Source organism: Lynx canadensis, chromosome B1 (assembly GCF_007474595.2).
Source record: "Lynx canadensis isolate LIC74 chromosome B1, mLynCan4.pri.v2, whole genome shotgun sequence".
NCBI classification, from domain to species: domain Eukaryota; kingdom Metazoa; phylum Chordata; class Mammalia; order Carnivora; family Felidae; genus Lynx; species Lynx canadensis.
Genome location: NC_044306.2, coordinates 145,547,288 through 145,619,376, shown reverse-complemented (window position 1 = coordinate 145,619,376; position 72,089 = coordinate 145,547,288). Strand labels below are relative to the sequence as shown.

The 72,089-nt window shown below is 41.1% G+C and overlaps 1 protein-coding gene across 1 annotated transcript; it reads right to left on the bottom strand.

The window, feature by feature from the left end:
- Nucleotides 1–17,037: 17,037 nt before the first annotated feature.
- On the bottom strand, nt 17,038–40,373 carry BTC (betacellulin). Its single transcript, XM_032593075.1, has 6 exons — nt 40,295–40,373; nt 36,754–36,852; nt 26,362–26,479; nt 21,036–21,182; nt 18,574–18,684; nt 17,038–17,157 (listed from the first exon to the last, which is right to left on the bottom strand). Exons 1-5 carry the CDS (start codon nt 40,371–40,373, stop codon nt 18,576–18,578), a joined length of 552 nt encoding a protein of 183 aa, XP_032448966.1. The 3' UTR covers nt 17,038–17,157; nt 18,574–18,575.
- Between the last annotated feature and the right edge of the window lie 31,716 nt (nt 40,374–72,089).

Here is a 72,089-nt window from a genome sequence, read left to right as displayed (position 1 = left end):
AATAAAATAAGTAGTGTTGGATTAGTATAACCCAAAGTATATAATAAAGATCCATGAATCATATTAATATAAATAAAGAGAGAATGAAAGAATGACAGAAAGAAAGAAAGAAAGAAAGAAAGAAGAAAGAAAGAATGACAGAAAGAAAGAAAGAAAGAAAGAAGAAAGAATGACAGAAAGAAAGAAAGAAAGAAGAAAGAAAGAAGAAAAAAATAACGAAAGAACATAAGAAAGAAAAAGAAAAAAATAATCAATGAAATAAAAAAATACACCATAAATAGAAATACCTAAAGAATATCAAGCAAAAACCAAGAAATACCTCCCTCCACACTTCCTTCCTGCCTCCTTATTCCCTCCCGCTCCTCCCTTTTCTACATCCCCCTAACCTAATCACAAGCAGACTACCACTATAAAGAATAAGAAAGAAAGAAGATAAAAGAAAAGAAAGAAAAAGAAAGAAAGAAAGAAAGAAAGAAAGAAGGAAGAAAGGAATCTCCCATGTAGAAGAATTTCAAATAATTTGTGTTGATATTCCACTCTCAACTTGGTGGAGCATAACTTCACACTCTTTATGGGTGAAGCACACATAGTAATTTCCTTCTACAAAATACATTATGGAAAAGATGAAAAAGAAAGAGTCACTTTACCGTGGAGAAAGCTGACAAACACGACCTCAGCCAGACGATCCAGGTCAACATCAAGATTGATAAACCATGTGGATAGTATGTATCCTTGACATGATGTAATAAAAATGGCACTTTACCTCTGTGGTTGTCCTCCTAATAACCCATGATCACAGTCTCATCACGAGAAAAACAACAGACATATCCCAGCTGAGGAACATTTTATAAAATACCTTACTCCCCCAAATGTTCCAGGTCATTAACAACATGGAAAGGCTGAAAAACTGTCACAAGCAAGAGGAGCCTAAGAAAACGTGAGGACAAAATGTAATGTGATGTCCTAGATAGGAGCTTGGCAAAAACTAAGGAATTCTGAATAAAGTATGGTTTTTGGTTAATAAGAACATTTTAATATTGGTCCATTAATTATAACAATCAAGTATAAAATGTTAATAATAGGAGAAACTGAGTGTGAGTGCATGAGAATTCTCTGTATCATCTTCACAATTTCCCTGTAAATTTCCTACAATTTCCCTATACATCTTTATTGTGTTCTAAAAAATAAAGTTTATTTTTAAAAGTGATTTAAATGAATCAGACTCTAAACGTGAAGGAATTTTAAGAATAGTTAATTAATTTTTGTGTGTTCTTAAAGAGCTCCTCCAGTGGGAACAGCCTAAGAATTTTATACCAGAAGGAAAGAAAAAAAGCTTATGAACAGCGATAATGCCTCCTCAACCTGAAAAGCAGGAAAGGATAATAAATTGCAAAAATCAGATAAAAGTATCTCCTTTATATTAGCCACCATATTGCAAGTGCGTTTAAAATCAGCAATGCATAACGTTCATTTCCTTGACATTTGTCTCCCAAAGAGTTGACAGTGTTTGAGTGTCAATTAAAAAATGATTCATGTGAAATTTTTATTAAACCAAATTTACTGTGAAATTACTGCCCAGATAATACTTTATTTCGATTTTATTGAGTTCCTTCGTAATCGCTGAGCCTTTTAGTTAGAGCTTTCAAGTATAGCAAATGCCTTAGAAAGCCAATTTTTAAGTTGCAATTACCATACCCTAATGGGATCACATAGCATTTTCCTTCGCTCGGATGTGGCACACAGTAGGCACCTGATAAGATAATAAATGAATAAAATTGCTTCTTATTGTTTCTTTCAGCAATTTAATTCTTCTTTTTGTCCATTTCAGGCTCTCATGTTTATCAACATCAACCTAAGAAGGTTAGGGATGCATTAATTTATTAAATATTTGGTGCATACCTACTGGGAGCAAGGTGCTAGAAATACCCTGCTAACCAGAAATACATGCATTCCTTGTCTCCATTTAAGTCTGGGCTGGTGGGAGAGACAGATACTAAGCAAATAGTTTCATAAAGACAACTAAATAAGATTTTGGTGGCTACTACAAAGGTAAATATACAGCTTACTACAAATGCGTATGAAAGAAGGCCTAGCCTAGGTGGGGGCCTCAGGGAAGACCACCAGAAGAACATTTATATTTAGACTTAGAGAAAGGAAAGAGAGGGTAAGCGGTGGACGGAGGATATTATGAGCAAAAGGAATATTTCTGCATGCAAATTATAGGGCTTTGGGCAATCCCTTGAACATATTTCTTTCTCTGCACAATTGGGACAGTAACAGTGCCTGTGCCATAGCGTTCTAAGGAGGAATGAATTAGACATTATTTGCAAAGTGCTTAACACTGTACCTAGGACATTGGTGAGTACTTAATAAATATTTTCTGGTGGCCATAACAGTGTGGAGCCACATTTCCCTAGTTTGAATCCTGGGTGTGCCACTTAACTAGCTGCGTGACCTTGGACAAGACCGTGGTCCCCTGGTGTCCTGCAGCTCCCCTTCCAGGATGACAGTAGGTTCCTGCCCATTGGGTTGTTGGGAGGATCCCATGAGTTCTTACGTGAAGCATGACTCACTTCTTGGTGCACAGTATGCGCTACAGGAATGTTAGCTTATATTACGAACAAAGAAACATCTCAACAGTCCAACCAAGCATTTAGAAATTATTCTATGGCTTTTAAGAAAATTGAGACTCGGGGCGCCTGGGTGGCGCAGTCGGTTGGGCGTCCGACTTCAGCCAGGTCATGATCTCGCAGTCCGTGAGTTCGAGCCCCGCGTCGGGCTCTGGGCTGATGGCTCGGAGCCTGGAGCCTGTTTCCGATTCTGTGTCTCCCTCTCTCTCTGCCCCTACCCCGTTCATGCTCTGTCTCTCTCTGTCCCAAAAAAAATAAATAAACGTTGAAAAAAAATTTAAAAAAAAAAAAAAAGAAAATTGAGACTCAAAAAAGACAAGTGCCTGCCCATGTTTACCTAGCTAACCGCTTCCACGATCTGAAACTCAAACCCACAATTTCTGATTCTAACCTCACTCCACGAGGCCTCCTCAAGCTCCAGTAAAAGTTGCCTTCTTGGAATCTCAGGGAAGAACCCTTGATGTAATAATACAACCATTGGTAAGTGTCCCTTGGTTCTTTCCAAATCCATAAAAAGGCATTTTCTGATGAGCGTCTGAGCTGTGAAGAAAGAGGTGGGGATTCTTGTCCCTCTGGATTACTTGTGTCAGGATATTTTACCTACAGCGCTAAGGAAATTATCCTTATTAACAGGAAGGAAGTCTGAGTTTTGAATCTGGGCAATAAGATGTGCGGAGAAAAAATGCTTTGAATCGCTCTTCATCTTTTAAGGACAAACAAGAGCTTTTCTGCTTACAAAATAAGTTGCCAAGATAGCCTTATGGAATGAACCTCTGGTGCCAAAATGCTGCTAGGAAAATAACCCTGCAGAGCTGGGATGCCTGCACTCCAGGTCTGTCTGATCCCAAATCCCTTGGTCTGTCCACCACACCACTCCCACCAACACCTGCTGCCCCAGAGGTCATTTGCAATTGCTCTTTTTCGAGCCCCCCAAAAAGGGACAAAGAACTATAGGAGCGGCTGGTCAGAGGCACCAAAATGCTCAGAACTTGGGGTTAAAGATGCCTTTAGGATTCATTTGGTGTATCTCTGAGAGGGAACCTTGTCGTTCACATTTTCACAGACTGAACAATTTCAGATCTGGGGGAAACAAGTCACTAAGGCCAAACAAATCCTTAATATTCAGCCTCATCTTTCTATTCTCTTTTGGTTTGGTTTCCACGGCAACTCATATTTATTGGGCAATTCGGTGTGTATTTGCTGAAGGCAGGTGATTGCTTTTGCTCAGCCCAGCAGCGGGGGGGGGGGGGGGGGGGGGGGGGTGGGGGTGGGGGAAAGGCAATCTGGAGAGAGGTCATTTAGAAGAAGGCATCTTGTTTTATTTGGGGGCAATTCGCAGGCTACATTCTTTAAAAATGACTAAATTCACTTCTTAAACTTTGTGGTAGGCATGATCTGAAAGATGAATTAAACCAAAATCAATTACAAGAAAAGAAGAGGAGGAGAGAGAAAAACAGGGAGGGAAGATGAGAGGAATGGGGGGGAGGGAAGGAGGAAGGAATAAACACAAGTGAGGTGCGTGCATTTCCTCTGATGACACCAGCTAAATTCTAGCCATTTTGTCTACATGCACACTTCTCTCCTCTTTCTGCACTCTGATTTCTGCTCCTGTCACTGTAGCAAAGCAGAAAAGAGAGGCCAGATGACTTAACAGGGAAGCCATGTGCCACTGTCACAACAACGCCTGGACGTCAGTTGCACAGAGTTAGAAAAGCCACCTTTCCCTGGGGCGCCTAAGTCAGTTAAGCCTCCAAGTCTTTATTTCAGCCCAGGTCATGATCTCCCAGTTAGTGAGTTCGAGCTCCACATTGGGCTCTGTGCTGACAATGCAGAGCCTGCTTGGGATTCTCTCTCTCTCTTTCTCTCTCTCTCTCTCTCTCTCTCTCTCTCTCTCTCTCTCTCTCTCCTCCCTCTCTCTCTCTCCAAAATAGATAAATAAACATTAAAAAAAAAAAAAAGCCGCCTTCCCACTTAGGTGCATCCAGTTTTCTGCTTCTCTGCCTGAGGGGTTCCTCCGTCCTAAGCGAGGATTTCTCTACCTGTGAGCAGGACAGCCCAAAAGCACAGAGGATTTCATGTCATTCCTGGAGGTAACCCTCTCTCAATGAAGGGTGGTTGTCTGTGGATAGAAACTCCATCTTGACACAAGCCTTGGTGGAATGCTTCTGAGGGGCATTGTACATCGTTCCTCAAATGGCCCCAAGTAGGATTAGGCAGGAGTTTCTCTTGCTTCCCTGCCTCATTTTCCCTTCTTCTTCACTTGTGTATCTCAGAGCTGGTTCCCAAATAAACAGTTTCTCCCAAGGCCTCGTGTCAAAGTCTGCTTTTAGGTGAGTTGGACCTAAAGTACTAGGGTATTCCCTTCCTGGCATTAAGGTACAGGGGAAATAATATTAATGATTAAATTAATGTTAGTAATTATTAGTATTGATAATTAAAGCAAAAGGAAGTTGATATTTCTGAGGGTTGCTGCTGCCCCAATGACTCATTCTGGGTTCCATCAGAGACATAGAACCGCCCTGGGTTTCCACGTAGAAGAGTGTTACTGCAGGGAATTGGAGGCCCATTGTACGACCCTTGGACGAGCTGGAGAGTCAAAGGTCAGGAAAGCTCCAGCCGGAAGCCTGTGATCCTCGGGCATGCACATGAAAAACACCACAAACTTTATGTCCGTCATCTGGCCAGACATCGGCTTATCAGTGTCACTGGAGGAAAACAGCTTCTCTTTTCTTTCACCTTTCAAATTTTGTAGGGGTTGGAAGATTCTCACCTGGAACCATAAGAGGAAAAGAATCCTAGAGGATTCCGGGTCTCTGCCCTGCATTGCCGAGGGGAATGTAGAAAAGGAAGTGGTCATGCTAAGATTATAGCAGATAATTCAGCACACACAGGTAGGATGCCCTGGTGAGGTCAGAAGCTTGACCTCGGGCAGTGCTGGATAAACCCAGATCCTTGCTACTCATTTTCTTCTTTTCTAGACTCCATGAGGACCACCACATATCATATCATTTTTTAAAAATGTTTATTTATTTATTTTGAGACAGGGATAGAGAGTGAGTCGGGAAGGGGCAGAGAGAGAGGGAGAGAGAGAATCCAAAGCAGGCTTTGCACTGGGGCTCGATCCCACCAACCGTGGGGCTCGATCCCACCAACCGTGAGATCAGGATCTGAGCTGAAACCAAGAGTTGGACGCTTAATCAACTGAACCACCAGGTGCCCCAATGCAGAGAGGTTCGAGTTCAACCAGTTAAATCAGAGACTTCTAGAACAATAAGCCTGTACTAAACTTATATAACTAGTCACCCTGACTTGTCAGATGTCCCTAGCTAGGCTACAAAACATCTTAGCCTTTACAAAACCTCTTCCAAATATGCAATCGTTTTCACCACTTTACCCCACTACAGCCCCCATGATCCCGAGTGCCTGAATCTTGCTCTTCCTCCTGGGTTCTCTATTTGAGCTAAATCACTGTGCTGAGACACTTGCGCATAGGCTTTCCGTCATCTACTAAGAGCTGACTCTTTAAGCTTTCCTCGGAATGGCCCCATCTGCAAGTGGGTTGAAAACGCAACTTTCGGTATCATGTAGAGAATAGATCATTGCTATGACTGGTTGAAACCTGACTGTTTCTTGGTTTCATCCTTATGACAGATGCTTGGACAGGTCACCTGCTCCTGCATATTTCCTTCCTCTTTCCTTACAATACACTTTCTTTGTTCTTCCCCCATCTCGGTCACCTGTCTCAGGAGGCAGCCCTCAAGGCAGCAGAACACACAGCAGGGGGGCCAAGGAGGATGCCCCTGGACAACACTTGCCAGAACATTCCAAGGACCCACACGAGACCAAAGTCCCCTTTCTCATCCCCTGTGTACCACCTTAGTGAGAGAGACAGGGGGAGATGGAGAATCTCTGAGAGCCTGAGCTTTGCATTCTGAGGGATCCAGGAAATTTCTGGATGGAGCGTTTTACATTACTCAGCTGGGCTCAACTTAAACCAGATTGGACATTTAATTAGTTTGTTTTCTCACTTCCTAGCATATAAGCATTCAGGAGAGAAAAACTAATTAGTAATGAACCAAATTAATTTACGGGATTTTTTTCTGCACAACCAATTTGGAGTGTGAGTTGCTTTTTTTTTTTTTTTCTAAAACGCTCAAAATTTGCATTTCTTTTCAAGGAGTCCACAGCACCTCTGAGAGCAAAGACTCCTACTCTATATTCATAGCTTCAGAAATACCAATCACTTCTGATTTTACATCTTGGCAAAATCTGTATTCTCAGTCCTTGTGTATAATTTATATACTGAAACTACCAGCAAGGCACCTTAGCGGAGATGGTCCGTAAGCAATCTCAAGCTCGGTGAATGCCCGCTGGACCCTGTCCTGTCTTCTCTCCCTAACTTCCAGTTCCAGTTTTACCTTGCCCTTGCTCTCATGAACATGACATTTCTACATCCCAGTGTCCTGTGCTCACAGAATCAAAGGTACATTTGTCTCCCCCCTTTCTCATTGGTCCCAAGCTGCATCCAGTGCCAGGTGGGTCTAGGTTTTACCCCTTACTTCTCCATTCCAATTTTTACATTACTACCACACATCAAGATAATGCCCACCAATGTACAAGTTTCTGCTCATGAGCTCAGCGTCTATACTCTTCGGTCCCTCTCCAGCACTCTCGGGTGATGCTTCCTGAAGCTGTAATTTCATTATATCTTTTCTCTGCTCGAGGCTTCCCTTTTTCTTGACCTGGACATGCCAGGAACCCCAGGTCTTCATTTCAGTTGCTTGGTGCTCCTCTACAAAGATGTTCCTGGAGTCCTCAGTCCATTTTTTTAAGCCCAAGTCATCCTCTTGACTCTCTCACCCAAGCCTCTCCCCTTGCCTGCTCCTCCTCCTCGATCCATATCTCAACTAATCACACCAAGAGCTTCCTGGTTGTCAATGTAGAGTTATCAGTCTTCTCTGCCCTTCCTCCTCTCACATCCGCAAATGCAACAGATCACGAGATCATGGGGGATCCTCTTACAAAATGCCCTGAGGATATCACAGCGTTTATACATATATCTTCCGATTCCAGCTCCTGTCATTGCTCCTGGCTCTCATCACCCAGCTTTCCAGTTTATCCTTCTACAGACTCGTCTTCCTCAATGATATATCTTATCATGTCACTTTCTTGCCCAAAACATTTTGTCCTTCCCATCCAGTAAAGTCCAAGAATTCTTAGCACGACATGGCAGGTACAGTATTATCTTGCCCTGTCCCTACCCGACAGCCTCTTCTTCAACTGTGTTCCCCTCAACACCCCATGGTCCACTCTCCCACACTAGGGTTGTCAGACTTAGCAAGATAATAATAATAATAATAATAATAATAATAAATACAAATACAGAATGCCCACTTAGACAGCAATGCCTGAAAATATTTATACAAAAAGTTTGTTTATCTGAAATTCAGATTTGACTGGGTGTCTTTCACTTATCTTGTGACACTGTCCCATAGTCTTCTCCAAATATGCCCCACGTTTACAAACCCATGCGATCTCATCTGTAATGGTGGTTCTTTTCAAGTGGAATTCTTTGCCCTTATCTCCTATCCATCCTATGGATCTCTTACCAATAGAAGAGATCCAGCTCCTCTCCCTCCTGGGGCATAGACCTCATCTAAAGCTCTGCAGTGGGGTAAACCTGAGAGTCCCCTCTCCTTTTTCTTAAGGTGCCCTTTATTAAAGAGAGAAAGTTTTGTGATGTAGCTCAAGGGGATATGAGTGGGAGGCAGAAATGCTTGTCTAGCATGATAATGCCAAGTTACCTCACTTTTCAAAAAAAAAAAAAAGAGTAAAAATTTCATCATAAAAGGGACTCCGATTTCTTTGGGAGAGGCATGGCAGAGAATGAATTCTTCTAGTGCCAAGCTTTGTTTGTTTGGAAATAGGGAAATAGTGGAATCCCTGTCCACCTTGCCTGGGGTGGGGGTGGAAAAGAAGCCAGCAAACCTTGAGATGAAGCCCATCTTTTCTTGTGAAAAAACATGGGCATTCTATGGCTAAGGCTGCTAAATTTGTGAGACGCCAGAAGGACCTGAGGAGACTGAGATTTGATCAAGGAGGAATGGGATCAACAGATGGGGAAGGGAGAGTGGACCTGAGGGGAAGTATAGGGGAAGACATTAGGCACTGGAAGACCCTCTGAAGTCCTGGGACAGCCCTGATTGAGGCCAGCTTCCTCCCCATCTGTTCTTATCTTGAACAGTCTGAGGACAATTGCAGAAATCTCTTCAGGGACGGAATCCAGTACATGTTCACTTTCAGGCAAAGTTGATGAGTGCCCCCCCTCTCCTGGTCACAGGCTGACAAGCCACCTGTTCAAGGTGGGCTACTGGGGTTACTCGGAGCATCTCCATACAGACAGTGACCCAGCAGGAAAAAGGGTTAGTTTGGTCTTAGCTTGAACCTGCCTCCAAGAATGTCTTCTTACCTAAAAGTGCCTACTACATCCACTCATTCTTCCAGGACTAGATAAATGTCACCTTTTCTGTGTCTTCCCTAACCACGACAATCCCTTGCACAAACTAGCAAGGCATTCTTCATAGATTTAAAACTCTCAACTTCTCAGGGTGCCTGAGTGGCTCGGTTGGTTAAGCAGCTGACTCTTGATTTCAGATCAGGTCATGATCTCATGGTTTGTGAGTTCAAGCCCCACATCAGGCTCCAAACTGACAGTGCAGAGGCTACTTGGGATTCTCTTTCTGTCCCTCCCTCCCTCTCTCTCTCTCTCAAAATAAATAAACTAACCCCCCCCCCCAAAAAAAAAAAAAACCTCTCATCTTCTCTACTCTCTAGTAGTGAAGGTAAATTCATACGGACCTGGATTAAGTCTAGTCCATTCATCCTTTTATCCTAAGCACTGGGTGCTATCTTATGCATAATAAATGTTGAATATTCACTGGGTGAATGAATGAATTTATTCTGATTTTTATTATAGCTATTTGTCTTTCCTCCTACTTGAAAAATATGCTGTCTCTTGTTCTCCTCCCCACCTTCCCTGCACTTAAGACACTTTTGTGTGTGTGCCCACTGTCAGCTTTTGGTAGTATTTAATCAGTTGAATTAGGATCTGAAGGTAGTTTATAAAAATGACTAGTTTGATTCTAAACATATAAGTGATGTCACATGAGGTGATGATATTACCGTGAAGACAATTACAAGATGCTGCTGTACAAGTGTAATGTTCAATGTACTGGAAAAAGGTTGCAGCGCCGATTTTTACAAAATACTATTTCTTAATTATCACGTAGGTAAACATCTGCCTCGTCCATGCCTGAATGGTTGCAAATTCTGGATTGGTGGGTTTACATCAATGGGGCTCCATTGAATTCAAGAGACTTGAGCAATGTGGAATTAATTGTAGTTGCCAAAAGATATTCTTAAAATTACATCGGTGTGTACAAAACTCTACTAATTATAAAAGCTTCAGGAACAGCCAAGTATTTTCCAGGTTGTTGACCTCTTCACATCCTTCCTGGTTTGAAAAATTATCTCGGCCCCACCAAATGAAATACTCTCCGGTAAGAGCATGGTATGCGTATGTTCCATTAGTGTGCATGCTATATTGCTAAATCAATATGTGTTTTGCTCAAGGTCCTTTTCTCCTGTTTTCAGATATTTTAACTTAAGAAGAAATAGCCAAGCCTGGTAAACTTGCACGGAAGATTGAATTTTATTTATTTATTTATTTATTTATTTATTTATTTATTTAGAGAGAAAGAGCACAAGCAAATGAGGGACAGAGACGGAGAGGGTGAGAGAGTGTGGAACCCCACACGGGGCTCAAGCTCACCCAGTGTGAGGCTTGAACCCATGAACTGTGGTGAGATCATGACCTGGGCCAAAGTCAAGAGGTGGATACTCAACCAGCTGAGCCACCCAGGCATCCCTAGCCCCAGCTATTTTTTCTAGTGATGTCGAGTGTGCAAGTAGTAAAGTCCATCTCCAAAAACAGCAAACTTATCTCTGCATCATTTAAAAATTATTAGGCTTTGAAGTATCTTCAACAGCACTGTAATAATTCTTCTTTAATTTTTCGCATTGGTTACTTTCAAGGAGGGAGAGAAGAAGATAGGGAGAAAAAAGAGGCAACCTCAGAGTCAGTCACTGAGGTGGAATTCTTCACCTACCTATGGCTCATGGCTCATTCAGACAACAGTAGAAAGACATGCCTTTCCATTGGGCTCAGGAATCCTTAAAATACAGAAACCTTCACGGTATCAGTGCCATGACTTAACTTCCAAAAAGAATTCCTTGTTTTCCATAACAGTTATTCGAGAACATCATCATCATCACTATTATTATTGATCTTACTAATAATAACTAATATTAAGTGAACCCTTCCCCCAGAGAGTGTTTAAAATATTCCAGGTGCAGAGAACTAAGCATTTTGCTTGAGTTATCTCATCTAATCCTCTCAGCCCACCCGGTTTTATTGTTTGTTTGTTTGTTTTTTCCCACCTGTTGATGAGAACATTAGTAAGGTTAAGGAAACTGCCCAGGGCTCCACTGTAAGTGAGATACCTTGGAGTAAAGCCCAGGTCTGTCTGAACAAAGATTCTGTGCTCATAACCTTTACATTTTAAGAGCTCAGCAGCAAGTTACCCCATCTCTATGCCATTTAGGGAATGATGAGAAGCACTGGATTGGTTAAGAGTTCAGATACTTTGGGGGCTCCTGGGTGGTTCAGTTGGTTGAGCGTCCGACTTCGGCTCAGGTCATGATCTCACAGTTCATGGGTTCGAGCCCTGTGTCAGGCTCTGTGCTGACAGCTCAGAGCCTGGAGCCTGCTTCGGATTCTGTGTCTCCTTCTCTCTCTGTTCCTCCCCTGCTCATGCTCTGTCTTTTTCTCTCTCACAAATAAATAAAGATTAAAAAAATTTTTTTAATTAAAAAAAAAAGACTTCAGATACTTTGACATGCAGTCAGAGTTAGGAGGCAGAGGGGTGGAGGTCCAGTACCCAAGACTAGATTATCTTTAAGAGTAAAACAAACAGGGGCGCCTGGGTGGCGCAGTCGGTTAAGCGTCCGACTTCAGCCAGGTCACGATCTCGCTGTCGGTGAGGTTGAGCCCCGCGTCGGGCTCTGGGCTGATGGCTCAGAGCCTGGAGCCTGTTTCCGATTCTGTGTCTCCCTCTCTCTCTGCCCCTCGCCCGTTCATGCTCTGTCTCTCTCTGTCCCAAAAATAAATAAACGTTGAAAAAAAAAATTAAAAAAAAAAAAAAAGAGTAAAACAAACAGGGGCACCTGGGTGGCTCAGATGGTTGAGTGTCTGACCTCAGCTCAGGTCATGATCTCACAGTTCATGGGTTTGAGCCCCACATCAGGCTCTGTGCTGACAGCTCAGAGGCTGGAGCCTACTTCACATTCTGTGTCTCTCTCTCTGCCCCTCCCCTCTTATGCCCTCTTTCTCTCAAAACTAAATAAATAAACATCAAAAAAATAAGATAAAACAAAAACCAACAAACAAAAAAACACTGTGTAAATGATTTTTCATTTCTTTCTTTTTTTTTTTTTTTAGAATTGTTAGTTCTAGTTCATTGAGTAAACAAAGGTTTTTAGGTGTTAAAAAAGAATATGCCAGAAACAGGCTTACTAAAATTAGTTTATACACTGCAGTATTTCAAAAATCATTTTACAAAGCAAGTCAGAAAAAGGTGCCCTCTCACTTTTTACTAAAAACCCAGTATATGAAAATTCTTCATCTAGCTTGGATCACAGGGTTTCGGAATATTTCATTATTCTGCACACGTCCTACAAAAATAATTATACTTGCCACAACAAGCAATATTAAGGAGCTCTGTGTTTGTGAAGAATCCTGTTTGACGTCTTTTAAATAAACCAAAGAAGAAAAAAGAAAACCACCCTCGAAGTACCTCTGTTGCACATTTACTTTTTTGTGACTTAAACTTGAGTAAACAAAATAAAACATGGAGGGAAAAAAAACCTCACAAACATGTTTGGTTACCATTGTTTTTATAATACAAGTACTGACTGGAATTGTTAGCTAAACATACCTACAGATCCACATTTTGATATTTCCAGTAGCAGAAAGTTTCCTTATAACTTGTCACCTGAAATTAATTGCTGATAGAGTTTTTCGAAGTTATACAATTTATTTAGTTTCCTAATACAGAATTTCAGATGGCTTCAAACACCAATAGCTCAAAGGTTCTGGGGAAGAATCAGTTTACAGAAGTGCCACCTAGATATTATTGTTAAGGTACGCATTCTCAGGATCCAGTAACATTAACAAACAGGCAAGAATAAACTATTTGCACATTATGTTCTGGTATTAACGCTTAGCTGCCAAAGATGATCACATGGGAACAGGGTCCTTTTCTGAAAAATTCTTTGACGCATAGAGGATTCTTTGAAAAAGAACAGATGCCCAAATGTGACACCTTATTCATTAATCATGGCAAAAAAATAAAACAAAATAAAGCATAAACCAAGATTTTTACACCAAAGACACTTTGCTCTATACTTTTTTTGCTCTTGAAAGTCGCTATCAAAACAGGTAAATCATTTGGAGATCAAGGGGAATCTGCTAGTCCTTCCATATGACGAGTTTTTTGCTGTGAATGCTCATCTGGAGTTTCACGCTCCGAGACCATGGCATAGGTTAAAAGTCTAACGACAATGTGCTCTGGGTAACGTAACTTCTTGGACAAGCCTAGTTTTAAATTCCATGCTATGAAAGATTATATCCACTGGGATATAAGCTCCATGAGGTCACAGATTTTTTTTTTTTAACCTTTTCTTCACTGATGTAGCCCCGACATCTAAGATACTTGGCCCTTTTGGTACTTACTAAATATTCTGGGAATGATAGCAATGCCCCAATATATTTAGGCTCTCATAACAGAATATATGCGGAACATACTAAAATCAAGGTCTCATTGAGGCATCAGCTTGGTCTTAAAGCCATGGGCACTGAAAGGCCACAAAATTTTGCATAAACCAGAGCTTTGCCCAAATAGCAAGTTATGTGTCCCAGAGCATTTACGCCATTTTCTGTGTAACTTGCCTACTCCATGGGCAACGATAGGAAGTGGGAAATGTGAAAGGCCCACATAATCCACTTCAGGAAGGACATCAAAATTTCTTCCCCATCTCAGCCCATCACTTAATAATATAACATCACTGGAACCAGGAACATCTCACCTCTCAGCTCACATGTCCGTATACCCTAGCCTGTCATGCCCAGGGCATTTTGGAAAAAGGTATAGAGGCTCAATTTGTTCTTTTCTTTCATTCCCTGTTCCTCCACTGCTAGAACTTTCTAAGAAATTCTATAGAATTTGACAAGGATCCAAGAAATATTTGGCCTGGCCCAGAATTTGGGGCAGGAACCTTTATTTCTCAGAGACATCAGTTCAGATGTAATATCTTTCAGAAGCCTACCCCAATTCTTTGTAAGCTAGTTTAGTCCGCGAATCTCATTTTACCTCGAAATTATATTGAAATCATCAGTGCGTTGCTGCTTCTCCCACTAAACTGTAAGCTTCCTAAGAGGCCATGTCTTATTGAGCCCTCGCATTTGTCATGGTGGCACAGCGCCTAAAAACAGTAGGTGCCCAGTCAGTGCTTCCTGAATTCCATACCTGTCGCAACTATCATCTTGAAAGACTGTGTGATGAAGATGGAATATTGTTGCTGGAAACGTTCCTCTCCTACAATCGAAGGCACTGTTTGGAAAACATAGCTCGATATTCTGTTTCAGAGAGGATGCCATTTCCGTTTTAAGAAACTTGTCCACAATCTCATGATGCACCAGAGTTGGTCAGGACCTTGGTTCCAGGTTCCAGAAATCCAAATAGAGTACTTATTATAATGATAATATGTCTCATAGAGCCCCCAGATAGGAGCAGAATGAGGCTAAACTTTGAGAATACACATAATGGGGACTCAGACCATCAGGAAACTTGAGTCTGGTCTCTGTTCTTCTCTGACCAGCATTTTTTGCTTTTCTGGACCACATGGAGCAAAACATGACTGCAGTATCTTCAAAATGTACATTTTTTATGCGCCAAGAACCCCAAAAGATTAACTTCTGTTCTGGTTCCTGGTCCTACCGGGAATGACTCCAAATTGCTCACCTTCGTGAAGTGCTCACCTTAAACCAACCAAATGCAGCTGCTGGTGGGGTTCAAAAATATGGCCAGGCTGTTGGGCAGACAATCTCATAGGCGTCCACCACACTTTCAAATTCATTAGTTTCTAAGAAAAACATATAATCAAAATGGGCTATTTCAAATGTATCAATGGTCATCTCTATAAAATATAAAGTCTTCAAAGCAATAATCTGCAAATTTATTTTTCGTAATCCATGGTACCACTAAAAAATTTCCAAAGAAATAAGATTGCTTTGTTTTAAAAATAAACTTATTTTATTATATGATAATGTTGACAGTTTACATAAACAACACCATTTAGAACATGCAAAACAATTATAAAATTACATTTTAAAAAGATACGAAAATCTTTGAAGTTCTTTCTTGATATGGGACCTACTAAATTTCAAGAGACACCATTTACATTTTAGAATCAAAACAAAATTCCTAAGCCTGGGTTGGCTTAAGAGAGTCCATTGGTCAACCAACAACAATTCAGGGTAGGAACCTTTATAGCACTGTGTTTTTGTTTTTAAATACTATTAACAAGCATTTGTTTCAAGCACTTTGGCATCAAAGAACACCGAGAAAAAGCAAGGGCATAAATGAGCCCAAAAGACTTTTGAGAATAAAGCATATGCAACATGAATCAGTTGGATATAATCCTGTTTCAAGGATGGCTATTAAGTCGGAAGAAAAATTGACTTAGAAGATGATTAGTTGTTTGGCTTAGTTCTTAATACATTTGAGCTATTTCTGTGAAGGCAGCCTCATTCTCAAAACACAATGTGTGATAGAAGGTGATATACAACTTCACCTTTTGTCTGAATTCTCCACTTCACTTTGTGTATGAAGTCTACACTGCAAAGTAAAATTTGAAAAGATTCTGGAAAAAAAGAAGCTGCTTGGCTAACATCACAACAGCCAAAGTACAGCAATTTGGGGACATCTTCTATTGGTTTTCGTAAATTACCCATCCGATCAATGTAGAAAGTTTCAGTTTCTATGGAATATTGGCTAAATGGAGATTTAGCTTTTTCAGTGTTTTTTTTCTTTTTAATTGCTTTTATATATATAGAAAGAGAGAGAAAGAGTGCAAGCTGGGGAGAAGGGCTGAGGGGGAGAGAGAGAGAGAGAGAGAGAGAGAGAGAGAGAGAATCTCAAGCAGGCTCCATGCTCAGTGTGGAGCCTGACATGGGGCTTGATCCCACAACCTTGGGATCATGACCTGAGCTGAAATCAAGACTCAAAAGCTCATTGTCTGAGCCACTTAGGTGCCCCTAGCTTTTTCAATTTTAAAAGAGTCTTTATTAAATATGCTATGGAGTTGAAGGAACATCTGGCGAGATGGTCCCAAGTAGTTGATTCTTATGGTCGTGATTTCATCGCAACAACATCCATCTGAGAGCCATCAGGAAGAAGAAAAATGAGGATATGGTCACGAGCCATGTCTGCTGGGCTCTGCTGTGCTGTCACTGACCACTGCCCTGGAATAAACAACCTCTTCCAGTGCTATCATTTATCCCTTAGTGAGTGCAAACACTTACCTGTTTATTTTTTGTTTTCCTTCGCTATTCATTACCCTAGCTACGGGGAAAACCTGTTTGCTTTACTAATGTAGGAATTTATTCATGTCAATGGGAATTTACAAAAGAGCAAAGAAACATAATAGAGGTCAACGCTATAGAAAACACGATGGTAACAGTAATATAAATCCAGGACTCTGCCTTCTGAGTATCTGCAGAAAGATAGCCCCGGCATCTTAGAGTCTTGGGGAAACACAGTTTAGTATAAAGTCCTGAGCTATATTAGTGAGTTAAGCTGCACCCACTCAGATCAACAAAAATGACAGTTAAGAACACAAACTGAAATTGGGTAAATCTTGGCTCCAATTCTAGCTCCACCAATTCTGAACTGTATAAATCAGGGTTATATTATTTAACTTTTTTGTGTCTGTTTCCACATGTGGGAAATGAGGATCATGATAGATGTCTCATAGGTTCTTGAAAGGCTTAGAAGAAATGATATACTTGAAACTCTTGGCCCATGGTAAGTGCTGGCTAAATGGCAGCTTTATGATTAATCCAATTCCTAAAATCTAAACTCCTTTTCACTTCTATTTTTTATTCGACTAGTAATCCTGGTAACAAAACTTTAAGTGGAAGTTTATTAAAATGTCTTAAGTGAGCGCTTTTTCCCAATTCCGAAACAATACTGAAATTACTTATTATTACAAAAATAGTAAAAAACACAGACTAACATTACAAACAAAAAGTAAATACATTATTTAAAATTCATTTCTCCTGACTGTTTTCCTGAGACACATTCTGTCCATTTTCGAATGAGCAAGGCATTTTGCAGCTTGCACCAGCCTGGAGAAATAAGGGAAAAGAGAGCACGCTAGTTAATACAAATGGATCATACAAATTAAAAGAAAAAAAAAAAAATCTAGAGCCAATAGTTTTGTTTTCCATTCATTAATGATTAGCGTCATCCTGTAATAAGTTAGGGGAACATACGATTTCTCGATAAGCATTTACTATACCCCACACATCCGCTGGGTGTTTGGGGCAGAAGGAGATGCTTTACGCTGCTGGCAGAGCTAGGGCAAGTCACTGCTCCCTCTTGCTGGCTATGAACAAGGAAGCATGTGGCTCCCATTGCTACTGCCATGACTTAAGGGGAACCGGCCAAGGATGAAGCCAACTCTTCGGTGAGCGAGCAGAAAAACAGAAATAAAGTTTCCCCGTGTGGGAGCCTCTCGTTCACCGAAGTGTGCAGAGTACCGTTCCTCCGGACTGCCAGTTCACATGAGCCAACGCATTTCCTTCATTTGAAGTCCTTTCGATTGGGTTTGACGCTATCACAGCCAAACTACCCTAGCCGATTGTACGAGCGCCGTGATCCATTTGCCCCCTTGGAGCCATTCTTTGTCCTGCTCTGAGCTCCCGGGGGGGGGGGGGGGCTGACACATCACAAGGGCCCCCTTGTCCCCTGGATCTTCATTGGGTTTGGCTAATGGGAGGCACCTGCTGAAGATCTGAAGCAGGTGGTGAGACAGTTTGGGGAGTTTTTTTCTTCATTTGCTCCTCTTCCTTGTTGAGGTTCCGGCAGTGACTACTTCTAACCGCAGGTACAGCTCCTACAGAGTATAGGCCCTCTGGTGGCCAGCCTCTCAGGACCAAGGTAACCTTCCCCGGGCCCTTCCAGGCAGGGGAGGGGAGCAGCCTCCTGCCAATGTTAGGCTCCAGGAGCCTTGAAGTTCCTGTGGGTCCCTCAACCCTGCCCTCCCAGTCCCTCAATAAATCTCGCTGTTCGATCCTGCTGGGATCCTAACTGATGTAACGTTGAAAGGGCTTAGAACAGCGTTTGGCATATGGTAAATGCTATGTAAATGTGGTTATGATCAAAACGCAGCTATTATTTTTTTTCTTCAGTGTGAGATATTTAAGCTACAATACCTCTTCCTTGTGCCCAAAAGCAAGGAAGAAAAAAATATAAAATCACCACCACAACCATGTACAATTAGAAAGCAGGTTGATTTCAGTAAACTAGAAAAAGTGTATAAAAGTCCTCTTTCTGCATGCCTGTCAATGTGGTAACATGCAAAAGAAAGATATGAGAGTTTTCATTTGGCTTCAGATTCTATGAAAAAAATCTATTTACTTTCAGATGTTTCTAAGCATAATTAAATTCGAATCATTGATTTACTACATCAAGTTAAGCCCAGTCTCACCAGGTAACTGTCACTTGAATAGTTTCTCGCCTACCAAATTTTTCATACTTACCACTAAGCAATACTAGTTTCTTGAATATCTTCATTTATTGGAGTTATATCTTTACCAAGAGTTTCCATTTCTTCTTCTTTCTTTCTTCTTTTGCGACGCCTCCGAAGAGGGCTTGGAAGATAAGGTGTTAGAAGTTAGTATGGACCTGTTAATTCATATGAACACAAAATTAACCATCAAGAGGGCCTCTGATCTTATTTCTAGATGGTTAAAAATTTGTAGGTTCATTTTTTTCTTAACTATGTTAAGTTCTCTTTTAACCTGTCTCTTTTTCTAGGCTCCCATGATAGCCACAGTAGGCAAAAGGGTGAATAGAGTTACCTAAATAGAAAGATTAGGGTACCTGGCTGTTGATGGAGCTTGGTTAGCACAAGAAAAATGTTCAGTACACGTCATTTTACAAAACAGACTAATAAGCATTGTGTAGTATGTGAATAAGAAATAACACAAATTGGAAACAGACATAAGAAAACCAAGAGGGTGAAGATAGCCTCAGGATTTGTTAATTAAGCTTATAGATACATTAAAACATGTGTTAGATCCTCTGGGTTATAGTCCAGTTTCTTAAAGTATAATGCAAAATTGATGTCATAATTAATTTTCTCAGATCTGTCCAAATCTGCTGTTATAAAAGCTCTTTTTTTTTTTTTTTTTGCCATTTGGAAGGTAAAAAAATTTTTAAATACACTGAAATTTTATAGCTACAAGGAATCTTACAGATTACCTGGTTTAATCTTTCTGTTTTACAAAAAAATAAAATTCAAGTTTAAACATGTTAGGAAATTTGTCCAGGGTCCCAAAGATATTGAATAGCAGAGTTGGGCTAAAAATCCAAGACTCTAGACTCCTAGTAGCTATGCTGAAGTTTTTCTGTGAAGAAAGGAGTCACAAGACACCCTCTTTGGTGTGCCCAGTAGCCCAAAAGTAAAGGGAGAAGTTCAGGAGGCTCAACTAGCTTCGGAAGACAAGAACACAGCACGTTAAGAAAGGTCTTTTTAGCATACTGTGTCAGAGTCCCCATCTGATACAAATTTTGATAGCTTCACGAAAGAAACTAACTTAAGTATATCAAAACACTGTCTCAGAGAAAAAAATCAAGGTGTTTCTTGATTTCCAAAGTTGTGGTACATCATGAAAAGTAAAAACAAGAAAACCAGTGCAATCATCTTTTGTAAATAAAATCCATTATTTTACGGTGGCCAAGGGGGGAAAAAAATGTTTTTGTGTGTTTGTCTCTACCTTCCTAAGTTACTGGGTCATGATACAATGTAAGGTAATAAAAGTCTTAGTTTGCCTACTAACAAACCCACATAAACATGATTGACTTTAAGACCACATAGCTGGGGTGCCTGGGTGGCACAGTCGGTTAAGCGTCCGACTTCAGCCAGGTCACGATCTCACGGTCCGTGAGTTCGAGCCCCGCATCAGGCTCTGGGCTGATGGCTCAGAGCCTGAAGCCTGTTTCCGATTCTGTGTCTCCCTCTCTCTCTGCCCCTCCCCCGTTCATGCTCTGTCTCTCTCTGTCCCCAAAATAAATAAACGTTGAAAAAAAAAAAAGACTACATATCTGGCTTTTTTATTAAGATGTAGTTGAAACATAACATTGGATTAATTTCAGGTGTACAATGATTACATATATATATATACACACACACATATATATACATATATACACAAATACATATTACATATATTGCAAAATGATCAACACAGTAAGCTTAGTTAACATCTGTCAGCACACACAGCTACAAAATTTTTCTTCTTGTGATGAGAACTTTTAAGATCTACTCTCTTAGCAACTTTCAAATATACAATACAGTGTTGTTAGCTACAGTCGCCATGCGGCACATGACATCCCTAGGACCTATTTATCTTATCCTCCAGCTGGAAGTTTGTACCTTTGATCACCTTCATACTTTTTGCCTACCTTCTTCTTCTTCTTCTTCTTCTTCTTCTTCTTCTTCTTCTTTTAGTGAAGAGTTTTATACATATTTTATTTTTAAAAAATGTTTTTAATGTTTGTTTATTTTTGAGACAGAGAGAGACAGAGCATGAACAGGGGAAGGTCAGAGAGAGAGAGAGAGAGAGAGAGAGAGGGAGACACAGAATCCGAAGCAGGCTCCAGGCTCTGAGCTGTCAGCACAGAGCCCGACACGGGGCTCGAACCCACAAACTGCGAGATCACGACCTGAGCCGAAGTCGGACGCTTAACCGACTGAGCCACCCAGGCGCCCCCACATTTTATTTTCAATGATAATACTTATGTTCAGTAAAATGACAAACGCCGTATATCATGTGTTTCATTGTAAGTAGACACTTCGCTGTAAGCGATTTATTTCAATCATAACAAAAAGGAAAGAAGAAAGATCGGAAGGAGGGAAAGAAGGCAAGAAGAAAAGAAATCGCAAAATAAAAATTTCTCAGATTTCCTTAAAATGATACTAAAAAAAAAAAATACTTACTGACAGCATGTGCAGACACCGACCACCAAGATGATAAAAATCACCATAACTACTATCAGACAAATCACCAAAATCTGCCCTCTGTCTCCTCTGAGGTAAAACAAGTCAACTCGCTCACATCTTGCCCCAGTGTAGCCTTCATCACAGCTGTGAAAATAAAACAACAAGGGAAACCATGCAAGACTTTTAAGAACCTCTACTATTTCTTTTTTTGAAGGAACTAACACTGTTGTCATTTACTGGAATTAATAAAGGGCTCAGTTCCTTTAAAAAAAAAAATTTTTTTTTTCAAATAAAGCTGGATACCGCTGTGTTCACAAGTAATTTCACTTTCTTTGCTTCGCCGAAAGCCTGTCATCACTTGAACATTCGCAACATGGCTAATTTAAACAAACAGAGGTAATCACAATTTACTAAAACTTACTTTAAAATTTTAGGTTCTGAGTTGGAAAGAGAGGAGATGGCAAAAATCCCTCCGTGGTGCCCCCCAAGCGCTTAAATACCACCATGACAAGGAACTCAAAATCCCCACGACCGCCCATGTCGTTGGAGGGCAGTCAATGTGCCCAAGTCCTCCTGCTCCAAACTGTTAGAAATTATACTGTTTCGGGGCGCCTGGGTGGCGCAGTCGGTTAAGCGTCCGACTTCAGCCAGGTCACGATCTCGCGGTCCGTGAGTTCGAGCCCCGCGTCGGGCTCTGGGCTGATGGCTCAGAGCCTGGAGCCTGTTTCCGATTCTGTGTCTCCCTCTCTCTCTGCCCCTCCCCCGTTCATGCTCTGTCTCTCTCTGTCCCAAAAATAAATAAACGTTGAAAAAAAAAAAAAAAAAAAGAAATTATACTGTTTCATGTGATCACACGCGGTAACGTGTGTGAACGTTCATAGACCGATAGCTTATGAACTACATAGAAAGCTCCGTAAATGTTCTTCCACAGGATTCCTTTCTCTCTCTTAACTGCCACCCACCAGTTCTGATTCTTCTGCTCACAGTGGCCACAGATTACGTGATGCTCTTCACCCCTCCAACTAAAACCCTCCCAAAATACAATAGGTCTTGTCCTCTCCAGCTCCTTTATTTGATGCTCAAAGGCCCATTTTCAGACGTGCATACCGTTCCCTCCACTGTCCTGTAAATGGCCCCTTTCTCTGCGGCCCTCATAAAGCGCAGTGGCCACAAGTCAAGGAATCTCCAAGAGTGACTTTCACTTTTCTCAATCTCTCAACGTTTTATCAATACAGTCTTAGGATTTACTCTAACCCGGCAGATTCCCTTTGTCCAAGCCAAGGCTTGTCTGAGCAACACTCAGCTAAAGGCTCAGTGATTTGGGGACTATCCACAGTATTCTCTGAATCCCATTAGACGCTTAAAAGGTACGTAAGAAGTTTGAGGACGCTGCAAAACTGAAATCCTATGTTGTAACATCAGTACCTTTGCATTAACAAGTATCTTCCCTTTTTTCTCCTCAGACTCATTCAAAACAAAAGAGATAGTGGTCATATACATAATTGCTTAAATCCCCAAAAGATGAAATTCTCCTTCTTTTTTTTTTTTTTTTAATTTTTTTAATGTTTATTTACTTTGGGGACAGAGAGAGACAGAGCATGAACGGGGGAGGGGCAGAGAGAGAGGGAGACACAGAATCGGAAGCAGGCTCCAGGCTCTGAGCCATCAGCCCAGAGCCTGACGCGGGGCTCGAACTCACGGACCGTGAGATCGTGACCCGAGCTGAAGTCGGACGCTTAACCGACTGCGCCACCCAGGCGCCCCAAAATTCTCCTTCTTAAAAAGATTTCTGTGTTACCTCGGTTGTTTATTTATTTAGCTATTGTTTTATTTTGTTCTTCTTTTGTTTGTTTGTTTTTTGTTTTTGCAAGAAAGGATCTACTGCCAGATCATTTTCTGGTTCGTGTTTGACAAGAGCAGTGCAGTCAATTCCCACAAAGCCTATCCTGCACAAGGAAGGAGATCCCATAATGCCAACATTATCGCTGATATAATGCTTGAGACAACAGCACGAAGAAACATCTGGCTTGGTCACATCCATACAGAAAGGTGACGATCAGTGCAAGCTGTAGAGAAACGATACCTGATGGCGTCTATTGCAAGAAAACCCCCGCATATGTGAGGAAAATTCCTTCCTGGCAAGGTCAAAATAACAGGAAGAGAGCTTAGAATGATCTTGAAACATCAAAAATCTCTTGCACATAGAACTGGAACTCGTGGGGGGAATCACTTTTTATTGCGTGTGTGGGAGGGAGATTTTTTTTTAAAGAGGTTTTGTTTTTTTTTTTTTAAGGTCATAATGAAAATCTTACAAATATATAGAGTCTCTTCCAATTAGCTTAAGGGTTTCTCTAACACATTCACTAAATCTGGCATTTTTAAACAATCAATTTGCCCATAAAATACACAGAAATGACTTGCTGCTCTTTTAGAATGTTTTTTGTCTTTTTTTTTTTTTTAATTATTATTATGGCTCAGGGTTCAGTGGTGTAGCCGTGCTTTAATTGAATTTCTCAGTAAGCAGGATTTCCTGCAAAAGCTATAACCCAATGAGGCCAGGCCAGAAGGCCAACCTTTGCACGGGCAGTTACCATGGCTCTCACGTTATTTCACTTCTCATCAAACCAATAACATGTCAGCTAATGGTCATTTCAATGGGAAAAGAAGAGGCAAAGAGTACAAGATCCTAGCAGATGTTTATGAAACGCTGAGTAGCTGAATACATCAGTTTTTATTTAGTAAACATCTTATAGCATTTAAAATCACTTTTAAAGACACCCATGACCCTTCAGGATTCTGAAAAATCAGAGTTAGGATCACTGTCCTGAAATAATCACCAGACACGGTTGTAAGGGATTTGTAACTATTAAGTCAATTGATCCTTACAACAACCTCTGAGGTAGGTGTCGTTATTAACCCATTTGGAAGGTGGAGAAATTGAGAGTATAGAGAAATTCCGATTCAAGCTGTTTGACTCTCAAGTTGATGCCCCAAGCACATGAAATACTGCTTAAATGAACTGTACCACATAGATACATGAAGATATGTCTCTGGAAAGAAATCATTCCCATTCCAAGAAAATACTAAGAAGACTAAGGAGATTTGAGTTATTTGAGATGCACACTTTTTTTTTTTTTTTAATGTAAAAGCAGGAGTCCACAAACTCCTGTAATTCCAAGCAAAAGGAGATACTTGTGCTTTTCCAAGCTGGCAGAGTCACCAATGGCAACACAGCTTTGCCCGAACCTGTGCTATGACCAGTCACCTAAAAGGTCAGGCCCAGGTCACATACACCCCGCTCCTCAGCAGAACAATGTATGGAACACCTGCTCTGTGCTGGGTACGACAGAAAGTATTTTTGCTTAATGAATTCTCCTGCTTTATTTTCAACACCTGAGGGGGAGATATTATTACCCCCTTTTACAGATGATAAAACTGAGGCTCGGGAAGGGTAACTGACCTGTTGTTAGCAGTTCTTCTGGTACAAACAAAACCTTAACTTGGGTCTACCTGGCTTCAGAATCTGTGAGCTGGCTTCTCTGCTCCTCTGCTTGCTGTTCATTCTGCACCATTTTACCACAAAGAAGCTGTTCCCGGCTCAGAGTAAGGCCTCGGTGCTGTCAGCGTAGCATTCGGTGCGCCATGCTAGAGGGACTTCTTCATTTATTCGCCACTCATTTCCTGAGCACCTATTAGAATTCTGACACTGCGCTTGGCCCTGGGACACAAAAACGAATACGCCCCGAGACCCGCCTCTGGGTGCTCGCAGACACGGAAGGGACACGCACAGGGACCAACAGCTATGCTCCAGAGGAAAAGAGCTTTCATGGAAGGGAGACTAGATCTCAGAGACAGGACGTCTAACACACCTGAGAAGAGGGAAGTCAGTGCAGGGATCCAGGAGGAGCTGAGGTCTGAGCTGCACCCAAAACATCAGTGCGAATAAGCTTTCCAGACTAGCAGAGCTTGTGTGATAAACCGTGGAAAGGAATGTGGGATTTGAGAGGAACAGCTGGGAATATGGTGAGAGATGTGGCTAGAAAGGTAAGCCGGAATCAGAGGAGCTGTGGAGACCATGGAAGTGAGTTTTAGCCTCACACTGAAGGGGACAAGCTGTGTATCGATCTTAGGCAGGGAGATTACATATTGCGGTTTTCATTTTAGAAGGCAGCAGGATTAAAGGACAATAAATCTGCAGACGTAGGGACAGGTTAGATAAATGTACTGGGTTAAAGGGCATTAATATTTTCAAAACGCAATATATTCTTCTAAGCCAGTGAGCAATTAGAGGAAATTTAAAAAAAAAAAAAACTCTATTCTTTCCCAACACACAGCATACACACACACACGTTTCCCTTATTTCCTTACGTTAGCAATTCTTATCCCCTCAAAGTATTGTCCAGTATATTTATTTTTAAATTAAATTTAATTATAATTAAATTTTTATGAAGTCCATGACCCTTAAATGTTCCACTAAATTAGGGTTCCGAATCACTGTTTTGAGACACTTATGGAAAAAAAATGTATACCGAGGGAACGACACAAAAACATAAACATTCTATAAACTTTAGGTCAAAATTATACTTAAACAATCACCTTGCTCATCTTTCAGAAAAGGTCTCAGAGAACACCTAGATATCTCTTTAGATACCCTAGAAGGATATCTCTTTAGAAGAAAATAGAGAGAGGCTATCCTCTCTAGATATCCTAGAAGGATATCTCTTTAGAAGAAAATAAATATTTTGTAAGTGCAAAAAAGTTGTTTGTGCCTGAATAAAAACTAAACTTGGAATCAGTCTACTAAGAGGCAGAAAGAGCACTTTTCTTCCAATTCCCTTCTGTAATAAACAGGCTTTGCAAATAAATCTCTGCTTAGAAGCAGGACTAATTTCCTTGTACTTAATTGACACCTGCAAAAGTAACTTTTAATTTGGCAGAAAATCCTTCATATTTACATTAACTGCAAACCACCTAACACGTTCCAGAAGAATTTGCTTCCATTCGAACCACCTGGGAGATGAATGGAGCTGAAAAGCATCCTTAACACTGGACACAAAGTTCTGCTTGCTTGCGTAGGGCAGCAGAGGACACAGCCTGGGAGCTGATCCGGGCTCTCGCAGGCTCCTATTTCAGAAGGAAAGTGTGTGTCAGTTTCTCCATAAGTGGCTGCAGAAAGGGTCGCTAAACAAATGGCCGAGGGCAGGACCTGGGGAGCTGTGTCCTGACACAGAGGGCTCCGTTAGCTCAGACTTCCCGGCCCTGTCAAGTCCATGGCCAGCACTGCTCTGCAGCCCTCTGCCTGCTGGCTCAGGGGTCCACTTACACGCAGGAGGGCGTCTGCTCGGCCACCACGAAGCGACATCTCCCTTTGATGCAGTAGTGCTTGTATTGCTTGGGGCACCGAGAGAAGTGGCCTTTCCGCTTCGATTGCATGGTGGTAGCTGACAAATGAGAAAAAGCCCAATAAATCAACTCACTTTAGATACACATTTATTTCTACGTGGAATCATATTCCCCTCTTTGCTGCAGGTTTTTCTATAAGAGATACTCCTATAGAGTATCCCTTTCTCTCAACACTGGGATAAAAGCCAGACTTTTGTGGTCCCCAAATAGCTCTATCAATAGGGTGATGGGGATCTTGGTGGGAATGTTTCATATTTAATTTTTTTTAATGTTTATTTATTATTGAGAGACAGAGAGAGACAGAGCATGAGCATGGGAGGGGCACAGAGAAAGGGAGACACAGAATCCGAAGCAGGCTCCAGGCTCTGAGCTGTCAGCACAGAGCCCGACACGGGGCTCGAACCCACCAACTGTGAGATCATGAGATGAGCCGAAGTCGGATGCTTAACCAACTGAGCCACCCTGATGCCCTGGGAATGTTTCGTATTTTAACAAAGATTGGTGCCCAACCTACCTTTTAGAAACCTTGGTGTTGTTTAAAGGGGGAAGCATAGTTTTTGTGAGAGAAGGCTATTCTTTCTGTGAAGGTTATCAGAGCCATGGGGCACATGGCATTAAAAAAAAGAAAAGGCCTTTTTTCCCCTTCCCTTCCTTTCCCTTCCTTTCCCTTCCTTTCCCTTCCCTTAAACATGCATGTAGCAGTAACCAAGTGCTAGATACTGGTCATCTTCTCTCTCTCTCTCTCTCTCTCTCTATATATATATATATACACACACACACATATATATGTAACTATCATAACTATAACTATATATATAGTATATAGTACTTATATATATATCTACTATATATAGTACTACTATATATAGTTATAATAGTTATATACATAATAGTTAATATATAGTAACTTATTTAATGCTCGTAACAGCCTTGTGAGGTAAGCATCATTCTTATCTGCTATTTATGGATGAACAAAGCACAACACATTGAGGCTAAGTCATCTTCCAAGATCACACAGCTAGGAAGTGTCGAACTGAGACTCAGACCCAACAGGTCTTGCCCCGGAGTCCATGCTCTTGACCTCTCCACTCTGGCACTCTGCCAAGTCAGCCGTTCAGCAGGTAGCTGTCATCTGCTCTCAGCCTGATGCATCCAGAAGTCACGCTTGCCTAATGGGAGATTCTCCCTCTCATTTAACCCCTCAATGGTTTCTCTTGCTCTAAAGAAAGAGGAAGATACTGGAAGCCTCATATGCCGGATTTTGATCCTGCTCTGACTTCCTTGTCTTATCATTTAGAGTTTTCATTGCCTAATTTTTCAACTAGGGACGGTGATACGTAAGTTTCTCCCATCTGTGCATGTAGAAGGTTTTAATAAGTAAGGGTTGACAAGAGTAACGGTACAGAAATACTGACTTGCTGTTTCATGTGCTGATTCACACCGGACATGTGCCCACACCCAGAGCCAACAGCTAACTAGCCAGCTCCAGCCCAGGGTTGGACTTTTTCACATTCATGCTATGACCAACAGCTTACAGACTCAGCCACCTGTGAAGCCAGAAGGACCGTGATGTTCACTTCAGAAGGGCATTTCACACTCACCTGGCATCTGAGTGATATTAATAGTAATGACTGCTAAACTTCTTAATTAGTATTATAAAATGAGCACAAAAAATCCCCAGGGCAACCAGAGGGAGGAATTGCCAAGAACTTCGGATGATCTATACACAGCAAATTCCCGCAATGCCAGGTCACAAAGTTTCAATTCCCACAATGCCAGGTCACAAAGCTTCAGGGGGTGGCAGGATGTTGCTGAGGAACTGGCTGACCTGGTTTTGGATGGTGACTTGATTACCAGCTAGGCTGACAGCTTCTACGCGCCAGACATTTGCTCCCACGCATACCGGTCAATGGGACTCTTACCGAAATTTCTTCCGGAAATAACTCCAGAGTGTCTCAAAAACAAAGATCTGTAGGTTTTGGCAAATAAATGTATTGGCCAACTTTCATGCCTACTTTCTATTTCCAGAGCCCTGTAGTGAGCACTGGAAAACATCAAAAGAATGAAGCATATCTTGTCTATCTAAATTAGAACAATAGAACAACAACAAAAAAAGGCAACAAAATAAGCAACCGACCCGTAAAAACAACCATAGTAACCGCAAAGATAGTTGTGGCACACTGGAAACAGGGGAAGGAAAGAACATCAGATGAGGAAGGAAAAATCGTGTCTTATTTTCAGCTCTGCCTGTCCTTCGCTGGATGGGTCCCTGCAAGCTTATGAAGCTGTCTGAGCCTCAGTTTCCTCACCTGTAGATGATAGCATCTACCTCAAAGCGTTGTTGAGGAACTCAAATAAAGAGTGCATGCACAAGTTCCTAGCAGAGTACCCTGCACAATAAAGTCCTCAGTCAATGAGTTGATTCTAGAATCTTCAAGATCTTAGCAATTCCAAGAGAAATGTTGTATCATTACAAAGAGCACTTATCTAATTAAAGAAAAAGTTCTGGGAAATGGTTTTTGTTTTTTTGGTTTTTTTTGCTTGTTTGTTTGTTTTAGGAGGAGGCAAGCAATCTATTTAGCTATGGAGAATGCTAGGAGCAAAAACTCAAGGTCAGGAACATGCAAGCCTCATCATGTGGGGAGTGGGAGGCAGATTTAATGGAAATGGAGGGAAACAGCCAACGGGGTCTGTGAATGGAAGTTAGAGTCATCAAATGGCAGTAGGCTGAAGTGTTTACATTTGAACTACAAGGCAAAGGAGAGCTGAAGACGGTTCTCGTGAATTAAGTTAAATGGTATATGTAAAAACTACATTCTTCAGTGTATTAGGTAGGAATCTGCAGGCTGAGTTAGAGTAGGAAGATGCCAAGAGCAAGGAGAAAACCAAGGCATGCCTGAGCCATGCAAATATATGTCGTGTGGGCCTGTGGGAGGGGAACCGAGGTCAAGGAGATGAATTTAAGAAGCAGTAAGACTTAGTCACGGATCTGCTGTGATCCAGAAAGGTCCTTCCTACTTTGCAAAGCATACCTGACTTTAAATATAAGCCATATGGCTCTGTATCCTGAGCTTTACTAATTTCTCTAGTGGTTATGTCCCTTTAAATGTAGCTGCCCTTTTAATAAACATCATACAGAGCATGATCCCAAAAAGTGCCTTAACCGGCAGCTGCTGGGTGCAGGGATTTGACCAGCCTCAGCCCATCCAAGCAGCACAGATCCATGCCAGGGAAACGGTTGCCAGGCACTGTTCAGATCATTCCCAGAGCTCTCTCCTTTGCCAAATAAACATGATCTTAAATATTCCCAGAATTATTTGGATTTGAAAACCCTTCCATGCCACCACGCAGAAAATATCCAGTGATTTCTCTATGGAAGTTTAAAACGTGGAAAAAAAAAATAATACATCACACACACTGCCCCCTCCCCAAAACAGATGGGATCATCTCAGTTCTCTGATGGAAATGAGAAGGCTTATCAGCATACCCCCTTTCAAAATGCACCTAAAATTCCAGTTGCTTTCGTCTAATATTCATCAAGGTCACATCATCTGAAAATTGAACAACTGTGAAATCTAACATTTTCTGCCTATCACGAGACCCGATGACATAGGGTAGAGGATGGCAAAATCTGTCCTTCCATTCCAGAGATGCTTATCAAGAAGGAAAAGTTAATCCTATGACAAAAGAATGATTAGTCCCATGTACTGTGTTTCTCTGTTGAGAAGTGAATCGCCTGGTCCGGAAAATGCGACATGAAAATTCCCCTGATAATGGGGGTGCTGGAACTTAGTCGTTCTTCCCCCCCCCCGCCACCCTTACTCTTTTCTAACCCCTGTTTCCAAAACCAAAGCATTCTCTGGGATTGAGTCTTTCCCACAAAATCGCACTGGAAAACTACACCCACTAGCAGGCCAGGTTGCAACACGATCTCCTAAGTGAATGGGCCCCACATTACTTGTGGGGTAATGTATCTCAATCTCTTCTTGAGATGCCATATTCCGAAGATGCTAAAGCCAGTTAAATAAGGAACTACTAGGGTTACTGCAGATAGGTGTACGTCAAAACCTAATTCTAAGCGAGAACGTCTTTCTTCCATCATATGGGCAGACAGACAAGAAGTGGTCATCTTTCTTGAATCCTATGAATAGTTCGATGAGACGTGAGATTCTCTTGGGCCAAACTAAATTGGAGGAATATAGCACACACTCAAATGACTTAGTTTAAATGTGGAATTTTCCTCAGATGGATGAATGGTTTGATTAAACAGTATGGCTCTCTAGTCTTTCTTGTACATAACTCTTATTCTCAAACCAAAACAGGCCTTGTGATGCTTTTATGCTTAAAACCCCTCAGAATTGGGGCACCTGTGTGGCTCTGTCCGTTAAATGCCCAACTCTGGATTTTGGCTCAGGTCACGATCTCACAGTTTGTGAATTTGAGTCTTGCATCTAGCTCTGTGCTGACGGCACGGAGCCTTCTTGGGATTTTTCTCTTTACCCCTCCCCTGCTCGTGCTGGCTCTCTCTCTCTCATTCAAAATAAATAAATAAACTAAAAAAAAAAAAAAAAAAACTCCTCAGAATTGACACATTAGGTTTATTTTTCATAAAACGTTCACTTACTTATTCTAGTTGTGCTTGTTACAAATTTATTTAATGATTTCATAAATATTAATATCAGCAGCTCTTCTAAAATCAACTCTAAGGGTAACATGCAATTATTATAAAATTACAATATACAATTATTTTATGTAATTCTCATTACAATGTGGATAACCTCATAGTATCTCTAACCCCCTAGTTAAATACATAGTTAAATCTCTGTGCGAGAGATTAAAAGGAGGTGCTAAATTTTGAGATAAAAGTCCCATAAGTGTTAACAAAGACAGAGAGGAAGTGAAACAAATACCTATAAATTTATCTTCCCACATAGCTATCTGACCTTAAAAAGGGAACAGGTAGGGGTGCCTGGGTGGCTCAGTCAGTTGAGCATCTGACTTTGGCTCAGGTCAGGATCTCACAGCTCATGAGTTCGAGCCCCACGTTGGGCTCAGTGCTGATAGCTCAGAGCCTGGAACCTGCTTCGGATTCTGTATCCCCCTTTCTCTCTGCCCCTCCCCCTGCTCATGCTCTGTCTTTCTGTCTCTCAAAAATGAATAAACAATTTTTTAAAAAGGGAACAGCTAATGCACAGAAGAGTTTAAGTAGTCACAGAAAAATTTGAAGAAAAATTTCTTCCTACTCCATGAAGTAGAACCTAAGCCTTTAATCTAGTCCTTGGCTTCCTGGCAACTTCTCAATATGAGTTTCCTCACTTTACAACCGTGTTAAGCCAGGAGGTGAGGAAGAAATTTTTTATTTTCTAAGTTAATTTTCCGTCGTATCTTGCCCACTCTCTCCCTGAGACAGAGGAAGATAAATTCACAATGCCCTTGAAGAAGTGCAAAATTTGAAAATTTCTCTTATTTGAGGATTACCATTTGGTTTCATATCCAATGCCATTCCCTACAGAAATGTAAAAGAGTTCGTTACTCCAGGAAAAGAAAAATAGATCTCACAGATGTTCTTGCTAACCCTCCAGTGTTACTAGAATATGTTCATATAGGGGGCTAATCAGAATGGGTCAGCATGTGTTTTAAGCAGGAGGATTAGGCCAATGATTTCTCAGCTTACAGGAGTGGGCCCTCACTTAGAGCTGTCCTTTTTCAATGCTGATTCGAAGGGGTACATGCACCCCAATGTTTATAGCAGCACTATCAGCAATAGTCAAAGTATGGAAAGAGCCCAAATGTCCATCGACTGACGAATGGACAAAGAAGATGTGGTGTGTATATACAATGGAATATTACTCAGCGATCAAAAAGAATGAAATCTTGCCATTTGCAACAATGTGGTTGGAACTATAGGGTATTATGCTAAGTAAAGTAAGTCAGAGAAAGATAAATACCATATAATTTCACTCATGTAGAATTTTAAGAAACAAAATATATGAACATAAGGGAAGGGAAGGAAAAATAAGATAAGAGAGGCAAACTATAAGAGACTCCTAAATACAGGGAACAAACTGAGTGCTGCTGGAGGGGTGTTGGGGGGGGATGGGCTAAATGGGTGAGGCGCATTAAGGAGGGCACTTGTTGGGATGGGCACTGGGTGTTGTATGTAAGTGATGAATCACTAAATTCTTACACTATATCTTAAGTAACTTGGATTTAAATAAAATTAAAAATCAAAAAATAATAATAATAAAACAAAACAAAAAAGAGCTGCCCTTTTTCATGCCATCCCTCTAAAGGAAGAAAAAAGAGTTTAGTGTAGATGTGTGTGTATATTTGCATGTTAAAAATTATTCATAGCTGAGGGGCAAACAAAGAACAATGAACGGGAAGAAAACTTGTGTTTCTTTTGTTTTTCACGAGTGCATGTTTTGGAACTCTTATGTATATAATGCCCCCTTTGCTCAGTCTCCTTTGCTCGTTCTTCCCTATATCCCCCAACCTCTAAATTTTGCAATGCATTGGGACTCAGGGCTTTTACACTCCTTTCTGGGCATTTCCTGGTTTTAAACACCGTTATGGTAACAATTCCCAAATTTATGTTTCCATCCCCGATCTCTTCCTTCAGTGTCCAACTGTCCAACCAACACTTGGTTGCCTAATTGGCATTTCAAATGAACACTTCCAAAGGGAACACCTGATTTTCTCCCTCAGGTCTGGTCTTTCTCCATCTCAGTACATGATACTTTCTTTGTTATTCAGGCCAAATATTTTACAGCCACTTTGACTTCTTTCTCTTCTACTATGCATCCAATTCATCAGAAAACTCTATTGGCTGTATTTAAAATGTATGCAGAATTGTCCCTCTATTTCTACTAGCCTGGTCTAAGCCTGACATCATCTTTAGGCTGGAAGCAGTCTCCATGGCAACAACATCTAACTAGTCTCCCTGCTTCTATCCTGTCCACTCTTAACTGTCTAGTCTGCACACAGACACCAGAGTGATGCTATTAAAACTCAAACCTGAAGGCTTTATAATCCCTGGCAAGGCTCTGCATGACATTACTCATTACCTCTCTTTCTGTATTACCTCTCTGACCTCATCTTTGACTATGTTGTTCATTGTTTCATCCTTGGTACCGGGGACAGAGCCTGCTGCAAAAGTATTGGTAGGAATGAACAAATTCCTTACTCAAGATAGAAAAGGACAAACTAAAAGTGAAATGCTTAGAGATTGGGGCTATTTGACAATAAAAGAATAAAATCATTTATAAATAAAATAACTCCTGTAGTGTCTGGATAGCTCTGGTTGACTGCCTGATGCTTGATTTTAGCTCAGGTCATGATCCCAGGGGTGTGGGATTGAGCCCTGTGTTGGGATATATACTGGGTGTGGAGCCTGCTTAAGATTCTCTCTCTCTCTCTCTCTCTCTCTCTCTCTCTCTGCCCCTCCTCTGCTTGCATGCCTGCGTGCTCTCTCTCTAAAAAAATTAAAAGATAAAAAATGAAAAAATTGAAAGAAAAAAAAAGACCAACTCCTAAAGATGATCTGAACTATTCCTTCATTTTATAGATTACAAATTGATGTCTGAAAGCTTAAGTGACTCACCCACGGCCACACAGTCAATAAGGACAATCTTCTCCTACTCCATATTAATTCCTTTTTAAGAATGTTTTGCCCTTGGGGCGCCTGAGTCGCTCAGTCGGTTAAGCGTCCGACTTCGGCTCAGCTCATGATCTCACAGTTCGTGAGTTCAAGCCCCACGTCGGGCTTTGGGCTGACAGCTCAGAGCCTGGAGCCTGCTTCAGATTCTGTGTCTCCCCCTGTCTGTCCCTCTGCTGCTTGCACTCTGTCTTTCACATTGCCTCAAAAATAAGTAAACATTTAAAATATTTTTTTTAAAAAAAAGAACATTTTGCCCTTATTTGGGCTTTACTTTCAAGGACTATTTTTCAGAATTTCCTTCACATATTCAGCATTCTGACCTTCCCCCACGATTCTAGGAGTTTAGCATTGTGATTAACAATGGAGTCAGTCTCTCCAAATTCATGTCAGGCTACTCTGCTTACTGTGTGACCTTCAATGAGCTAAAATTCTTGTGCACAAGATAGAAACAATAGACTGACAAGGCAACCTATAACTGCTATGGGAAATAGTACGGAGTTTGTTAAAAAAATTAAAAACAGAACTACCATACGATTGAGCAATCCTACCTCTGGGTATTTATCCAGAAGAACAGAAATCAGAATCTCGAAGAAACACACATACTCCTATGTTTATTGCAGCACTATTCAATCCACAATAGCCAAGATGTGGAAACAACTTAAATATCCATCAACACATGAATGGATAAATAGAATGTGGTTTACGTAAGCCACGGAATACTATTCAGTCTTAAAAAAGAAGGAAATCTTGCCATTTGCAACAACATGATTGGACCTTGAAAGAATTATGCAAAGTGAAATAAGTCAGTTATAGAAGGACAAATACTACATGATTCCACTTATTAAAGAAAAAAAAAAATCTAAACAGCTGAATCCACAGAAGCTGAGAGTAGAATGGTGGTTGCCAGGGGCCAGGGAGGAGGGGGGGGGGGTGGGAATGAGGAGTCATTATTCACTGGGTATAAAGTCTGGGTCATGCAAGATGAATAATTTCTAGAGAGGTGCTGTACAGCATCTTGCCCATAGTTAACGATCTTGGGTTGTACACTTAAAATTTTGTTAAAAGAGTAGATCTCATGTTAAATAGTCTCACTCAAATAAAAAAAAAAATAGGAAACACATTTAGGATAATGATGAGGCAAGTTTTTTAGAACTGTCAGTCACTGGATCATGCAATAACCCCCAAGGGAAATGTGAAAATGCCATCATTGGAGATATTTAAAACCCAACTGAAGAAAAGCACACAAACACATAACACTGGCCTTGTTCTTCTCTCTACGCGAGTGAAAAGACCCACACAAGCATGATCCACAGCCTGGAGGCACTTTCCAGACCACCCATTAGCGTGAGGGAAGAAAGCAGAAGACTGGGCTGGAACTGATGGCTCATGTCACGGTGACTTGCTCAGCGTGTTCCCAGCTCAGTTATGACTTCTCCAGGGTGCTAGGACAGGAGCACTTACACCAGGTCACTACCTTCCGAGCTCCAAAACGTTTCCAGGGAATACAGGAATCTCTCTCCCACCTACTTTTAGAATTGGCCTGTGTTGCGTTGTGTTGGGTTGTGTTTTGATTTGATTTGTTTTGTTTTGAATCAGAAACAACCCTGGAGAAGAACAGACCATTGCATCTATAAAGGACAGACAGAACCTTAAAGTAGGAGTCAGCAAACTATGGCGCAAGGGCCAAATCTGGCTCACAGCCTGTTTCTCTAAATAAAGTTTTATTGAAACATATCCAACGCCACTCATTTGCAAAGTGTCAATGGCTGCTTTCACAGTGCAGTGGCCAATTTTGAGTAGCTGCAAAAAAACGCTGCATGGTCCACAAAACCTAAAATACTTATTACCTGACCCTTTACTAAGGCTCACCTTTGCTTTAGACTAACAACTTTGAGAATACTGATTGAAGCACCTCTAGGGCAAAAATATGCAAAAGTCATTGCCTTCTTCCCTTCTTTTTTAATTTTTTTTTCAACGTTTTTTATTTATTTTTGGGACAGAGAGAGACAGAGCATGAACGGGGGAGGGGCAGAGAGAGAGGGAGACACGGAATCGGAAACAGGCTCCAGGCTCTGAGCCATCAGCCCAGAGCCTGATGCGGGGCTCGAACTCACGGACCGCGAGATCGTGACCTGGCTGAAGTCGGACGCTTAACCGACTGCGCCACCCAGGCGCCCCGATCTTCTTCCCTTCTTTTAAGTTATGGAATAGAAAGAAGTTAATTTGAATAGAATATGCCAACTTTGTATACATCCAGTCCAAAATATCCCATGCCAGAGTCTGGAGCATACACCTGCAATACCTAAAATAATGTAATGATTAAAAATGGAAGCACTAGAATCAGAAAGACCTGCATGAATCCCAGATTTGCAATTTACCTGCTGGGTAGCCTTTGGCAAGTTACTTAATCTTTCTGGACTTCACCTTGAAATAAAGTCAAAAATATGATCCAGCTCAGAGGGCTCTCGCGAGGAGTGAACGCATTACTGTATATAAAGCACTTGGCAGAGAGCCTGGTCCATTATATATGCTCACAAAACTAACCAGTCTTATGATTAGTGTAGTATTAAAAATTAAAACTTAGGGAAATCAACGTTCCAAGACTGAACATGAGGCTGGTAAAACACAAAGGCACTGTGTGTTAAGCCTTACCTGCGCAGTTTTCCCCAGGATCTCCACAGAGTAGGCCATCCCTTTCAGGACTTCTGGTTGCATTCCCATCTGCCACGACACAGTGGAGGATCACTAGACCTTCAAGTTCAAAACAGAACCAAACAAGCATGAAAACTTGAAAATTTCCTCAATGCAAAATACTCTATCGAAGCCATGACCCATTTATGAAAATAACAAGCCTGTGCCTTCCATTCCCAAGGCATTCTCCCACAGGAAGGGGGGTGGTACACAGGCCAGCACGTCTCGTTTTTTAAGCTCAATGCCAAAGACAGAATTTAAAAGCCAGCAACACTTGCAACTAAGTATGCATCTTAAGTGAAGAGATTTGGCCATAGCTTGTGAGGGAGACATCACAGAGGCGGAGAAATAAGACTTCTCAGCCGCTGCACAAATACACTGATGAATTTCCAGGGAGAACGAATGACGAACCCATGTGGCAACGTACTTTCTCCATTCCAAACAGACTCAGTGTTTCTCTGGTATTAACTAATGTTTGTACTTCCTTCTTGGGATATGTGACCTAGATATTCAATTTGTGGGAATTATTTGAAAGTTTGAGTTTCCCTCAGCTAAGTATCTCTGTTGTTGAGAAGGACAGGTCTCATGAAAAAATATGGGGGAGAGAGGAATACTGTGTTGTGGTTAGCACAGTTTAGGATACAATGTGCAGATTGTATTTAAACAAGTCAAATGTGAAAAGTCACTTACGAGATAATCTGGGAAATCAGACCCTGACTACACATTAGATAGTATTAAGGAATTGTTCTAGAGAACTTAAAGTGTGCTAATAATATTGTGGTTTAGGTCAAAGAACAGAGTCCATATCTCTTAAAGATATATATTTAAAAACTTATAAGTGAAATTAATGTATCCAACATTTATTTTAAAATAATCCAACAAGAGAAGATGGGTGCAAGGGGGAGGGAGAAACTTACAGATTAAACAAGATTGGCCACATATTGATAATTATGAAAGATGGGTGTTGGCTAAACCAAGGTTTATTATGCTCTTCTATCTACTTTTGTATAAATATATTTAAATATCTATAATAAGTTGGAGAGGGGAGGAGAAGGTAAGGGAGGGCAGATGGGAAAAGATAAGAGGGCTTGGGAGTTAGCTAGTCTTGAGTTCACGACCTTTTTTGCCACTTTACAGCCATGTACCTTGGGCAAATTTCATAATCTCTCAATTTCCTCATTGCCACAGTGGAGAGAATTATTATCTCTTCTCCAGAGCATTTCTGTGAGGATTCAATCAGGTAAGTATGCAAAGCACTTAACACAGTGCTGGCATGTGACCAATGATCACTTAAATTACTCATTATCATGTAACTGGCAGGAATCAAATAACTTGCCCACTGGGTGTATTGACATTTATCCATCTAGCCAATGGTTTCTAAGCTATGCATCTTCTTTAATTCAATCCAATTCAACAGACATCCATGAGCATTTAGAAACACCCAGGCAGATAGGACATGCTCTACCTTCAAAGTGTTCCAAAGCTAGCAAGGCAAGTAATCAGCCAACCAATTAACCATAATAAGAAGTGAGATCAGGCTCTGGGCTGATGGCTCGGAGCCTGGAGCCTGTTTCCGATTCTGTGTCTCCCTCTCTCTCTGCCCCTCCCCTGTTCATGCTCTGTCTCTCTCTGTCCCAAAAATAAATAAAAAAAACGTTGAAAAAAAAAAATTAAAAAAAAAAAAAAAAAAAGAAGTGAGAGTATTATACCAGAGGACAATAGTATCTAGCAAGTTCAAAGGCCAAAAGAGTTTTCAAAAAGAATCAATATAGAGACTTTTTTCTAATTGTCTAATTAGAAAAGTTAAAAAAAAAAGGTTGTAACTAGCATTTGAAATAGTGAATAAAAATGGAAAATCAAATCCACTGGTGATGGATACATTGGTACTACTTTTCTGGAGGACAATTTAGTGCTCTACGTTCTAAAAGCAAAAAACTCAAAAAATATACAAATGCTTAAATCCAGTCATTTCATTTCTAGTAATCTTTCCTAAGGAAATAATTGAAGATACATAAAAAGATTTAGCTGTAAAAATTCTCTATGACATAGATTATAAAAAATTGGAAATTCCCTAAATATCTAACAAGATAGAGTTGATTAAATACACAGAACTATTTTCATGCAATAAAATACTATTCAGGCATAATTCAAATAGTAATAGAACATTTTGATATATTCCTAAATACGAGAAATAGGCTATAGAATAATAATGCAGTGTGATCCGTGTGTTTCTCTGCATCTGTGTGTGATGAATGTAAAAAATGTTTATATTGATAGATACTCAAAAGGTAGGTAATTAAGTACATAGAGTTGCTCACACTGGTTAGGAGACTTCTGTCTTAATTTTCCTTATTTTCATTTTTCAATTTCCTACTAGCATATTTTATCTGTGACAACAACAAAAAAAGGAGTAGCTCCCAAACTAAAAAAAACAAACAATTTGGCCACCGAATTTCTAGAGTTTTCATATCTTTTATCCCAACACCTGCCACCCTCCTTTCACACTTATAACAAACCAGAAACATACAATCATTTAGCGCTTTCCAAGCATAGGGATTGTATATTTACGCATCTTTGTAACCCTGGTAACTAACACAGAACACAATAGATACTCCACAAATGTTGAAAGAATGAATAATCCATCTGTAAATGAAGAAAACAACTTTCAGATTCAAAGATCCCAGGATCCATTTCTAGTAGAAAATTTCAATCCATGTCTTTATTATTATAAAATAGGTTTAATTCATTTTTAAAATCCCATATATGGGCTTTCTGCATGGGCAGAATCAGGAAGCCTTAATTCTGGTGTTAATCTATTTTAATGGTGGGAATTTTACTAAAAACCTCTAAATCTTATAGAGATTCAACCTCTGCAAACTGGAGATGACACCATCTCCTCGAGGTTATTGTAAAAATTAAATTAAGTAACATAAGGGGAATCTGGGTGGCTCAGTTGGTTAAGTGTCCAACTTCCACTCAGGTCACGATCTCGCGGTTTGTGGGTTCGAGCCTGGCATCAGGCTCTAGGCTGACAGCTCGGAGCCTGGAGCCTGCTGCGGATTCTGTGTCTCCTTCTCCTCCTGCCCCTCCCCAACTCATGTTCTATATCTCTTTTTCTCTCTCTCAAAAACAAATAAAAATTTTAAAAAATTGAATAACATATGAGAAGGCACATGGCTTGGCACCTAGTATATAGTTTTTAGTCTACTTGCGCTTTCTTCTACCACGTATAATTTAACCCATCGTTCTCCACTTCCACCTAACAGTGGAAGCCCTGATTCCACTGAAACGCTGCCCAGCGCCTTCAAACATTCTGGCAGGCTGGGGCCTGTGCCCAGACTCTCTTCTGTTCCGACTCACTCCACACGCTGGCGTCAGCTGGTGAAGGGATGCCACCACTGGGGACAGCCCTGGAGAGGACCCCCCAGGGAGGATCCATGCCCAGGCAAACCAAACACCAAGCACAAGGCACTGGAGTCGCATGTGCTATGCCACTGCTCACCCACAATCTTCAGGCCACCGTCACAAGCTGGTGGCCACGAACCAGATCCGCTCCCAGGAATCATGTTCTCAGTCTGCATAGTCTTAAAAAATTGAATCATGGCAGTTCGCAGCAAACCTGGATTTTTCTACTTCCGCCGAAAAAGCAGAAGGGCTGGCAACACAGGTCTGAAACACCTTCTGGGCAGCGACTAGCCGGAGTCAAGCAGCAGGTGACCCGTTTAATGCCACGGACCCCATCAGACGTGGCAGCACTCATTTATTTTAACTGCCTACATCTTGACAGGCATTTCAGTTTGTAATCTATACGAAGTGACTCAGAAATCAGAGAAATGCGCACAAAACCATTTTGCTCAATACTGAAGGCAGCTTCAAAGACAAAAGACACTCTTGTTCCATCCATAATGCAACAAATATTTACTAAGTATTATGTGTTTTGCACTGGCACAAGACACTGAGGGTTCAAAGATAACAGATACTGTCATTAACCTGAAGGAGCTCTCATTCTGGTGAGGAAGAGAGACACAGAAATCTTTAAGGGTCGTGCATGTAGCAAGGACAACAACAGAGGTAACACAGGATGGAGAATCGGCTCTACCTAGCTGCAAAGACTTGATAGAACAGGTGAGGCTTGTGGTGAGTTTTAAGAAGGAAGAAATGATTGTTGTAAACATCAACCAGTAACTTCTAGAAAGAAAAAAATTGTGTAAGCAAGATGACATAATCATTGATGTTATTTGTTTCTGCAGGAGACAGTACTTACATGGTAATAGTGATGTAAACACTGATTATTTAAATCCATTACATCAAAAACTGTCATAAAATCAAGGCCAGTAATTAGCCCACCTACACCATGTGGGGAGACTGTTGCGATGAATCAGTATCTTTGCTGTGCTGGTTTTTCAATGTTCTCAGCGGCATCCCTAATGGTAACCCCACTGAAATTATGGGAGAGGAGAAATTCAGTAGGGAAAGTTTAAGTTGACAAGCTGAGAAATAGCATTACAAGAAAGTTATTTAGCATGAGGGAGGTAAATGCAGAAGAGACACTTCAAATAGACAAAAGTGGTTGCTTCCAGGAGGCAGAGAGGCAGGAAGCTTTGGTGCAAAGATCTGCTGTTTGTTTTTGGTTTGTTTTGTTTTGTGTGTTTTGTTTTTGTTTTTTAAGTTTTTATGCTATTTTTGGTTATAAACCTTTTAGTACTCTTGGGGCTTTTAAAAATCTATGTATATTTATTATAGATAACTTAATTAAAATATTTATTATACATATTATGATGATTTATTATACATACTAATTAAAATAAAATTAATTTTTAAGTAGGCTTCATGGCCAGTGTGGAGCCCAATGAGGGGCCACCCAGGAGCCCTAAACTAAAATTAATTTTAAAGAAAAGGACACATAAAGTTGTAATTGACCAAGGCATTCTGAACAAAAGGGACAACTTGTAAGAAGACACAATATGCATAGCCCAACTTATTCTGGTTTGTCTGGTGGGGATTGTGATTGGAGAGAAGGCTGGGGGGGCGGGTAGGTAATAACAAATGACCATATTAATTACTTTGGATTCTTAGGCACCTAAGTTGGGGTCACTGAAAACCTTTAAGTGAGAAACAACAGAATTATTTTTTTGGTTTGGAAAGGTTACTTTAACACCAGTACTTTAACACAAAGGTGGCAGCAGTGGGTATGGAGAAGAAGAAATGAATCTGCGAGACTCAGTCACAAAGTAAAATAGAGAAGACTCGGTGACTGGCAGTGAGAAAAAAAGAAGTCTAGAGTGACTGGAGTTTGTGGCTTGAGTGATTCGCTGGATTGCTGTACCAAGCAGGTATGAGGGATGCCAAAAGACAAACATTAGGAAGAAACATTAATGCATAGAAAGTATGCAAATAATTGCAGATGACTCTTCAAAGATGTCAAACTGAGAAAGAGAGGGAAAAGATCAGTCAATATATAAAGAAAAAAAGAGGGTTGTTTTTGGTTTAAGTTTTGTTTTTTTTTACATTTTATTTATTTTTGAGAGAGAGACAGAGCACAAGTGGAGGAGAGGCGGAGAGGCGGAGAGAGAGGGAGACACAGAATCCGAAGCAGGCTCCAGCCTCTGAGCTGTCAGCACAGAGCCCGATGCGGGGCTCGAACCCACAAACCGTGAGACCATGACCTGAGCCGAAGTCGGATGGTCAACGACTGAGCCACCTAGGGGCCCCGGTTGTTTTCGGTTTTATTGTGAGAGAAAAATTGATAGAAAGATGCCAAAGGTATAGGAAAGAGGCAAAGAAAGGACTATTAGTAGAGGCAAAAAAGATTTACAATGCTTAGCCTGAAAGGCAGGGCTTCTTCCGCAACGTATAATCCTTGGCAGTCAAAGGTAGCAATTTGGCAAATATAACTTTATTCTGAGTAAATGAAAAGTCTTTAGAAAATAAGAGCTTAAAGGTATTTTACATGCTATACATCTCACCTCACTGTTCAAAGGAATCCAAGTTCTGGTTTAAATGGATGCAAAACATCCAAAGGTTTCTCAACTTTCACACTGGATAATTCTGTGTTATGGGAGGCTGTGCATTCTAGGATGATTAGTCCTGCCTTTTATCTCCTAAATTCCCGTAGCATCCCACCCCTTCCCCGCCCCCTACTTCTGAGTTGTCACAATCAAAAAATTTCCAGACATTGCCTAATGTTCCTGGGAGGAAAATTGACCTGGTTGAGAACCATTGCAATCTCTCCAACCTGTTTTAATATTTTTTCTCTAAAATACAGCTTTCATTTTGAATGTGTTGTTTTAATATAAATCAGTCACACAACCTTGAAGGCTCGAATTTTGGCTTCTTAAAAATTTTCTTAAGGAGAGTTCCATTATCTTACGGAAAGATCATTGAACTCAGTCATTAATTCACTATGTGACCTTGAGCTAATTAGCAACCTCTCCTGAACTTTTCCCTCAAGAAAAATTAGAATCATAGGTTCTCTGCCCATCCAATAATCTAGTTCATTAAAATTAAATGAAATAATAGAGTAAAAGAATTTGTTTAAAACAACATGTTATTAAAATAATCCCTATTTGCATCAGAGAAAGTATGGATTCTACTTTAGAAAAAATGAAAGAAAATATCGTACTCAGATGTGGAAAACATAACAAGATTTTCACTCAGAAGAGTCACAAATTTTGTTAAATTTCAGTTCCAGAATTAGTAAGAATTTTACACGTATTAAAATATCCTACCAACCAGCTAAAATCATCCTCTGGGAGAGTTCATCAAGTTGGCCTTTAAAATTTCAGTAGAGAGAGTATTCACTCTCTTCTAAGGCAGTCCACTTCAATGAGACCATCCATCCATTCTTTCAACTGCAGTCCTTCCTTCATTCAGAAAGATTATTGAGTGCCTTGGTGGCTCAGTTGGTTAAGTATCCGACTTTGGCTCAGGTCATGATCTCCTGGTTGGTGGGTTCGAGCCCTGCTTCCAGCTCTGTGCTAACAGCTCAGAGCCTGGAGCCTGCTTCTGATTCGGTGTCTTCCTCTCTTTCTGCCTCTCCCCTGCGCGCTCCCTCTCTCTCTTTCTCTCTCTCTCTCTTTTTCTCAAAAATAAACATTAAAAAAATCTTTTTTAAAACGTTTATTAAGCACCTATGTCTTAAGCTCTATAAATGCTTCTTTATGTGAAGCTGGGTTTTGCCTTCCTGTAATTTTACTCTGCTCATTAGAATCACCTGGAATAAATCTACTCTTTCCCATGACAGATTCTCATCTATCTGAAACCAGCTATCAAGTCTCCCTGAAAGAATTTCTCTTCAGGCTAAACATCCTGGATCCTTCAAGTACATTTTCCCTGTCATCATCAAGACCCTTATAAGCCTTGCCACGGTCCTCTATATGTAAGGTCAAATCAAGGTGCCATTTCACATGGTCTGGCAAAGACCGAATAGAATGGGGCTCTCAGCCCCCAAATTGAGGGCACCTTATTTCTGGTAATGCAGCCCCATAGCACGTTGGCCATTTTTGGCTGTCTGATTAAACATGGGGGTTTTAGTCTCCGTACAATTAAAGGAAACTGCTAAATCTCTTGTACTACTGGGAAGTAGTATATTGATGGTCTATTTGTTCTTTTTTGTCATTGTTCTGTTTTGTTTCATATTTTACTTTTTACCTAAAAAATAGTTCTAAACTTTTTAGATGTCCCTTTTAAAACTGTATTAGATGTCACCTATCATTCGTATATTTCACAGTCTTTTTCCTTTTTTATTTTTTCATCTAACCTACTTCATGTGGCCAGCAGAATTTCTGAAAGATGCATTAACGCGATAAAGACAAAACAAAACAAAATAACGTTAGATCGGTTGTTTGCAAAGTGACTGGAAATTGAGTATTTCTGGTGCTAGCTTTTAAATATCCACCGTACTCATAACATTAAAGATAAAAAAGAAAAGCACCCAATTCTACTTTCGTGCGTCAAAGCTCCATTTACAAGATGCTCAAATTAAAAATGACTGAATTTACTAAAAGTATTATCCCTGTCAGCCAGCACGGAGAATGAAGTCATTGGGAACAATATAAGCATTGAAAGAGACACAGCTTGACAAGAAGTATGACCCACTGTCTCATAGCTAACTGCTAAATGCTGAGGTAAGTTATACGCCAGCTGGGTCAACTATTTCAAAAAATCAAATGTGACCAACCTAAACAGTCATGTGCGTTGTATTTGCCTCATCTCTGAGCTGAATTTTCCATTTTTAGAGCCAAGTGCATTTTATATTTTAAAAATAAAAAATATAACATTATCACAAAATGGCCATTCATCTGTATTCTGATGATGTAGGACAACTTCAAATCCAATGATTTCTTACGACATCATATATATCTGATTTTAGGATTTGAACCACACTCCATGCCCCACTAGAAAGTCCAACTGTAGGGGTGCCTGGATGGCTCAGTCAGTTTAAGTGTCTGACTTCAGCTCAGGTCATGATCTCACTGTTGGGGAGCTCGAGTCCTGCTTCTGGAGAGCTCGTGCCCCGCTTTGGGTGAGCCCTGCTTTAGGGAAGCCCCACTTCTCTCTCTCTTTCTGCCCCTCATGGAATTCGCCCTCTCTCTCTCTCTCTGCCCCTCACTCACTTGCACCCTCTTTTCCTCTCGAAAGAAAGAGAGAAAGAGAGAAAGAGAGAAAGAGAGAAAGAAAGAAAGAAAGAAAGAAAGAAAGAAAGAAAAAGAAAGAGAATCCAACTGTAAGTCAGAGGAGAACTTATCAATCTACGAATGTAAGCAGAAACTGGAAGAATATTTCATAGTCAAATCCCTAAAATTCTATTTATATTAGAAAGGAGCAGTACAGATTAATGGGGAAAGAGTAAGTTTGGAGTCAAATGGCACTGCATTTGAATCCTGGATACACCTTCTCATCACTAGCTTTGTGATTATGATTAAGACACTGAACATTGAACTTCAGGGTCTCCATCTGTAAACTGTAAGTAACTTACATGGTAGAGATAGAGCTATGTGCTTAAAGAAAAACAAATTATGAATTATTAACCTTGGTAACGCCTGGCACAGGGTAGGTACTCCACACGGTGGCAGCTATAAAGACCTGAAGTAAAAAAGAGAATTCTAATTACTCTGGTAAAACAGTAAATTATCATTCTCATAAGTGGATATTGACATTTTTCTACACCTATGCTGTGATTTGATCCATGTATAAAACATGGTTATGAAATAAAGTACAAAAGATACATACACATATATGTATGCATACCACACCACATTCCTACAGTGTAATTATACGTATGTACTTAGTGAGGCAAAACTGTATGTTGGCCTTCCCCCCGCACTGTTCCTTTCCAGAATTTTTAATTGATGAATAGAAATATGGCATCTTCTACTTGTATGCTTCTTTGTATTCTCAGGACACTTCTGCTCCTGACTTATCACACTGTTTATGTCTGATGGGATTACTGATTCAGTTGGTTGGTTAAGTGATTCAGTGATACAAAAACAATAGATAAAGGCAGATCCTTGGGATGGTACTGTCTAACAACCAAGTGGATTATAAATCATATCTCTAATTAAAAAAAATAAAGTTCATATAGTCTTCGAAGTTTTAATCAACATTCAGAGTAAAAGCTATCAGGATCTGGGGGATTTTCTCATTGTATCTTCATTGCCAAGAAGAAAAACAGAATCCTGAGTATACATACTATACAGAGAGAATTTTCTAAGGTGAAAAAAGAAATAATGTTTAACATGCAGTCGAAAAAACTATTAGGGAATGGAATGATGTTTATCACCGTGGGCTTGTGGTTGACTGAGACAAAAACTGAAATAGGTGAAGTTTGACTTTAGTGTTCTCTTCCAGCATGTTTTGTTAACTACCTCTTTTTCCATTGTTGTTTTGCCCTCATATAAACCAGAATCTCTGTCCTGGCCTGAAATTCCTCCAAATAGAGGATAGCTTTTAAATATAATTTCTTTTCCAAATGTATTTGCTTTCAGTGCAGATATACAAGGAGAGAAATGGCTTAACTCAAATACTCTAAAATCAAGTGCTTCAACCTGAGTCTTCTAGAAAGCAAAGCCTGAGATACAAATGAAGGGATTATGACTTTATTTGGGAGGTACATGCTCTGGGGTCATGATAATGGAAAAAAAAAAAAAAGGAAATGAAGCAAAGAAGAAGGCAAAGCAATGAATGCAATGTGTGTACTCATCACACTGATGCAGCTCCAAGTTGCACCACAAAAAGACACTGAAATTTGCTCAGACAACATGTTCACTCATACATAAGCTATACAAAGCATTTTTAAAGAATGCATCTTGAAGTAGATCATGGAAAAAAGAATGAAGGAGAAATTTATCTGCCTCAATCACTTTCATCACCCATTTCCTGGACAAAATTCCCTATAATGAGTGCTAACTCCTTCCATCTCTGGCCCTTGCTGAATGAGAGGCCAGAACTGATGTCCAGGGACATGGTGTTATCCAAGTCCAAAAACAGGGAAACCTAGGTGTGCCTGGGTGGCTCAGATAGGTAAGCATCTGACTTTTGTTTTCAGCTCAAGTCACGATCTCATGGTTCATGAGTTTGAGTCCCGCATCGGGTTCTACACTGACAATGTGGAGCCTGCTTGGGGTTCTCTATTTCCCTCTCTCTCTGCCTCTCTCTCTCTTTCTCTCTCTCTCTATCTCAAAAATAAATAAATAAACATTAAAAAAAAACACAAACGCTTACTTTAAAAGAAAAAAGAACGGCAGTCTGCTATGGGTAGGGAGTTGAGCAGAGACAAGGGAAATAGTCGAAGACTCTTAAGAGGGGTGTAACATCTGCGTCCCAGGACAGTGAGGATTTGGGGCATCAGGACATCTCACGGAAAGACATGTTCTAAGATAAGGATGTATTTTTCCAAGATCTCTCAAATCACCTGGAAAACTGCATATGCTATAAAACTCAAGGACAGGTTTCTGGATTTTCAGAGCTAGGAAGAGAAGCAGTGATAGGACGGAAAAAAATAAGGGGGTCCTCACAAATACTTTATGTTCATTCAAAATTAAGAAACTAAAATATAAACTCTTTCCTTCTCCAATGTAAAATTTTACCCCAAATGGCAGAAACAGTATCTTGTTATTTAAGAAAGGCTAAGGAATGATGGATAACACTTTTTTGATAAGAGTACTCCACAATCTCATATTTTAAAGCCCAGAGAGGGAAATAATTTAACAACCTGTCACACATAAACTAACTAATATATCTGAAAACTGTCAACACTACAATAATGCCTTTGCCAGTAAATCAACCTCTTTTTTTCTCACCATGACCATTATTAAATCTGTGACAATGACTAAATTGAATGGGAGCCCCCTAATAACCTAGAGCTAGTTTCTTAGAAATCATCAGTTGTCAAAACTTGACTTTTTGATTCCCATTCCTTTATGATAAGACCATTCCAGACAGTCAGACATTATAATACTTTAAATGAAAAGCTCTTGGCTCACTGAATTTCCATAGTAGTTCATAGAGAGGAGGCGAAAGGAACCAACCAAAAGAACAATTTGTTATCAGGGAGGATTATCCGATTGCAAAATGAGGAGAAAATGTGGAGTTGGCTTCTGGATTTGGTGATAACACAGTCTCTGACCCATGACGAAACAGTCATCAAACTTTAATAATGGTAAGGAAAAGAACATAGAATTTTAGAGTAGATGCTTACCCAACCTGAAAAAGCCCCAGAATTTAGGGTCTTAAAAATGCGTTAGGGAAAGCCAATCCAACTTAACATTAATAAATTATTTTCTTTACCAATAAAACTATTTGCAGAGACCAAAAGTATAAAGAAAGAAAGAAATATTAGGCCATATAGTTTAAGTGTCAGGCATATAGAAAACAGATTCTATTGGAACCCCCAAAAAGAGGCAATGTGTTAAGCTGGAGAAATCATAGGGAAAAGTTTCAGAGATTGGGAACTAAACTGAATCAAAGGCAATGACATAGAAATGAGTGTAGTGTGTTTGGGAGATAATGAGTAAAGCTGTCCAGCTGGAGGGAAGAATTCCACCAAGGGTATTAAGAACAAGGGCCTTCTTGATGTGCATGGTGTGACTGTGCAATAATTCAATTGATTTCCTTGTGTGACCTAGGAAAATAAGATGCATTAAGACATGGTCACACCACATATTTCCAGACGAAGCTTTGTAGTGTCTGTTCACCACATCCTGAAAGACAGATTCCCAACAGAAGGATCTGACCAGTCTAGAAAACCACTTAAGAAGTATTTAATAGTGGTGAATGCTGATGGATAGACACCAGTAAGAAAAAGGGACGGGTTTCCTTTGGTGGGCTTCTGTAGAGGCAAATGGGAAGCATAGCTTATTCTTGGGTATAGTTTCTTCTCGCATCTAAATCACACATTCAATCACTGTTTGTACCCTCCATTACAATTGTCAGGTATCTAAAAGTGATTACAGGATTTTCACATAGATGTTTCCTAACAAAGGATGGCAATGTTAGACATGTGTCTCCTGAAAGAATCACAGTTGAAACTTTTGTCAATATAATTTATCAGTTAAAGTTATGCCAGAGGTTTTGGGTTTTCTTTCTTTTCTTTCTTTCTTTTTTTTTTTTTTTTCATTCATAATCAGATCCCCACTGATAAATCACTGTGCTAATAAATGGTAAAATAGAAGATCAAAATAGCCTGGGCATGGGACTGGTTCTAAATCCCAAAATATCCTCTTATTACATCATGTGACGAGTACATGATACCCACATGACATCACTGATGATGTTAACCTCGATATGTCCATTCATGAGAAGACAGGTCGCTGAATACAGTTTAGGAAGGAAAAACTCAAGCTACTTTTCAAAATTCAACACCATTGGTTCACAAGGCTCCGAGTGTCCCGCCTCTTCTCTTCTCAGAGGGGTCCTCTGACAGTGTCTTGATTTAAAACCCTATCTTCCAAACTCCAAAGCATTCCCAAAGTCCAGTAACATGACGTATGTTCACAGAGACACAGGAACCCTTGCTGGTCATTTGACACACTTCCTACCTAACTCGGGAATCATTTTTACACAACTTCCATAAGTGTAAGCAGACCATAAACATGTCCAGGCATGGGAAGCCACCACATCCCAAGCAGCTGATTCCACTTTTTTCAAAGCTCCACACGAGAGAAAATTAAGGTGAGAGATGTCTTCCTGGAATTTTAGTTCATTAATCCAAGTTGTGCCCTCTGAACTGCACAGAGGAAACCTTTGTTGAGACAACTTTTCAGTGGGGTGAAATCGGCTCTCATAAGCCAAACTTTTGTCTTTTCTACCCACCGTTTCAACTTCTATCCTCTCAGTCATGTGTGTGTGTGTGTGTGGGGGGGGTCTTCAGTTACCACCAGTGTCTTGTCTCGGACTTTGTAAGAGCACCAGTGATTTCCTCATAGCTCACCGACCGGTGGCATCTTCTTGATCCTCAGCCTCCTCCACCTCCACAGTATTTGATATGGTTGACCTTCCCAAATCTTCCATCTAAAATCCACGCCCATTCTTGGCTTCCTGACTTGTCCTTCCTTTTTCACTCAACTCTGCCAACCCTTTTCCTGTCTCCCACACCACAAAAATTGGTGCCACCCGCACTCTACTCTCAGTCTTTTTTTTCCCCAAATGTTTTTATTGTGGTAAAACACACATAACATAAAATTCTTTATCTTAGCCATCTTTAAGTGTTCAGCCCAGTGCTACTACACATATTCATACCCATTGTACAACCATAACCGCCATCCCTCTCTAGAACTTTTTTCATCTTGCAAAACTGAAATGCTTTACCTAGTAAATAATGCCTCCCCATTCTCGCCTCTTCCAGCCCCTGGCAACCACCATTCTACTTTCTATCGCTATGATTTTGCCTTGGTATTCTTTTTCACAATGCCAGACAATATCACAAAATACCCATGGACTCAGTATTTAAATAAATATTGGCTGAGAATTTATCATGTGCTAGGCACTGTGGTAGATCCTGAAATTACAATCAGCTAAATAATTACTTTATGGTTTTAGCCGTATTTTCCGACCAGGTGACAGTCCAAACTAGGTAGCCATTAGAATTTCCTATAAAGCCTCTTTTTTTTTTGTACTAAACTTTTTATTTCATAATAATGTTGGGTTTATAGACTAGTTGCAAATACAGAGCATTCCTATACCCCTGTACTCCCCTCACCCACTTTTCTTTCTTCTAATGTCATCATTCGAGGTGGTATATTTATCAAAATGAAGAACTAACATTGGCATATTACTGTTAACTAAACTGAAGACTTTGTTCTAAAGCCACCAATTTTCCATTAATGTGCTTTCTCTCTGTCAAGCTTCCTGGTCTCCTGTGGTCTGTTACCGGTTCTCATTCTTTCTGTGCTTTGTTTTGCTAGTTTTATGATTTCATTGACAAAGTTGATGTGTACTGGTCAGGTATTTTGTAGAATTCCCTTCAATGTTGGGTTTGACTGGTATTTTTGTAATGATTGGACCGGGATTATGGATTTTAGGAACAACACTAAAGAGAAGTGTTCCCCTCATCACATTATACGAAAGATACATGATATCTATATGACATCATTAACCCTGTTATGTTAATCCTGGCCACTTAGTTAAAGTAGCATTTGCCATATTTTTACACTGTAAAGATACCATTTTCTTTCTCCTGTTTATACTCTATTCTTTGGGAACAAGTCACTAAAACTAGCCTACACTCAAAAGGAGCAAGGAATTAATCTCTACTCCCTAGTTGGGGGAAAATCTACATATATTATTTGCAATTATTCCATGAGAAATACTTGGGGTTTTTTTCTCCTGGAAAGTCTTTAAAAATTTAGTTTCATAGGGACATCTCTACCAGACTTTAATAGGTCTAGGAAGAGGACTGATAATTTGTACTTTTTATATTTCTTGGGAGAACAATCAGATTTGGGATCCACTGCTCTAACTTGAAGTCAATTTCCAAATTTCCAAATGCTCATAAGTAAGACATTTGAATGTCTCAAAAGCATTTCACATCCCCACCAAAAAAACAAAAAACAAACAAACAAAACCCCAAAAAAACAAAAAGCAGCTTTATTTCACATATGGCATCATAAATTCTTTTTCTCTCTCAGGTTAGCAGTCTTGGAGACAACTTTAATTCATTCCTCTTTCCCCTTTCTTACCTACACGTGACTTGTCATTATGTCTCATAAATTCTTACTTAAAAGTATTTATTGAATTTATTCTTTTCTCTCCGATGCCTGGCCCAGACTTTCTAGGCTACTTCCTAGCCTAGAACAGTAGCTTCTGCTTTGCCTCTTATTAACCTCTCCTCATCTGATCCATTCTGCAAATGAAAAGCAATCTTAAAACCACTGCATTCCCTGTATTAATCCCCTATTGAAAATACTACAATAGCTACCCATTATCCATTATTATTACACTCCCAAGAAGGAGGCCTTCTGACATGAGTTAGGCACTAAATGACATCTTTAATGTTAGAGAATGAAGCTGTCATAGAAAACGGGGGTGGGGGAGCCAGTGAGAAGAATAAATAAACTCAAGACTTTGTTCTAACTCCACCAATTTTCCATTAATGTGCTTTCACTCTGTCAAGAGCTAGGCACATTAAGCTCATTCACTTCTGTTTTTCTCTAAACGTTCTATGGTCAGGAGTTAACGCTCTTGAATCGGTCCTCTTGGATTAGCCTCTTTCACCAAATGCGTTCGCTACTCTAAGATGGGCCTGGGGCTACCTCATGATTATAAGCCACCCTCAGCCATGGAAAGCCTAGCAGTACATGGTTAGGAATGAGAAACAAACCACTCAGGTCAGCCTCTAATCTGGACTTAAACAGGGACGACGAGGTCAGCTGTTCACCAAGCTACAGGGCATGCTACTGCATGGCATTTGGCATCCAATGGCATCTGGATGTTTCCATAGTATTCAAACAAGTTCCCCAGGTAGGAGACCATGTAACATTTTAAAGTTAAAGTCTTAACATATAACTAGATGCATGTATTTATCTAAATTACAAAATCTTCTGGCTCTAATTCTTAGAAAATCCTGCAAAAATGGCACTGCATCAAGAATATTCTAACCTGGAATATTCTCATCCTGGAAACCAGGTCCTTATCCAGTCAACATTTCCCTCAATACCAAACAAAATTACCTCTTTGTTCTAGACATTTGGGTCTGCTCACTCTCTGCTGCACCCACAAAGAAAAGGTAATTATTAATTTGTCCACTTTCTAATTTTTCTCCCATTGTTTCCTCCACCATCATCATGGAAAAACTAACGCAGGTCCCTATTTCCTTCATGATTTTTTTTCCCCAATCCCTCCAGCCCCTAACAGATTCTCCTTCTCTGAGGTCATATTTAGGTTTTACTATGTAATTTGAACATTATTAGGTATTCATTTCTGATGAACATTTTTCCCATTATAATGCAAACTCTTTGTGGAGAGACAATGAGATACTTAGACCATTCTCCTTAATGCTAAACACAGTATTAGACACATTTTATAATGCTATTAGACACACGCTAGCAAAAAATTTTAGATTATGTCTTCTTTATTATTACATGGTTTAGAAATAAAGAGTACTTTCCAACAGCCCCCCCCCCAACACTATGCCATGGGCAAGAGACCCTTACGTTTGGATAAGTTCATGTTTTGCTGGTGGTGACAGTCAATACCAAAATTTCATGAGCAAATCTCATTCTATCAGGTCAGCTTACTCAGTAAAACCAGGCAGAGCTTCCATCCAAGTGAAGAATTACCTAAAATAAGTCATTGTTCTCAAATTCAGAGACAGTAAAGATGAAATATAAAGAGTTATTGGAAGACATAAAGGGTTCTTTGTTTTTGGATATAGAAGCTAGTGTGTGTGTGTGTGTGTGTGTGTACACAAAGTTTACATCACGATCTTTGTGATTCACTCTGAGAAGCTACTGGTCTAGGAGGACTCCTTGATGGGCACTCAGATTCATTTACTGAACAAATGTTTATTGAGCACTTACTATGTACAGTCATTGTTCTAGGCTCTAGGAATACAGATGTGAACAAATCACACAAAAATCTCTGCCATGATGGAACTTACATTCCAATGGAACTGTTTAAAGCACTATTGAAAGCATGGTTTTGATGGAGCAGATTCCTGTTTTTTTTCCCTTTGCTTCCAGTGGTGAATATTACAGCAATTTCCTCTGATCAAAGCACAAACACTAATATTTCAATTGGCTTACAAAACACAATGATTCCATTTCTCCTCTTCAGTCAATACCTATGAAATAACTTATCTACATTTTCACAAAGTTGGGAGAATATTAGTAACATACTGAACATTTAGTAGCCAATTGTTCTGCTAAAATCTTTTCTTGAATTAGCTCATTTTATCTTCAAAACAATCCTGTATCCCTAGATGGCAGACATCATTATCACTATCATTCTATAGATGAGATGATGCAGCACAAGGAGATTAAATAACTTCCTCAATGTTACAAGACAATATTGTAGAACAACAATATTTATGCATGGCTGTTTACCCTTTATAACCTGAAAAAAATTATTTTGTCACAAGAGCACTCCCTAAAATAATTTCTAGTTATTTTTCCATTTTTCTGATTTTCTAGAAACAAATTTTGACACTGTGCTATCATCCATTTTGCCAAGATGAGTTTTATTTCTTTTTAATTAAGGCAATTAGTTGTATAATTCAAATAAGTGGCATAACCCCATTTTGATGAAAGTACCTAAAATATTAAAAAAGATCTCCTAAATATTTCATGTTTCTTTGCTGGTGCAGGATGACTTTTGGGTCTAGTTCAACCTTAAGATGTTGGGATTCAGTGTCAATGCCAGGCGAGTGCTGTAAAGCTTTTCATGGCATAAAACTAGGATCAAATTTGGCAGATGAAGAAGAATCTATGGAGACATTTTTAGAAAGCAGACATGCATTTGGCTTTTGCAGGATTATTTTTTTACATTTGTTCCTTTCTAACAAAGCAGTCAAATAGAACTCTTGAGAATTTTTGTCTAGTTCCTATTTCATAACTAGTGGGAGAAGGAATTTTCTCAGTAAAGATAAGAGACGGTTTCCCTATCAACTGGTAGACCTGGATTACATGAAAGAAGTACCCCAAATCAAAATACCCACAATTTTAAAAATACACAGATTATAATTAATCATTTCTTCTGTAATTTCCTATTATCTATTATAATAGCCCATGTTCATCCAGAATTTACTATGTTCTGGGCACATTTTAAGTGCTTTATGCACTAGCTAATTGAACCATACAATAGCCTTGGTTCTGTCACTATTGGCCTTTATTGATGAAGACACTGAGGCCCGGGGGTTTAAAAGATCTTCCCGAGGTTAAGGAGTTGGTAAGTCACCGCACCAGGGGGTCATGTCCAGACATCGCCCATCCCAGAGTCTACACTCTTGACCACAACACCATACTGCCTCAGGATATGTTCTTTTTAGCCATTCTTAGCCATAGGCCTGCGATTCAATTGGGAACATTATTCCCACCAACTGTTCACCATCAGCTAGGATGGCCTGGGCCTAAAATATAAGCGGGCAGGTTTCCTGGCTGGGATAAAGAGCCAGGAACCCACAAAGCTGAGGTGTATCCAGAGCTGGGGATGCCACAAATACATGGGCAGGTGGCAAGGGAAAGCAAAGATGGTAGAAAACGGTTAGGATGAAGTTCAATGCTTCCTCTGCAATGCAATGAGATATCATTGTCCCATCTCCCCTCTGTTTACCTCCTTCAGCAACAAGTGTTTACCGACTACAATCCAGGCACCATTACTGGATCTTCCATAGGTCACGTTCATAGAGCCAGAATCTTAGACCAGTTACTTAATGCCTTTGTGCTTCATATCCTCCTGTATGAATGGGAATGGGAACGATGTGTAGCTTGTGTGTTAGATGGGTAGCGTCATACGGATACAATGGGTCATTAGGTTCTAGACTAGCGCCGGGCGTGCATACCACATAACTACCCTCTGGTTGTTTTTGGTGTAAAGATCAAATGAGACGAGGACACGAAAATGCTTCTTCAATTGTAAACGTCCCCAAAATGTAAAGGGTTACGTGGAGATTCCATCGCCAAAGGTCAAGCAGGTATCTGCTTGTGTCATCAGCAACGTGTTGGGTAGGGCACTCTAGGAGACGGGACCAGTCAAGTGTCAGACACACAGAATGGCATTTCAGTGGGAAGGTGGTCATGAAAAAGTCAAAGGTGAATCCTCCTAAAGGGGCCTCATTCAGCTCTGATGACAGTTTCTTGGCCTTCCCACTAGGCTTCCAGGAGTAGGAGGCAGAGGCAGGCTGTCCTCTCCTGCTCTGGAAAGGCCTGGACTATGTGACTCACCTCAAGACAGGGGAACGTGGGCCTGTCACTCCCGACAAATGATGGCTGTGAGATATTTACATACAATGTTAGATCACGTAAGGATTCCTCCACACTAACAACTCAGACTGCAGTCGGCCTGCACAGCAAATCTATCTCAACTTCCATAGGCTCCACCAAACGTTTTTATTCCATTTAATACCAAGCAGAAGCCATGAATATAGCAACTCGGTTACACCCAGTCGATGCAACGTATGTGTGTTACGAAAAGTCATCATCAGACAAGAGCGCAAATTACCTCACACCTCACAGGATTCAAAGGGCATTTTTAAGTTACCCATTGGACAACACCCTAAATCCAATGCCCTTCCTGCTTCCCCCTTTAAACACTGTATTTATCTATCTATCTATCTATCTGAGAGCGAGAGAGAGAAGGGGATAGCAACAAAGGCAGAAAGAGGGAGAGAATCTTAAGCAACCTCCATGCTCAGCACGGAGCCGGACACAGAGCTCAGTCCCGCAACCCTAGGGTCATGACTCAAGCAGAAATTGTCTGATGCTCAACCAACTGAGCCCCCGAGGCACCCCTAAACATTATTTTAATGTTTATTTATTTTTTTTTAATTTTTTTTAACATTTATTTATTTTTGAGAGACAGAGAGAGACAGAGCAGGAGCAGGGGAGGGGCAGAGAGAGAGAGAGGGAGACACAGAATCTGAAGCGGGTTCCAGGCTCTGAGCCATCAGCACAGAGCCCAATGTGGGGCTTGAACTCACAAACCATGAGATCATGACCTGAGCCGAAGTCGGACGCTTAACCAACTGAGCCACCCAGACTCCCCTAATGTTCATTTATTTTTGAGAGAGAGAGAGAGAGAGAGAGAGGCAGACAGTGGAGCCGAAGCAGGCTCCGTGCAGGCTCCATACTGTCAGCACAGAGCCTGACGTGGGGCTCAAACTCACAAACCTTGAGATCATGACCTGAGCCAAAGTCAGACTCTCGACCTACTGAGCCCCCCCAGGTGCCCCTAAACACTTGTTTTAAAAACTCCTATTTTGGGGCGCCTGGGTGGCGCAGTCGGTTAAGCGTCCGACTTCAGCCAGGTCACGATCTCGCGGTCTGTGAGTTCGAGCCCCGCGTCAGGCTCTGGGCTGATGGCTCAGAGCCTGGAGCCTGTTTCCGATTCCGTGTCTCCCTCTCTCTCTGCCCCTCCCCCGTTCATGCTCTGTCTCTCTCTGTCCCCAAAATAAATAAACGTTGAAAAAAAAAATTAAAAAAAAAAAAACTCTTATTTTGACTGATGAGATCTGCCCTTGAAGCAAACATGTGAGAGACCTATAGCATTTCTGAGCCGCCCGTACAGCACGTAAGAAACAGAAGTAAACTTCCTACTGGCAGAACACAAGTCCTTTTGTGAAAGCATCTCTAGCGCTGCTGGAAGCAAGTCCCAAGTAAAAAGAGACGAAGAGACAAGTCTTTCTGCATCTCTGGATTGTGCACGTGTTTTGCCAACAAGAAATGGAAGAGCTTTCTTTACCGAATCTGCCGTTTTTTCAGTGACTGGGCATTGTCACCAACAGACACTTGCATTCACCCACCCAAGTAACTAATATGTTTTGAGCTCCTACTATGTGCCAGGTGCTCTTTATGCACCCTCCCCCCAAAGTAAATAAGGCTACATGAATGAATAAATCCATGACTTTGGAAAGGGGGAAATGTTGTATTAATAATATACTACCAACTCAGGCACATTTCAATAAAAAGCCTGAACACAAACATTTGTTATACTTTTCATCACTATTTTGGACTCAGTGCCTCTACTCTACAGGTCAGCCAAATAACATGCTACATATTCTCAAAAAATGTAAAGAATGAGCAAAAGTACTTCGTGGCTATTTGAGTGGACTTTGCTGACAATCAAAGTAGGTTATTGCCTAACTGATCTGAATTAAGAGGAAATCCCCCCTCTCTCTCCAACCATCTAAAAAACCCTCTGACTGCTTCAAATTTTAGCAGTTAGAGAGTCATTTGAGCTACCAAGATTCCTTCTTTAAGATACTAATATGCCTGGGAAAGCTAGCTGTTAGTAGCATTACAAAGCATACCCATTTTAATCAGATTGCTTTCCTCTTACATATTACTTCGGAGCCCTCCTGACCTTGATACACTGGTCTATGGATTCTTTGCAGATCCAGGAGTCTGTCATAACAATTTTGGAAGCGTATCAGGACCATGGCTTAGACCCAACTGCATGCAGCCTAGATTCTGGCTTGTCTGGACCCTTCTGGGAAGACGCTAAGTCCTAATGGAGACGTTTACAAGCCAAGCTGGTGGTGCCGAGAGCTGATTCAAGGTACAAGCTTGGTTCCCCGTGCCTCTGACTGTCCGCCTGACTGTCCTCTTCGTGACACTCATGTCTATGTCCTGGCACGAGCGGACTACAGTAAAAGAGCGAGAAAAAACAAGATGAGGTTCTCACGCTGCGTTCTCTGAGGACTTGAGGAAAACGGGGGTGCTGGGACGAGTGGTGTCAGCAGAGACTCTGGGACAGACGTAGGTACTCTCTATCCTCAGGGCCTTTGACTTCAGTACAGACACTGGCAGGCCAAAGCAGCAGCAGGGGCACCTCCTGTGGGCATGACAAAGCAGGCCTGCCGTGGTGGGATCTTCCAGAATTATTTGGGAATTTCCACACAACAACTGAGAATGGGGCAATAGCAAAAATCAATTAGCAACAGCTGCTTATGTGCAAAACCTGGGATTCTGAAGAGGAAAAAAAAAAAAAACACTCCTCCCGTTCTTCTAAACCGGAAGTACGACTTAAGAGGAAAAGCCCAAAATCTTACAGCACTCAGGGCTTCAGTTACTGCATCTGTTTAATGGGAATTTTGCTTGCTGTCACCTACCTGCTCTATAACTTGGAAGGTAGGTAAATGGCATGAACGCCCGTATTCTCAAGCAGAAGTGAAACCAACTTACAAACACTAATGTGTTTGATTCTAATGAGGAGGGGAACATATTTTTAATTTTAAAACTCAATTTTTAAAAGGTAACTTTTTTTTTTACCTTTTTCACTGGTTATGATTTCAGTTTTTTGTTATTTTTTTAAGTTTGTTTATTTATTTATTTATTTATTTATTTATTTAGAGGGGAGAGGATGAGAGAGAGAGGGGTAGGGAGAGTCCCAAGCAGGCTCCATGCTGAGAGTGAGGAGCCAGAGCCACACTCAGGGCTCGATCCCACAGAACCAGGAGATCATGACCTGAGCCGAAATCAAGAGTGGGACTGATTAACCGACTGAGTCACCCAGGCGCCCCTCAGTTTTAGTTTTACACGGAAATTGGATGAGAGGAAGGAATTCAAAAACAGAATTTAAAAAGGAATAGTTTGATTGCTTTGAGATGAAAAAAAGAATACTTTAAGCACAGTTGTTGCCTCTTTCCCAAAGAAATTTCTTTCTCAAAGAAATATGCATCCATGATTCTCTCTGTTATTACAAAGTTTGCATGAAACAAAGATCCCTTTACAAAGTGACTGGAAGTTAAACAGTGTTGTACAAAGAATTCTCTTAAACTTCCCAGTGGAAATGTTAGTTAAAGATGAGTACAATGTCATGTTGCTAAGGGCCGTAGGCTCATCTAAAGCAACCCCTTCATTTTACAAATGAAAAAAACAATGTCCAGAAAGCTGTCATTTATAGACATCTCAGAGTCACAGGATGGCCCAGCTGGAACCAGGTCTCATGTCTGCTCCAGGCCAGTTCTCAAGGCACTTTCCACGGTCACACACACACACACACACACACACAGAGGTCTCAAGGCACTGTCCACAGTCACACACACACACACACACACACACACATTAGTGCAGCACACAGTGCATTGCTCACATTTTGTTCAAAAAGTAAATAACATGGACATATGATTTAAATTAGGGACGAGACTGAAAAGTTAAGCTAAGTGTGTGCGAGAGAACTAGAATCACTTTACGGGAACGCTGACGCCAACCACTTATATCCTTTGGAATTTTGCAAGCAGTGGAGCTTAGGGGATCTGGAGCCTAGATTCAGTTCCCTAAACTGAACATTCAACAAGGCAGATGTACAACCAGGTTATCCTGAGGGTACAACAGCACCGGAGTAGAGTTTTGTTGTTGCTGTTGTTTCCATTTCTGCCTTGCGACATGTTTTGAGGAAAAAATAAAGCACGATGTGATAGTACGGGGGGAAGAATGTCTATCAACCCGTCCTACCATAACCTTTCTGCTGGCACAGTGCGCTCACCTAGGCCTTGCTTCGCTCACCCCTGGATTTTGCCTGTCAGACAATCAGGTCCTCCGGCCCACAGCTCCCCCATTTCGACCCACACCGCACCTTCTATCATTGGCCTCTCTTCCCTATTTTCAAATGTTACCCAAGCATCGAAGCACCCACTCATGTCCTTTACCACAGCTTTTTCCCCTACTCCGTCTGTCACTGGTGAGCCAGCCCTTCCCTGGTTTTATGAATTTTTCTCTTACTGTTTCCTACCGGTGGGTCTGGCATTCCCAAATTCAGCATAACGTCTTGAAGGCAAGACTCATGTCTTAGGAATCTCTTGAGCCCTCTTCCCACCCCTATGTCCATATACTCTAACATCTGGCTGATGGTAACAGATTCTCAGTCAATACTCTGTTGGACAGTCCAGACAAGGTGGAGGAAGAAAACACCTGCTTCATCTGAGTGATGCCGTCCAAAGCATCAGCACCGTTTTCTGAGCCTAACTCCCTACCCCCATTGCTCTTCTTCAGACTCCACATGATGCCCCGATCACATGGTTACCGACTTCTTCCTCTGCTGGGTTTCTTAAATCAGTCAGTCCCTTCTCTCTAATCACGGCCCTAAGTCAGATGCACTTCCAACCAAGGTCGTGACACCTAGCCACCTCTCTTACTCCAAGGACCACAGCCAAATCAAAGTGTCCATATAGATTCCACCTCTTTCCCCTCCACGTGAGAAATGGACCCCTCCAGTCCTTCCCAGGCTTGAAGGCAGGAGTGATAATCATGTAGACACTTCAGTTATAGAGACGTCCCCCATCCCCACCACCCTTCCTCACTAGCAAAGCACCCAGTGCTCCTGAGCCTAACAGCCCAAGTGTAATTTTTCTCAACGAAGAAAAGTTTTCCCTCCCCGCTTTCTTCTGAAAATAGGAAATAATATATTCCAAGCAAAACACCTCTGCCTTTCTTAGATAGTGTCCTCGGCAGAATATGCCATTTCCCTATCAGCAGCAGGAGACTGAGGTCTCAGAAGTTGTCTCCTTTTCTCCTCCAGCCCCTCCCAACTGCCCTGACAAGATCTGGGTGTCAGAATCTATGCCCGGCTCTCCAGGAGCCATCCCCCTAAGTCTCTAACTCTCGCACACGCCCAGGGCGCGCACACACCTGCCAAACTGCTCACCACCTTGCTCGGTCCTCTGCTTCCCTCCAAAGGTCCTTCTCCGGCCGGTCTTTCCTGCTCCTTCTTTGCTGGATTGGCCTCCCACGCGCCTCACTCGAGGGAGGTCAAGGCGCCCCCACTGCCCCGACGGCACTTGAGCTCACGTCTGCAGCCCCAGCAGCCGGGCCCACGGGATCCTTCCACCCTCCGGAAACCCCGACAGGTGCAGCCTTAGGTGCCAAGTGCCCAAGCCTTAACCCAGCGCTAGCCGGATGGTCCCGGTGCTCCGACAGGCCCCTGAGCTGCAGCCCCCAGTGCGCCCTGGGGTCCAGATGCCCGCGCGGATCAGGGTTCGCCCTCCCGTCCACTCCACCCCAGACTTTCCTCCTGGGGTTCCAGTGCCCGGCGCGCCACTTACCCAGGGCGAGGGCCAGGAGCAGTGGCAGGGAGCTGGCGCCGCCGGCCGGGGCGGCCCGGTCCATCAACCCCACGCTGCGGGGCCGGGCAGCCCCTGACCGAGTCCCCCGCCTCCTCCTGCGCCCCTTCCCGGGCCGCGGGCGCCCGAGGGCGGGCCTGCAAACTACTCTCGGGCCAGCAGGAAACGAAACTACTCCCCAGGCTGGCACCCCGGCCACAGGGCGGGCAAACACCCGGGGCGGGCGGCCGGCCGGCTCCGGGAGTGGGGCTGGGAGGAGGGAGCCTCCTATTTATCCTCGCTCTTTCTGCACACACCCCGCCAGCGAGGCGCGGGACTCGGTCGCGGTAGCCTCCACTTTGTTCCCACCCAAATTACCCCACACCCACGCTCGAGGACACATGCGGGCTGCCCTGGGGCCAGCTCACCCACTCCCCCTGCTGGGTCGCACCTGGCTCTCGGTTTCCCTCCCCCCTGGGGCGTAAGCCAGGTAGGTGGGGAGCAGAGAAGAATGCTCCCGGAGGGGTGGCCCACTTGCTGGGCCGGCAGGCAGCACTGAGGGACGCGGGCTCTAGACTTCTGGAACGCCCTGGAGCCCCACGCGCGCCCTGAATGCTAGTCTCCCTTATTTCAACCAATTGCTGGGGTCTCCGGAGGGACCAGCGCCAACATTCGCTGTGGTTAACAGCAGGCCTTTGGCAATCTGCAAGCCTTTCTCTCACATGGATCCTGTGTTGCGTGTCTGGAAGTTTGGCTCACCGAGAGCTACTTTGGAAATTTCGTTCTGTTTTCTTCTGTGCCCAGTGACTCCTTTATTCATTGTATTTTCATTCACTGTATTGGCTCTATTTAAAAAACGCTTTTTGCCTGGGCTCCTCCCGCACTCGCTCCCTCACCACACCCTCTCTTTATGGAGACGTGGAATCCGATGGCTCCGCACCAATCATTTTCTGGAACAGAAAGGCATCCTTACCGCCACATCCAGTGTTACCTTATGTGATTAAATATATTTGCCTGCAAAATAACTAAAGGGCACAGCTGTTTTCATGCTGATCTGTATTCATCTTGCAAGATCGCTATGTAATCACGCCCCCTCAGTACAGAAGTCCTAGTTCTATAGTATCCAAAGTCCAATAAACATTCATTAGCCTATGAAATGCAGTTCCGATGGCCGTCCCCCCGCATTGTTTAAATTAAACAAATTATAATGCACGTGTCTTCCACAAGTGACATTTCATTTCAAAACCAATTCCCATGATTTCAGTGCTCCGGGCAACTGATATATCCAGAGGAATAAAAATCAGCTGTTCATTTTCAGAATCCCATTCTAGCCCCCACATGACAGCTCATAAAGCATTGATAGGACAGGCATGGGGGTTAAAGAAATCCAAGTTTGTGAGAAAGAAAGTTACCCCATCTCGAATAAAAAGGGTAGGTGCCCAGGAGGCTAGGGATTTGCCCTCATCTCCCTCCCTCTCTTTTCTTTTCTGATCGTCTCTCCTTCCTCCAGGGCCCTATGTTGAAGCATCTTTCACTGTCGAGGAGCTGTCCTGCTATCCCCAACAGAACATAACTATTTTATTTTCCTTTTCCATAGATACTAATAAAAAATAAAGCACACCAAAACAATAAAAAAGGTTAAATGCCTGTCGAGTATTGTAAAGTGCCTGGCCTTGGTGTAAGTATTCATCATTCATACCATTCAAATGGTAAATTAACTTTTTCAGGCCTCTAGAGTATGAAAGAGTGTAATTTAATACACAGATCAATTAATAGCCTTCCCTAAGGGTTTTATGTAATGCTGGAAATAAAATAAGCACTCTGGAGAATATGCCTTCCAAATTTCCTGGCACTGGAGGTCCAATCTCTTCAAGGTCAAGCCACTTTCCTTTTCCTTCCTTCCTTCCTTCTTTCCTACCTTTCTTCACCTCCTTCTTACCTCTCTTCCTCCTCCTTCCCTTCCTTCCTCCGCACTCTCTCTCAATTCATTCACTCGGTGGAGGAAGGTCAATCTGTGATCCAGCCATAAACTTTGTTTTTTTGTTTTGTTTTGTTTTGTTTTATTTTTTTCAATATATGAAATTTATTGTCAAATTGGTTTCCATACAACACCCAGTGCTCATCCCAACAGGTGCCCTCCTCAATACCCATCACCCACCCTCCCCTCCCTCCCACCCCCCTTCAACCCTCAGTTTGTTCTCAGTTTTTAACAGTCTCTCATGCTTTCAGCCATAAACTTTAGAAGAGTAGAAGGTAAGAACTGACCTTTCTGTGGCCTCACGCGGGTAGCTGAGGTGTGTCTGAATGTTTCAGATTGTAAACTGAGCTTAAGATTGTAAACTAAGGATGGAAGGAGAGTCCCACCAGAGTCACAAGGTAGGATTTGTATCCCCACTGTCCCCGGCCACGTGACTGCTTAGTGGTGTCTTTCCTGTGCCAGCTTTAGGCTGGTAAAACCAGCCCTCCCAAATCTGGTATGAGGCTTGAGTGGATTCCTTTGGAGGGCCTTTATGCTAGAATCTTCTCCTACACAGATCAGCCTCCAGCTGGGACACTCCTCCCACCTCTGGATAGGACAATGTAAGCTTGTGATTATTTGTGGGCACAACATACAAGCCACAGGTGGTGGTGGAAAAGAAAATGTGGGAATGTATTCTTTCTAGGTCAGCCTGTATTCTCCCAATTATCGCTTTAAGGCATTCAGTAGTATAGGATGACTTCCTAATGGCTACTAACCTTATTTAATCCAGTAAGAGTGGGCGACTGAAAAGAAATATGAACGGTGAAAAACGTTTTAAAAAATAATATTCCGTTGTAATGATAAACATTTTGCATTGTAGTTCGTTGAAAATTAGTAGTATGATCTATGTAGAGAGCTTTTAAATATTCCATTTGAAGTCACTGAACTCTAAGGAAAACCAGTGAAAAATCACTGCCCAAAAGTTGCGTTCAAGTGATTTTGTTTTACAATCTAGTGTTTCTGGAAGGAGAGGATTGTTATTTTTATTTTTTTCTTATCTATTGTATTGTACCTTCCTGTTCAGTCTTTCAAGGATCTTTTTTTTAAGCTTTTTTTTAATTTTAGTGCCAGTTAGGTATTAATTAATACCTAATACCAGTTAGGTCATTAATACCAGTATAGGTATTAATATAAGGTGTCATATCAGTTGCAGGTGTACAATACAGTGATTCAACACTTCTACTCATTACTCAGTGCTCATTATGATAAGGGCACGCTCTAACCCCTATTACCTATTTCATCCATCCCCCCCTTCCTAGGGATGCTGTTTTTTTAAATGTATATGCCTCAATCTGTTTGACTTGCCATATTTTCAAAATGGCAGCTTAATACAAACTGAATAAAATCTAAGATATAATCTTCTCTGTGATATTATATCTATTAGTTTCAGCCCATCATTATGATCTTTGTCTTTACCCATTCGTACATACACCAAAAAGATAAATGCTGATTTTTTTTTTTTTTAACCTGGGCTTTTGTGCTGGCCCTAGTGTAGACAAAGTAAGCAAGTGCCTAAGTGGTATGATTTTAAAGCTATAATATGGCAAGGCCCTAGACATCCCAACCTAGTAAAACCTTCCACGGTGGCTTCATCCACTCCTACGCAGTCCCAGACACTCTGGCTAGGACAACAGGGGTGGGCTATTATGTACAATTGGTTTTTGAGTATGTTAGGTCTGTGCAAATTGGGGCTGGAGGCCTGGGTCACAAATTACTCACCTTTCTCAGCCCAGTGTCCTCATCTGTAAAATGGGATGGTAACGATTCGCAATCCTTATGATTCACAATGATGTATATCTCTAAGGCAAGAATCTTGCATACTAGAAGTTATTCAGGGCATTAGGGGTGTCATATTATTATCAAAATCTGTTTGTAGGTCCGTAGAAAGTAGGAACTGGCTTCTTTCACTAGCCATCTCTTGCTAACAGTTGTGCTGGAGGGAAGGAAACAGTACCCAGCAAAACCCTGATGGGAAAGTAATGCTGAGCCTAAAATTCCAGGGATTTGGGCACTAATTCTCCCTCTTTATCCTCCCTCAGATCTTTCTGACCTTCTCCTCCCTCCTTTTCATTCCTCCTCTTTAGAGACCAAGATGACATAGAACCCAAGGTATAATAATTTATTAAACAGTAAATTGAAAGTACTATGTTTTGAAGGTCCAAATAAATGAGCTATCTAGTTTTCCAACCAAAGAAATAAATTTTTAATCTTTTAAGTCAAAGAAATTAATGTTCAATTAGTTTTTCACAAGTAAGTAGAAGATAAATCCCCCCAGGCTTTAGAAGCTCATTCCCTCTCCTTCCTCCAACTTTTTGGGAAAGAAAAAAAGAGAGAGTAAGAAGTAGGAAGCAACAAAACAGGGAAGGAGGGGAGACTTAAGCTTGAAATAACTCTTTAACATGATCAATATAGTTTAGTGGCTCTTATGATTCCCACAGACAATTCAGTTATGTCCTAACCTCAAAATCCCTTGAGTTTGTTTTTCAGAGGAAACCATGCGTGCTCTTTTAATGATAGCTTTAAATTGTTTTCACATTTCTCATAGCATAATTTTTTTTTCTGAAATGTTTCCTTAGCCCTGTAATGTATACCTGCTCTCTGTCCATTGATACAGTATTTTTAAAATGTTATAACCGATGTAAAATGTTGTCAAATGACTTCGCAGAAAATTTGGTATCGTGCCTGCAGAGTATTCTGCTATTTTGGTCTTCTGTTTGCTTGATGAATTAAAAGTTTTTATTGTCCCTCCTGATAACTACAGGAGGTCTTTAATAATTTAGTCTTCAGCATTACCACCTAATGGTGGTCCACACCAATAATTATTTTTGAGATTCAAAGAACTGTAATCCAAAGAAAACAAAGCAAACATCTCTGTTTAAATTTGTTGTGCTTGGATTTTGTGCCCTGGGGGAAGAGAAGAATGGATTTGGGTGGACATAGAGCCTCTGCCCCAGCTAGCAAATGAGATGAAAGGGAATACATGGGTGAATACATTGATCTTCATTATCTACTACCAGAGAAAATAACACTCTTGCTAACCTTGGTTCTTGGCTGAAATTTTAATCAAATAATGTGTATAAAAATGCTCTGACAACTAGTTATACACAAGGGTCAAGTATCATGGTGATTTCTCATTTTAGCTTCATGCACTGAAAAAAATACATATTGCTGCTGTCGGGCAGCAGTTACAATGAAATCGCCATGGCTTGTGAGCAGTTTCAAAGGCTTAGAAGAAAATTCTGTAGAGCAAAGGGGAACACCCTTTTAAGTAATGCTACGTCACCAACATTTTTAAAGGCATAAGGGAAAATAATGTGTGAAAAGACAAAAATGCCAAAGATTCAGAGTTGAACATGGTTAGGAAACGTAGGACTTGGAATTGAAAAAGTCTTAGAAATATATTAACCAATTTATTTCACTTATTATGTGTTCCTTGTTGTGCACATCTAATGTTGACATATATGTATCAATACTCATGTATTAATGTGATTAATCCTGAGGTTTATGTATATATACCTCAACTAGGGAAAAATTAAAATTCTAAGTAATAAGAAAGTATACGGGGTGTCTGGGTGGCTCAGGTCATGACTCATGGTTTGTGAGTTGTGAGTTTGAACGTGAGCTCCGCATCTGTCTCTCTGCTGCTTCGGATTCTCTCTCTCTCTCTCTCTCTCTCTCTCTCTCTCTCAAAAATAGATAAACATTATAAAAAAAAGAAAGGATGGGTTATAGTTTAAATTTTTTAATTCAAAAACCTTCTTAACTGTTATAAAATAATATGCATCTTATCAATGGGATTTTACATTAGACAAAATATGGCATTTTGAACTCAAAATTATAAACTCCTCTATCTCCTGGTCTGGGGCAGCACAGTTTCAGCAGACATGCTGGTGACTCAGCTGTGTGATTTCAGGGGCCTCCAATATAAACACTCAACTGCCCTTCTCTGGTTTGCTAAAACTCCCATTGACTAAAATTATTTTTTCCAGTGAATAAAGTTCCCACAGGGGCTTATGAAAACTTCAGAGTTGTTACCTGAGAGAGATAACATGTTGAGATGTTAATACCATTTGCCATCATCTTGGTGTCAATGAACAAATTTAGTGTAAAAGGTGAGATGTGACAAGCAGTTTCTGATTGCTACATAAGGCATCATTAAAGACTGCTGGCTGGGATGCGAGTCTCAAAATTAGGTCAGCTTGCCGTGGCAAGGGAATAAGAGAAGGGAGAAAGATCCCAGTGAAAGCTCAGGGAAGGGAAATCCCAGGCAGTCTGCTTCCCCTCCATTTTGTTTATGGTCCACTTTGGCCTCCAGTCCTCCACTAGCAGAAAGATCTGTAGAATTTCATTGGACGTGCAAACCTAGGTGCCTCCCCACTCGACCTGGGGTAGAGCTGAACCTGGGGAGAGCAGGCCTTTTTCCTGTGCCTCCTATTCACACAGGTAAAATCTGGTTAAGATGAGCACCATGATGGTGCAACTATCTGCTACTAATTTTATAAAACCTCAATGGAGATAATATACGAAGAATCTATTTGCTGTATTTTCTCATTTAATTTTCATCATAACTCTGCGAGGTGTTACTTCCCTCATTGTAAAGATGAAAAAGTAAGGCTAAAGTAAATTAGATGATTTGCTTAGGGATGCATCCATGGGATGTGATATAACTAAGTCTCGCTCTCAGAGCCTATCATTTAGAACTCCAGACTTTTCTAACATAAGGTCAGGCCTCTCTGCTGGTTTTGAAGCTGTGAAGGTAAAGTCAAGTCATAGGGGACATAATACAGCTAATTACATACATGCGTTCTGGGGATGGTGCCATATATCCTGAAGATGGAATCTTCCAGGCCCTTGACAAACTTTCCTTCTTCACATGAGCCTGGATGTGGGAGGTGTGCATTGGTGGGATGGCATCCTACTGCTGCAACCACAATAGAAGAGAATTTAACCTTTTTGGAAACTTAGACCAACTTTATAGACTGTAGCAAAAAGGTAGGACTCTGAAAAGCTGGATGAATCTGGGATAGAGCTGTTCTAAATCCGGACAGCTAAAATTCAGAGGACCTTCCAGGAATAATCTCAATGACTAATTCTTCCTCTATTAAGATGCAAAATTGCTGAAAAACCTGTAAGAAAAATCTAGAAAGTTGATTATGTCCTCCAGCTTCTTAATTAGTTCTCAAGACAAATAAATGTACTATAAAAACTTAAATGTGGAAACAAAGGAAAGAATATTAAGTGTGAACAAACCCCTAGTCAACTGAATTGTTAGAGTAATTAGTTCATCATTTGATTACTCCATTGGTTATTTTTCCTGGAGAATTTACGATGAACCAAGCGTAGCGAAACTAAAAGATGATATACCCATCTCTTCAGTGCCTTTTCTCTAGGTCACATCCTGATCCTGTCCTCTGACTTTTATCAGACAGTTTTCAAGAGAAGGTGAGGAGACCAAGCACAGGATCAAGAGAGCCATTTCCCTTAGATAGAGGGCAAAGCTGGTCTAGTCTGTCTACCTCCTTTACCCTGTACCATATCCTGGTCCTGCAATATCTGAAAGTCTTCTTTCTCCAAACTAGAATATAGTACCATGAAGGAAACAGCAGCAATGATCCCTCACTCCTCCATCTAAACACTTCACCTCTTAGCACAGCGGCTCAATTGTCAATCTCTGGAGACTCCATTATATCTTATTCCTCCCTTGGGATGAAGTACAGAGGGGTAAAGAGAGCACCCCCCAGAGATTAATGTAAGTGGCCAACACTCAATCCATGAGAGTTACAATAGACTCCATGAGAAAGAGAATTTGGGAAGGTTTTTAGACAACACTGTCTTATATGTGCTAATGTTATAAGTACGAAAAGTAAGTTAAAACGTTCAAGTGAGGAGAACTGCAGTCTTGAAATCTAAATCTTGAGGAAGGATACAACTTTAGTTCGAATCTCAGCACTGTCCCTTATCAGCTCTGTGACTCTGGGCTAGCCACTTAACTTTTCCGCACCCAAAGTTTTGCATCTCTAAATTGAAACTTATAGCAGGTTTAATGAGGGAGAGTTCCTATAAGACATGCAGCATGGTGGCTGCACACAGTAAGTACTCAGTATTAACTGAGTATCATGATGATGATACTCAAGATGGCTTCCAAGTTATCCCAAGATGTGGTGCAATTATAGCGATCATTGGTACGGGACATTAGAAAGAAGATTTGTTAGAAGGTAGAGATTTATACCTCTGCGGGAATCTCAGGTCCTGAAAACAGAGCTTCTGAAGCATGGCGGAAAGTTTTAATGGTAAGGAAAGGGGGAGATAGAGGCATACAAGTAACATTATTGTGAGACTATCTTGCAAACAACTGGCCAGATAGAGAATATTTTCCTAACCCGTATTATGGCAAAATTGTTCAAAAGAATTTTTTTTCTGCTCTCATCCCTATGTTCCAGTTCATCAAACAGATACTGAATGCTTACCTTGTACCAGTCATATGTTAGGAAGTCCTGGGATTACCCAAATAAACACATCAGATACGAGGGTGGTCGGCCTGTAGCATCTTTGACCCCACTCTGGGCAAGGTGAATATTCCTGTCCACCCTAGTTATTCCATAGGCCCCCTTTACAGGTAGGGGAGAAATGGCTTTTTTCAGTTAAGAGGACATAAGTGCCACATCCCTCTGCCAGAGTGACAGTAACAATGAACACTTAGTGATACTTATCGTATACCAGCCACCATTCTAAGTATTTTATGTACACTAAGTTTTTAATGCTCACTGACTATATCTTGAATGATCAACTATTGCCCTCCTCCTTTCTGATAAGGGAATGAGGACACAGAAGTTAAAGAAGTTGTCCAAAATCACAGAGCTGGTTTGTGGCAGAGCTATGCTGTCATATATTCAAATTCTGAATCTTGAGCACGTTCCTCAACTCCAATGACCCAGAATAGTAAACCACTGACTATGACTTTAAGCAGCTCAAATAGCAGTGGCGGGTAAAGTCAATCCTTCAGCCACCTGCTGGAAGTCTCATTCGGGAATCACAGCGTATCTAATGAGTTCCTCACTTGACTTCCTGAAAAAATTGTATCTCTTCAATATACAGAGGAAGAGACGGGGGTAGGGGGCCAGGATTGCTGTTTTGTATGTAATTCTAACTCACAAGGTGAAATTGGTTGTAAAGTTAAAGGCAGAATAAAACATAGGAGAGAAATGACAATGCAACCCTAGAATGAGTCATGGCCACACGGAGAAAGGCTGGAGTCAGCTATGCAGCCTCAACTGAAAGAAGACAGGCTTTCAAAGGCATGTTGGAGACAAATAGGCATATTCAGAGGGCTTGAGGAGTTAAAAAGAGTGAATGCTTGAGAAGAATTATAAGTTCTCAAAAAACACGACTCCAATCACGTAAATATTAACAATTCCAGTTAAGAATTCTATGAAAGCTGGAGGGGAAGTCGCATGGCCAAGTGCAGATAAGAATGGTTGTCACATGGCTCAGTTGGTTAAGCATGGTACTCTCCGTGTCGGATCAGGTCACGATCTCACTCTTCGTGGGTTGGAGCCCCAAGTTGGGCTCTGCACTGACAGAGGGCAGAGCCTGCTTGGTACTCTCTCTCTGCCCCTCCCCGGCTCATTCTCTCTCTCTCTCAAAATAAATAAATAGACTTAAAAAGAAAAAAGAACAACTGTCACAGACCCATGAAAATAGCATCTGAGGAAGCTGAGATACATGAAAATGATTTGGGAGCATGGAAAGTTTGCCCTAATTATGTTCACAATGAAAATAGCAAATGGGCGCACGACCAATTTACTCTGTGCCAATGCTGCAACATACATGGGATGCACGTGCACATTATTTTTAGCTCCCCCCCTTTTTTAAACGTTTATTTACTTTTGAGAGAGAGAGAGAGAGAGAGAGAGAGACAGAGCGTGAGTGGGGAAGGGGAAGAGAGAGAGGGAGATACAGAATCTGAAGCAGGCTCCAGGCTCTGAGCTATCCGCACAGAGCCCCACGCGGGGCCTGAACTCACGGACCGCAAGATCATGACCTGAGCTGAAGTTGGACGCTCACCCAACTAAGCCACACAGGCGCCCC

Bases quoted from the DNA above. Each gene is read 5' to 3' on its own strand.
- BTC (XM_032593075.1), bottom strand. From the start codon at position 40,373: ATGCAGACTGAGAACATGATTCCTGGGAGCGGATCTGGTTCGTGGCCA. The intron at 36,853-40,294 runs GTGAGCAGTGGC...TTGAACTTGAAG, and splicing joins CGGTGGCCTGAAGATTGTGG to GTCTAGTGATCCTCCACTGT. The intron at 18,685-21,035 runs GTAAGTATTTTT...TTATCTTCCAAG, and splicing joins GGTGTCTGCACATGCTGTCA to CCCTCTTCGGAGGCGTCGCA.